The sequence below is a fragment of the Equus asinus genome, chromosome X (genome assembly GCF_041296235.1).
Source record: "Equus asinus isolate D_3611 breed Donkey chromosome X, EquAss-T2T_v2, whole genome shotgun sequence".
In the NCBI taxonomy this organism is placed as follows: Eukaryota; Metazoa; Chordata; class Mammalia; order Perissodactyla; family Equidae; genus Equus; species Equus asinus.
In genome coordinates, this window is record NC_091820.1 from 92,327,940 (window position 1) to 92,400,028 (window position 72,089).

Genomic DNA, 72,089 nt, shown 5'->3' on the forward strand with positions numbered 1-72,089 from the left:
TAGCCAAAGGTTGAGGGACAGAGGGAATGAGGAGTGACTGCTAATGAGTGTGAAGTTGCTTTTTGCAGTGATGAAGATGTTCTGGAATTAGATAAGTGTTTAAAATTAAACAGACGTAATACCAAGAGTTGGCAAACATGGAACAACTGGAACTTTCATTTATTGGTGGTGGAAGTGTAATTTTATGCAGCCACTCAAATAAATTTGGTTGATACTGTTTGGCATCTTCTTAAGATATGCTAAATATTTTATAATAGGCTTATAACGGGATAAACTAAATGCTTATCCTATGATGAAGAAATTCTATTTCTATGTATATAACCAAGAGAAATGAGTACATACATCCTCAAAAAGACTCATAAAATAATGATCATAGTAACCTTACTTATAATAACTAAAAATAGAAATGGCCCAAATGTCAGTCAACAGGAAAATAGACAAACAAGTTGTGCTAATATCATATATTGACATACGGTAGAGAAATAAAAAATAAAAAACCCACTGAAACTTACACAATAGAGATGAATCAGAGATACATTATATTGATAGTAACAAGCCAGATACAAAAACGTATGCACTGTATGATTCCATTTACATTAAGTACAAGAATAGACAAAACTAGTCTATGATTCTATAAATTAACAATGGTCGCCAATGGTGGAAGAGTGGAAATTGAATAGAATGGTGTGTGAGGAAACTTTCTGGAGTGCTAGACAAATTCTATGTTATAATGTAGGTGGTAGATATGGAGGTATATACAAACGTAGAAATTCACTGAGTTGTACACTTAATATTTGTACATGCTACACACCTCATAGTATGCATTTAATATCTCAATTGTGAAAGTAAAAGCAAAAGAAAGAAAGAGTAGGGAAATTGTAACCCCTTCCAATTGTGAAAAACAAAGCAGATATTTTTCCAAGTAAAGATATCAAAGATTGATATTGATATAGTAACATGTATAGTCAACATTTTATAAAATAAACATCTTACCAAAAAATAAGGTTGATACAATATCACAATAGAAAATAATGCTTTTTGTAGAATAAATCTGGTTTTATAGGAAAATTACTACCATGCCCTTATTTTGATACTATTTTGTACAAATTTACTTGATAAAAGTGAAAAGCTTGTTTTGGATTAGCAGTAGTTGAGGAGTGATATCTTGGTGTTATTGTTCTAATTGTATCTCTGCCTTTGATGTTTTACTCCTTCAATTTAAACAAAATAATTTTGCTTCCTCGACTTCTCATTTATGGTCCTGCTTAAAACCCTTCGATGGTCCCCCATTGTGTAAAGTAATGCCTGCAGATTAGAGTAACCTGGCAGCTTTTACAAGTAACCTTCTTTACTCATCATTGGCCAATAAATTAGAATCTTGGGAAGGTGGTGTTCAGGCACAAGCATTTGTAACCCTTCTTATCTTACTCTACTGTGCACCAAGGGGAATCACTGACCTACAGTATAATGTTCTAACATCTTTGTAGGACTATGCTCAGCTACCTATTATCTGAACTGGCCATGTTCCTCCCTGCTATGCAGCTCTTTTATCTTTTTGTGAGAGATGTAGGGGAGGAAAAATAATTTTCTCTCTACCCTTCTGAGTTTTTAGCTGAGATGCCTGTAATAAAAGACAGATTAACAAGAGAAAAACAAATAGAAATTTATTAACATGCATATCTCACGTATACATGGAAGATACCAAGGGAAGACTGACTAACTCCTGGAGGTGGCCTAAGGCACCAGTTTAAACACCATCTCCAGCTAAAGATGAAAGGTGGGGGGCTGGGCAAAGGGGGCCAGTTATGGGAAGTTACCAGAAAAAGCAAGGTAAACAGGAGTAAGCTTTCTTATGTGGATTTAAATTGGAGCCTTCTCCATCGATAAAATTCTCTTGTGATTTAGAGTCGTCTTCTTCCTATTTCAGAGAGGGACATGCCCTTACAAATGGAGATTTCCTTTATAACCATGAATTTCCCTTTCAAAAGGGTAACTGCTACTCTGTTTTCAGAACTTGTCCTGTGTCTGCGGTTTCTCAAACTAATCAGCTCAAAATAATCCTTATGCCAGAGAGGCATATTTTTGGGGGGCATATTCTGCTATCCTTCAGGTATTCCTCTTCTTACAAGACTCAGTTTAAGTGTATCCTCTTTTGGAAGCTTCATCCTATTTCTCCTGCTCCAAGCAGAGTCAGGCCATTCATAGCCACTTATAGCACCAGTCACTTACTACCATATTTATAGCATGTAGGAGAGGAAGAACTATTCTTCTACCCTTCTAGGTTCTCCTGCAGGGTCTAAGAATTAAATTAATATGGGACAGAATAACAGGAGAAAATCAAACAAAGTTTAATAACATGTACACATGGGAGAAACACAGGAAAACTGAGTAACTTGCCAAAATGGCCGAAGCCACCACCTTAAATACCATCTTCAGCTAAAGACAAAAAAGGATGTTGGAGGTAGTGATGTAGGACTTCAAAGGGGAGGAAGGCAATTCATACGGAGATGGAAAAGCAAATGTTTGGTAAACAAATGTTTGCTATGCCTCACAGAGACAATGGGACATGGGGAGGACTTTGATCAAATGGGCATTGTTAGGTTCCTCCCTGTCTCCCACACCTAATTCATACTATACTAGAGTTGTCTGTGGGAATAGCTCCTTCCTGGGACAGGCGTTCTATCTTAAATTCTTTTAGGCAGTTAGGGGGAAGGTCAAAGTTTCTTTCAGAGTCTTTTTTTCTTAAAAATGATTAAACCAAAGAGATACATTTTGAGGTGGCAAATTCTGCTCCCCTACAACCAGAGCAAGAGCTTTATAAGGCAGGTCCTGTAGCTTATTTATAGTTTTATCTCTAGTAGAGTGTAGAATCCAATAAAACTTGAACGAATGATTAAATTAATCTCTTATTTTGAGAGTTTGCAGAAACAGATCTTCTGATTGCCCTCACCTAATTTAACAGAATATGCCATCTTCCCAAAGTAAATAATTCATATATTAAGAAAAAGTGTGAAAAAATGCAAATGTAGAAATCAACATTGGTTAATAAGTTTATTCAAGCAAAGTAAAGTGCAAAGGAACATGTATAGAATAATCTTTCAAAAATATTACACATAATTGTGTGAAAACTACAAGCAACAAACATGGTATTCTTAGTCAAAAGTGAGGAAAGCAGCAACAGCTAACTGAATACATCAAAAGTGTTATGTTGACACCAAAGAGAGCTTCTTAGACAAAGCCGACTCCTATGTCAAGGAAACTTGCAGGAAGATAATTCTGACAATTTGACATCCCTTGAGCACAAATTCTGGGCATCACTTTTGAACAAAAAATTGACTGTGTAAAAATTGAAGGGCAAAAATCAGACATCATTTCTTTGTACAATTTGACCATTTTCCGCACTACAAGATGGATTGCAGCAAAACAAGATGAGGTAAGTAGGCAGTCTATTTAGGATGAAAAATGGGTGTACTGCTTGCTCTGACTCCAACAACTCAGGATTCTTTACTGATCTGTAGAATGATTATGAGCACCAACATAATCAAATCCAGCAGAAAGTAATCCTAATAGAGTTTGTGGAAGAGACGATCTTAACAAGTATTTACCATACCATTTTATCATTTGGTAGAAAACAATCAGAATCATTTCATTCATTTGAGTCAGGCACTGACTTTTCAAGGTAAAGAGGCAAGCTAAATTTAACACCCTCTTTTTGCAGTATATGCATTCATTAAACGAATTCTCCAAACCTACAGAACTCTAGCACTATGGATTGTTTGAAAATTCTTAATAGATATGAGGTTGCTAAATTTCCTTACTCAAATTGTGTAAGGAAATGCTTTCTGCTTTGTTGTCCCTGAATAGGAGCAGATTTTGTCACCCCAAAATATGCCCCTTTGGTTTATTGATGATTTTAAGCTGGTTATTTAAAACATACAAACAAAATCAGCAGACATGAGAGAAGCTCTGAAAACTGAGAAGAAGTTGCTCTTTTTTAAGAAATATTTACATTTACTAAGGGAAATCTCCATTGGTAAGGCTGTCTCCCTCTTTGTACCAGGAGGAGAAGGATGACTCTAAATCTCTAGAAACTCTTATCAAGAGAGAAGGTGACAACTTAAGCTGCACAACAAATTTACCCTTCTTTACTGTGCTTTTCCTGGTCACCTCTCATAACTGACTCCCCATCCCCAACATCTCTCTGTCTTCAGCTGAAGATGGTACTTAAGGTGAGTGCTTCAGCATTTTGGAGAGTTACTCAGTTTTCCTGGGTCTCTCCATGTATACCAGAAGTATACATGCCATTGAACTTTTGTTTGTTTTTCTCCTGTAAGCTGTCTTATATCACTTTAATTGTTAGACCAGCCAAAGAACCTAGAAGGGAAAAAAGGCAAAATTTTTCTGACCCTGCATCACTGCCAGAGCTTTAAGAAAACTTGTGAAAGGATTTAGTATCCTGCTTTGAAGCTTGAACACAAACTTGGGGCACTGTGGGGATTACTGCTGTTGCTGATGGCAAGCCTAGAAATGCACCATATTTTTCTACTTGTCCTCACACTGACTTTCTGGTAAAATCTCTCTGGCTTACTTTTTGATTCTGCCCCTTCTGTTTCATTTTTTTTGCCCTCATTGTTCCTGGATATCGGCACTTCCTAGGCTCTCTGAGACCTACTCTACTTAGGAAAAACAAAGAATAAAATGAATTGTTTATCAATCTGCAGTGCTTTCACAATCACAACTCCAGCTTCTCAGGTTTATTGGGCACCATATAGCCACTGTGCTATTTTGATAGGAGGCATTTTGAGTGTGTTGGCTTGACTCAGAATATTATTGCCACAACTCTCTGACAGGGATTCATACTGCGCAATCCCTCCTTGTCATTTCCAAAGCAACTTTGGCCATAGAGGGGTGAGGACTGCAAGATTAGGATGATTTTTTTCTGGAAACTTGACCATCTGCTTTGCAGTCTAGGGCCACTCTGAGACAGTGTGCATCAGTACCTGATGCAACTCATTCTTTTCCTTAGCATTTGCTTCAAACTCTTGCTGTGGCAATTCTTAGTCATTCTTTATTTGTTATTTAGTTTTCCACAGTTTTAAATTCAGTTATTGAAGAAAGGCATTACTCAAATACTATTTTATGTATTAAAAATTTCATTCATTTTTAAAATGTTTAAATAACCTTTTCTTAAATGCCAAAAAAGAAATGATTATAGAGAATCATGTAGCATTCTGATCACCATATCAGTGGATGAAATCAGTCCTTTGATTTCTTATTTTGAGGAATTGTTTTATGTGAGATATTATGTCTTTGAGCCAAAACATTATTTTTATTCTTGAATCTTGATAGTACAATGCTCTAAACTCTCCCTGTGGTTTTGAGAAGTGCTGAGTATAAGGTTATAAAGTTGCAGAATGTGAAAAAATAAGTGTATATGTGTTATCTGTATGCAGTTTGCAAACTGGCACCTACTAATTGTATTTTTTGCCCATAAATGGGTTATTTTCTTATTATATTAGTCTTGCATTTCTTAAATCTTAGTATTATAGAAGGTAGTACCTATCAACATATTCATTGCAGGGGAAAAAACAATCCATATACAATGATTCTTTCCGATTTTGCTGACAGACTGTTTTTAACTTTTCCTCAGTTTTGGATTCTGATGATGCCAGTCTCTCACTCTCTACAGCTCCAGGGAGAATGGTACTACCTTAAATGGGGTCAAGATAGAATTACGAGTTCTCTAGAATTTCAGATTGCATAAGTGCAAAGGTTTTAAGGCAGTTAAATATCACTCTGCACCAGTTTTAATACTGGCATGCAGCAAATGAAAAAGATTACCTAGAGAAATTCTTTCGCTTGACCTCATTAATACCTAGTGTTCCACCACATGCCCAGCTGGGTGAGCAGTGTGGGACAGGTTGCTGAGAGACCAAAGTCCTGGAGACAGCAAATGAGACATATGGGTTTATTGGGAGTTACTTACAGGGAAGGTCCAGTGGCGGCCAGCTGGACAGCAATGTGCACCCGCTACTGCCCCCTGAGAGAAGCTTGCTTAAGTAGGCAGGGGAACAAAGTCTGCGTGCTTGCCAAGCGGCATCCCTGTATGACCTGCATTCCAAGGACCAGAGCCCCCTCGCACCCCAGAGGACCTCCGTGTTCCCTCAGACCGTGAGGATCTTGGTGCTAACTGTCCCACGAGAAAGCAGCTGTGTTGGCCAAGCCCAGGACTGTTATCATCGTCAGTGTTGGCACACAGCCCAGACAGGAGCCTCAAGGACACATGGTTTTTGAAGGGGCACACCAGCTAATGCCCCTACACCCTATTCTCCATTTAAACTCTTCTGAGGTATTGGTCACGTGAAGTATGACTCGAATAACCATGATCTTTGCTTATAACTCACAAAATGTTTGAACAATATAACCTACATTTCAGATCAGCTTGAGCAGTGTTGCTAAAGCGCTGGAAGGTATATACTGAGTCAAATACCAGCATAGGAATAGATTCCCATGTCATAAGGAAAAAAGGAAAAAAAAGATTCAGAATTCCATGTCAGAATTCAGACCCATGTGATTATGTGCATATGACCCTGGTAAGTGTAAGCGACAAAGTTCAGACTCATTTATTTTGCATTTGTAAAATACAACTAGTGGCTTTTGAAGGATTTTATGATCCTCTAACTTGTGAACAACCATATCAAATATTTTTCTTATTTATGAAGTACAGCTATGTGGTGGAAGAGTCTTCATGTAACACGTCCCAGAACTAAAGAAAGCTCATCTTTACGAATAATAATCTGCTCACAGAAAATGCAATGTCTTATTTTCTTGATGTATAGCATACAGTGTAAGTAAGCTAAGAGGAAATTCTATGCTGGAGTAAGTCCATATTTTCACAAATGAAATGATCTTTCTAATGGTATTTTCGATACAGCAGCCTTGTATTTTTTTCCCTATTTATTTATTTATTTATTAAGATTATGATAGTTAACAACCTTGTGAAATTACAGTTGTACATTATTATTAGTCATGTTGTAGGCACACCACTTCACCCTTAGTGCCCTCCCCCCCCTTCTGGTAACCACCAATCAGTTCTCTTGTCTATATGTTAACTACCACCTATGAGTGGAGTCATGCAGAGTTCATCTTTCTCTGTCTGGCTTATTTCACTCAACATAATACCCTCAAGGTCCATCCATGTTGTTGTGAATGGGACGACTTTGTCCTTTTTTATGGCTGAGTAGTATTCCATTGTATATATATGCCATATCTTCTTTACCCAATCATCAGTTGCTGGGCACTTAGGTTGGTTCCATGACTTGGCTGTTGGGAATAATGCTGCGATGAACATAGGGGTGCATGGAACTTTTGGAATTGCTGATTTGAAGTTCTTAGGATAGATACCCAGTAGTGGGATGGCTGGGTCATAAGGTATTTCTATTTTTAACTTTTTGAGAAATCTCCATACTGTTTTCCATAGTGGCTGCACCAGTTTGCATTCCCACCAACAGTGTATGAGGGTTCCTTTTTCTCCACAGCCTCTCCAACATTTTTCACTCTTGGTTTTGGATATTTTTGCCATTCTAACAGGTGTAAAGTGATATCTTAGTGTAGTTTTGATTTGCATTTCCCTGATGATTAGTGATGATGAGCATCTTTTCATGTGTCTATTGGCCATCTGTATATCTTCTTTGGAGAAATGTCTGTTCATGTCCCCTGCCCATTTTTTGATTGGGTTGTTTGATTTTTTGTTGTTGAGCTGTGTGAGTTCTTTATATATTATGGAGATTAACCCTTTGTTGTATAAATAACTTGTGAATATTTTTTCCCAATTAGTGGGCCATGTTTTTGTTTCAATCCTGTTTTCCCTTGCCTTGAAGAAGCTCTTTAGTCTGATGAAGTCCCATTTGTTTATTCTTTCTATTGTTTCCCTCATCTGAGGGGTTATGGTGTCCAAAAAGATTCTTTTAAAACTGATGTCAAAGAGTGTACTGCCTATATTCTCTTCTAGAAGACTTACGGTTTCAGGCCTAATCTTTAGGTCTTTGATCCACTTTGAGTTTATTTTTGTGAATGGTGAAAAAGAATGGTCAATTTTCATTCTTTTACATGTGGCTGTCCAGTTTTCCCAGCACCATTTGTTGAAGAGACTTTCTTTTCTCCATTGTAGGCCCTCAGCTCCTTTGTCAACGGTTAGCTGTCCATAGATGTGTGGTTTTATTTCTGGGCTTTCAGTTCTGTTCCATTGATCTGTGCACCTGTTTTTGTACCAGTACCATGCTGTTTTTATTACTGTAGCTTTGTAGTATGCTTTGGAGTCAGGGATTGTGATGCCTCTGGCTTTGTTCTTCTTTCTCAGGATTGCTTTAGCAATTCGGGGTCTTTTGTTGCCCCATATGAATTTTAGGATTATTTGTTCAATTTCTGTAAAGAATGTCATTGGGATTCTGATTGGGATAGCATTGAATCTGTAGATTGCTTTAGGTAGTATGAACATTTTGACTATGTTTATTCTTCCAGTCCATGTGCATGGAATGTCTTTCCATCTCTTTATGTCATCATCGATTTCTTTCAAGAAAGTCTTGTAGTTTTTGTTGTATAGATCTTTCACTTCCTTGGTTAAATTTATCCCAAGGTATTTTATTCTTTTTGTTGCAATCGTGAATGGGATTGAGTTCTTGAGTTCTTTTTCTATTAGCTCATTGTTAGCATATAGAAATGCTACTGATTTATGTATGTTGATTTTATACCCTGCAACTTTGCTGTAGCTGTTGATTGTTTCTAATAGATTTCCTATGGATTCTTTGGGGTTTTCTATATATAAGATCATGTCATCTGCAAACAGCGAGAGTTTTATTTCTTTGTTGCCTATTTGGATTCCCTTTATTTCTTTTTCCTGCCGAATTGCTCTGGCCAACACCTCCAGTACTATGTTGAATAAGAGTGGTGAAAGTGGGCACCCTTGTCTTGTTCCTGTTCTGAGAGGGATGGGTTTCAGTTTTTGTCTGTTGAGTATGATATTGGCTGTGGGTTTGTCATATATGGCCTTTATTATGTTGAGGTACTTTCCTTCTATACCTATTTTATTGAGGGTTTGTATCAGAAATGGATGTTGGATCTTGTTGAATGCTTTCTCTGCATCTATTGAGATGATCATGTGGTTTTTGTTTTTCATTTTGTTAATGTAGTGAATCACGTTGACTGACTTGTGGACGTTGAACCATCCCTGTGTCCCTGGTATAAATCCCACTTGATCATGGTGTATAATCTTTTTGATGTATTGCTGTATTCGGTTTGCCAAAATTTTGTTGAGGATTTTTGCATCTATGTTCATCAGTGATATTGGCCTGTAGTTTTCCTTCTTTGTGTTGTCCTTGTCAGGTTTGGGGATCAGGGTGATGTTGGCTTCATAGATTGTGTTAGGGAGTGCTCTATCTTCCTGAATTTTCTGGAATAGTTTGAGAAGGATAAGTATTAAATCTTTGAATGTTTGGTAGAATTCTCCAGAGAAGTTGTCTGGTCCTGGACTTTTATTTTTGGGGAGATTTTGATTACTGTTCCTATTTCTTTACTTGTGATTGGTCTATTCAGATTCTCTATTTCTTCCTGATTCAGTTTGGGGAGGTTGTAAGAGTCTAGGAATTTATCCATTTCTTCTAGGTTGTTCAATTTGTTGGCATATAGTTTTTCATAGTATTCTCTTATGATCCTTTGTATTTCTTTGGTATCTGTTGTGATTTCTCCTCTCTCATTTCTAACTTTATTTGTTTGAGACTTCTCTCTTTTTTTCTTAGTGAGTCTGGCTAAGGGTTTATCGAGTTTGTTAATTTTTTCGAAGAACCAACTCTTTGTTTCATTGATCCTTTCTACTGTCATTTTTATTTCAATATCATTTATTTCTGCTCTAATTTTTATTATTTCCCTCCTTCTACTGACTTTGGGCTTTGTTTGTTCTTCTTTTTCTAATTCTGTTAGGTATTGTTTGAGGTTGTTTATGTAAGATTTTTCTTGCTTATTGAGGTGAGCCTGTATTTCAATGAATTTCCCTCTTAGGACTGCCTTTGCTGCGTCCCAAATAAGTTGGTATGGCGTATTTTCATTTTCATTTGTCTCCAGATAATATTTGATTTCTTCTTTAATTTCTTCAATAATCCATTTTTTGTTCAGTAGCATGTTGTTTAGTATCCACATTTTTGACCCTTTCCAAGCTTTATTCTTGTAGTTGATTTCTAGTTTTGTAGCATTATGATCCGAAAAGATGCTCGATATTATTTCAACCCTCTTGAATTTATTGATGCTTGCTTTGTTTCCAAAGATATATTCTCCCTTGAGAATGTTTCATGCATGCTTGAGAAGAATGTGTGACCTGCTGTTTTTGGATGAAATGTTCTCTATATATCTATTAAGTCCATCTGGTCTAATTTTCCTTTAATTGTATAATTTCCTTGTTGATTTTCTGTCTGGGTGATCTATCCACTGGTGTTAATGGGGTGTTGAGGTCCCCTACTATTATTGTATTGCTGTTGATGTCTCCTTTTCGTTGTGTTAATAGTTTCTTTACAAATTTTGGTGCTCCTGTGTTGGGTGCATATATATTTATAAGTGTTATGTCATCTTGGTGGAGTGTCCCTTTCATCATTACATGCTGCCCCTCTTTGTCTTTCTTTATCTGTTTTCCTTTGAAGTCTACTTTGTCTGATATAAGTATGGCAACACATGTTTTCTTTTGTTCATTATTAGCTTGGAGTATTGTCTTCCATCCCTTCACTCTGAGTCTTTGTTTGTCTTTGGGGCTGAGGTGTGTTTCCTGGAGGCAGCATATTTTTGGATCTTGTTCTTTGATCCATCCTGCCACTCTATGTCTTTGATTGGAGAGTTCAATCCATTTACATTTAGAGTGATTGTTGAAATGTGGCGGCCTACTGCTGCCTTTTTATCACTTGTTTTCTGGTTCTTTTGCATTTCCTTTGTTTCTCATCCCATGACTTTTGGATTCCTAATTCAGGTAGGTAAATTTCTGTATTGGCTTTCTTCTTATTTGTAATTTGTATCTTTATACTTGTTATTTGTTTAGTGGTTACCAGGTGGTTTGTATAACACATCTCGTAGATGAGATAGTCCTTTTTCTGATAGCCTCTTATTTCCTTAAATTAAAACTTTCCATCCCTTTTCTCTTCCCCTTCTAGGTTGTTATTGTCAGATTTTTTTCCTCTTCCTTTTTGTGTTGTGAGTTTGTGGTTAAAATGACAAGGTTATATTTATTCTTGGTCTTTCTGTTCCCTTTATCTTTAATGTTTTATTTAACTCTTGCTAACCTGTTCTGATGGAGAGCTACTGCTTTCTGTTATTGTCCTTCTGCTTATCTCCTTTGTTCTGGGTTTTGTAACCCCTTTCCTTTTTTTGATTTTACAGGTATGAGGTTCTTCTTGAGCATTTCTTGAGGAGGAGGTCTTGTGCCAATGAACTCCCTTAACTTTTGTTTATCTGGGAAAGTTTTTATTTCGCCATCGTATTTGAAGGATATTTTCACTGGGTAGAGTATTCTTGGCTGCAGGTTTTTGTCCTTCAGAGTTTTGAATATTTCATTCCAATCTCTTCTAGCCTGTAAGCTATCTCCTGAGACATCTGCTGATAGCCTTATGGGGGTTCCTTTGTAGGTTATTTTCTTCTGCCTGGCTGCCCGTAGTATTTTCTCTTTGTCGTTGACTTTTGCTAGCTTCACTACTATATGCCTTGGGGTTGGTCTTCTTACATTGATAAAGTTTAGAGATCTATTGGCTTCTGTCACATGATGGTCCATCTCTCTCCCCAAGTTTGGAAAGTTGTCAGCCATTATTTCTTTGAACAGGCTTTCTGGCCCCTTCTCCTTCTCTTCTCCCTCTGGTATACCTATAATCTTTATGTTGCATCTCCTAATTGAGTCAGATAATTCTCGGAGAGTTTCTTCATTTCTTTTTAGTCTTAGTTCTCTCTCCTCCTCTGTCTGCAGCATTTTCATATTCCTATCCTCCAAATTGCTAATTCTCTCCTCCATATTATCGACCCTACTGTTCAGAGAGTCCAGATTTTTCTTAATCTCTTCCATTGTGTTCTTCATCTACAGTATTTCTAATTGGTTCTTCTTCATAGTATCAAGCTCTTTTGTGACATAGCTCCTGAACTCGTTGAGTTGTCTATCTGAATTCTCTTTTAACTCGTTGAGTTTTTTAATAATGGCTGTTTTGAAATCATCATCATTTAGGTTATAGATTTCATTGTCTTTGGGATTGTTTTCTGGGTACTTATCATTTTCCTTCTGTTCTGGGGATTTAATATATTTTTTGATACTGCTGGATGGCGTGGATTTGTGCCTCCGCATAGAGATAGAGTTTAGTTACTGCTTCCACTTGTTGCAACTGGTGTGTGTGGGGGAGCAGCTGTTTAGACTGCACCAACCAGGAACGCTGTCAGCTGTTACTGAATGGACCTGGGCCCCTCCTTGTAGTCACAGTGGTCCTGTTGGGTCCTTCATCAGTTGTGGGGGCAATTGCAAGGGGGCCTCAGGCTGCTGGTGCCTACTGTTGCAGACCACCTAGAGGCGCTCCCTCCTTGGGGTCTGCAGCAGTGTTATGGGCTTTCCCAGCAGCCGGGAGCAGGGTCACTTATAATCGCAGCTCTGTCACTGTCATTGCCCACAAGATCACACTTGTCCACTATAGGTCCCAGAAGAGCTATGTGTATCTTCTGCAGGCTGTGGTTAGCTCACCTAGCTGTGCTACTTTTACCCCAGGGCCTTCCAGTCTTGTGATTGCAGGTCGGGGCCTCTCCACTAGTGCTGTGCAGAGACTTTTGCTGAGACTGCTGTGGGAACCTGGAGTTCCCCCTGGGCCATGTAGCTGTTCCACTGGAGCTCCACCCAGCCCCAGACCACTCCTACAGAATCTCTGGGAGCCCTTGCCCCATCTGTGACATGGCCAGAGTCCGTGGGCCTGGCAATGGCTGGCGGGCTGCTGCCTTGTGGGGAATTCTTCTCTTAGGGAGCTTCCTGGCATTCTGAATGCTGGGTGTGGCCTCTCTACTAATGGTGAGCAGAGGCTTTCCCTGCTGGCGGTGCGGGACCCTGGAGTTTCCCTCTGGGCCATGAAGCCAGGCACTGGAGCTCCACCCAACCCCTAAGCCCACCCACAGGATCTCTGGGTGTGTCTTTCACCGTTCCCTGCACAGCCGGAGTCCGTGGGCCCGGCAGCGGCTGGCTGGCTACTGCCCTGCTGGGGATTCTGCTCTTTGGGAGCTTCCCAGCATTTTGAATGCTGGGCGGGGCCTCTCTGCTAATGGCAAGCAGAGGCTTTCCCTGCTGGTGGGTGCGGGACTCTGGAGTTTCCCCGTGGACTTAGATGTAATCACGGGGGGCTTAGGTAGGGCTGTAGTCACCTGTTTCCACCATTGCTCCACTGGTGAGTGCACACTCCTGCCCTTGGTGCGTGGCAATGCTATGGGGGAGTCCACTGGAAGAGAGCCTGTTGAAGGTACTAGGCTGTCCGGTCGGGGGTCAGAGAGTTTTCACCTATCTCCACCTCCTCCTGGGGGGAAGTCCAATGTATAGCAGCACAGGTCTCTCAGGCATCTTAAGATGCTATATGGATATCCTTTGTTAACCGGTGAATGTCCAATTAGTTGTAGATTCGAAGGGGGAGAGACAAAGAAGACTACTCACTCCTCCATCTTGGTCCCACCCATCAGCAGCCTTGTATTTTTGAGTGAACCCTAGAATCAAAACACTAAACATATATGCATATTTCTAAATAGCAGAGAGAGAGACAGATTGTTTTGGCCAAATTAAATTCAGGTGCCATGCTCTAATAGCAGTAAACTTAAGCCAGTTCTGTACTCATTTCTTTCAGCTGTAACTTGATACTTAGAGCATTTCCATTTAAATTATTTCCAAATAGACATGCAGAAACTTTCTTGTTAAGTATGAAACTGCCAAGCTAGGCTCTGTGAGTTCACACATTGTAGAGGATGTTAATTGAAAGTGAAAACTCAAAACAATGCGGTTCAATTAAGCTCTTGCAGAAAACATGGAAATCACAAATGAGGTAGGCCCTGTGAAGAAAGCAGAGATTTTACCACTTCAGGCTTTCTCTTTTCCTTCTTCGTCAAATATCTGAAGCAGATGCTATAAAAAGTGTTTCTCATTAAGACACTTCATCTTTTTAAAGTAGTCAAAGGATGAAAGTTCCATGTTTTTAACTGAGCATCACAAATTATCAAATAGAATTGTGGATACTGGTGATTGACAGCTGTTCCATATCCTATAAAATGCTGTGTAAGAGATAATTATTGTTACGAAGCTACCCCACAATATATTTTTGTCTCTGATGGCAGAATGTGTCATCTTTCAGTTTGAACTTCCTCAAAATGGCAAGCCATATGCTTGCTATGTTTGCATAAAATCAAACAGGACTTTGGAACAAAGAGCAGGTGAGAAGGGTCTGACTCAACCCATTGGAATTATCAATTGTTTTGGAGACATTTAATGCAATGGCTGTGATAGAAATTATCTGGAATATTATCTTGGTTCAAAGTGCCTTGAAACTTTCAAGTATTCTTGGAAACACTTTGTGAGTTTCAACTTCAGATTTCAGTCCTTCTCAGTGGAAGAGTATACATTCTTACATTTTGAGTTCCTGTCTTTTTCAGTTGTCATTAACTAACAAAAATTGTATCTTGCATGATAAGACTATCATGTTTTATTTTCACTGGAGAATTATTAAAATTAAGAAGATTTGCCAGCCAAACTGATTTTCTTGAGGCATGTTTTAAGCTTTGCTGAGGCAGGTGTAGAGTAGTGCTTGTTCTAGAGTTTAAGCAGCCTCATGCTTACATGTGCAACTAAGTCTTATCTAAATGTCTCATCAGAATGAGACAAGGGTCATCTGAATGTCAATGGTATTCGGTAATATCTCTTCTATCTGGTTGATCAGAATTTGAATGTCGGCTAGTACTTTGCAAACTCTGGAATCTCCATTCAGTTCATGGATCCTCATAGCTGTTTTCTGCTTCGCACTTATGTAGCTTAGTATTCACTACAAGACTCCTTGGGACACTTTTGTGGATTTCTGGAGCTTCTTCTCTGCATAGCTCCCCATTGTCTGTTATTTTGCCTCACAAATTCCAGCCACCTACACAACACCTAGCTCTGAGCTCTATCTCTTCTGCTCAGCAAGGTTGCCATACTTTGTGGTGTGGGCTTGGTGAGCTGAGGTGTCCAAAGAAAGATTTCTCGGACTCTCAAGTTCTGGTAGTAGTGCTCCTTTATTCAGAGACTAGGTTGGGGACAGGACCCATGGGCGGTAAAGAGCTGCAATGGGTTGAGGGTAGGGCTAAATTTATAAGGCATAGGTATGTGAGTTATTTCTTTACAAGACAAAGGAAAGATTATGTAAAAAAGTTGTTAAAATGGTATCAGTGCAGGTGGGGTCTGGTTATCAGGTAGTCCTATAACTTTGGATAAGAATCAGGTTGGATCACATCAGGACGTCCTATGCTTCCCGGAGGATGACATAGATTGCTATGCAGGGCAGAACTCCTTGGCCTTCTCTCCCTGGGGCAGCCTTGATCCTCATCACTCTGTGCTCCACCTTTTTGTGATCCAGTTTGGAAAGTGCCTCTTAACATAAAATCAGGGCAATAATCGAGCTCACCTCCTGTGTTTCTCCTCTGTCAACATTCATAACTAATACCTCCTATTACATAATATCTGAAAACGATTGTTCCATATATTTTGTCAAATTTTATAGTTACTTACAGGGAGAGGGCTAGTCTGGTACTAGGTACTCCATCATGGCTAAAATTGAAATTACAGTCCCACCAATTTTTATTTTGAACAATTTCAAACTTACCTAAAAGTCAAAAGAAGAGCGTGCATACCCTTAACTTAGATTCACCAATTATTATCATCTGGCACAGTTGCTCTATCTATGTATCTTTCTATCTGTCTACCATTTATCTATTATCTATTATTTGCTGAACCATCTGAATAAAATTTCAGATATCATGAAACTTCACCTTTAAATATTTCAACATGTATCTCCTGAGAGCAAGGAAATTATCTTAACCACAATACCAGTGTTACATCCAAGAAATTTAACATTGTTAAAGAAATATCATCTAATAGAGTCTATATTCAAATTTCCTCAACTCTTCCTCCAAAGTCCTTTAGAGTTTTATTTTTAAATCTAGGGTCCATTCAAGAGTCACTTATTGTATTTGATTGTTATATCTCTTTAGCTTCATTTTATCTAAAATAGCCCTCCTTGCCTTTTTTTCTTTTATAAAGTTGACAATTTTAAAGAGTTCAGGCCGTGTATGTCAGATTGTCTCATCACGGTTAGATTCAGGTTAAACACTGTTGATCAGAAAAATCCACAGACAATGTTGTGCACTTTTCACTGCATCATATCAAGGGCACATAGTAACAGTTCATTTCATTCTGAGTGATGCCAAGTTTGATCACTTATTTAATGTTGTTTATGACACGTTTCTCCAATGTAAGGTATCTTTTTCCATTTACAATCAATATGTAATCTGTGAGCTGATATTTTGAGACCTGTAAGTGTCCTGTTATCCAATATCCTCTCACCCAATGGTTTTAGGAACCATTGATAATCATCGCCGGAATCAATTATTACATTGGGGGTTGAAAAATGGTGATTTTTCCAATGCTACCATTCTTTCTACATTTATTATCTGAAATTGTTTTGTAACAAAGAGTCTCATATTAATTTTGTCTTAGAAAGGAAAATTTTTGAAAACTAAGTAAAATAAGCTCTGAAATAAAATCCTTAGTAAGTATTCCATGGTTTTTAGTGTCACTGATGCAGTGTGACTCCCAGCACTTTAGTGATTTGAATGAAGGTCCCTGATCAGGCACATTACTTTATAGCAGTGATTTAGAACACTACTTCATGGCAGAAAGCTCCCTCATGTCTCTTCCCAATCAATCCCATTCCCATCCCCCAGGGACAACCACTGGTTTGTCTGGTTTTTCTCACCATAAATCAGTTTTTCCTGTTACAGAGTTTTGAATAAATGAAATCATACAGTATGTAATCTTTCGAGTAAGACTTATTTCACTAATCAACATTTTTTTTTAAAGCTTGGCACCTGAGCTAACATCTGTTGCCAATCTTCTTCTCCCCAAAGCCCCCCGGTACACAGTTGTATATTCTAGTTGTAAGTCCTTCTGGCTGTGCTATGTTGGATGCCACCTCAGCATGGCTTGATGAGCAGTGCTAGGTCCACACCCAGGATGCAAACCAGTGAAGACCTGGGCCGCCAAAGCAGATTGCGTGAACTTCATCACTCGGCCACAGGGCTGGCCTGCTAATCAACATGTTTTTAAGATTTATTTACATTATTGCATGTATCAATAGTTTCCCCCTTATCATTGCTGAGTAGTATTCCTTTATAAGTATACTCATCAGTTTTCCTATTGATCAACACCTTGCCTCTTCATTTTTTTGCTATTATGAATAAAGCTTCCATAAACATTGTGGTGGATGGACTCTATTGTGTGCTCTCTTTGTCTTCACTACCTGGTGTTCATGTGCTTGTATAATCCCCTCCCCTTGAGTGTAGAAAACACTTGTGACTTGATTCTAACCAACAGAATATGGAAAAGGTGATGATACGACACTCCCATGAGTTTATGATGTTATACAAGTCCCTGTATTGCTAGTAATCTCTTTCTAGAGACTCTCTGTCCCTACTCAGCTTGGAAGGAATAAGCAGTCATATGGAGAAGACCACCTGGCAAGGAGATAAAGGCAACCTCCAGCAAACAGTAAGCCAGAAGCTGGGGCCCTCAGCTCCACAATCACAAGAAAATTAGTTCTTCCAACAACTTGAGTGAGATTTGAAGTGGATTCTTCCCCACTTGAGCCTCAAGGTTGAACTGCATCCCTGCTGACACTTTGATTGCTGTCATGTGAAACACTAAGTGGAAAACCCAGTTAAGATACTCTTCGGTTCCTGACTCACAGAACATGTTAGATAATAATTATGTGTTGTTTTAAGCCACCAAGGTTGTAGTAATTAGTTATCTAGCAATACATACTAATACAACCATTCCTGTACTGCCAATTTATGAACATATGTTTTAATTTCTCTTAGGTAAATGCTTAGGATTGGAATTGCTGATTCTTCATGGTGTATGTTTAATTTTATAAAAAATTCTAGTCCTTTCTCCAAAGGTGTTTTTAACATTTTTACATTCTCACTAACAATATATGAGACTTCCATTGACTATCCTTGGCAACATTTAGCATTGTCAATCTTTTTGATTTTAGCAACACTGTTAAGTGTATAGTGATATTTTGTTGTGGTTTTAGTTTGCATTTCCTTGATGAATGGTGTTGAGCACTTATTCATGTACTTATCGCCTGCCCTAATTGTGTATCTTCTTTTGTCAAGTGTCTGTTCAAATTATTAACAAATTTTTAATTTGATTGTTGGTCTTTTTATTATTGACTTGCACGTACTTTTTAAATGTATCCTGAACACCAGTCTTTTATAATTACTTTGTTTTGCAATTATGTTCTACCAGTCTGTGGCTTGCCTATTCATTTTCTTAAATTTATATTTTGATGAGAAATTTTGAATTTTGTTGGTGTATCTTTTTTTTATTTTAGGATTTTTGCTTTCTTTGATAAGAACCCCTCCACTCCTTCTAAGTCATAAAGATATTTTCCTATGTCTTTATTGTTTTAGCTTTTATGTTTAGGTTTAGGATCTACCTAAATTAATTTTTGCATATAGTGTAAATTTTGCAACTTGTTAGGGTCAAGGTTGCCCCCCTGCCTCCATATAGATACTCACTTATTCTAACATAGGTTTTAAAAAGATTTTCCTTCAACAATTGGATTGCCTTATCACTTTTGTCAAAAATCAAATAACCGTGGAAGTCCGTGTCTATTTACAGATTCTCCATTCTGTTCCCTTGGTCTATTTACCAATCTACACACCAGTGCTATTGTTGCTTGATTATTTTAGCTGTACAGTATATATTGAAGTCACATTGTGTTAAGATGTCCAGTTTCATTCTTTTTTCAATTCCTTGGATAGTCTAGGTCTCGTACACTTGCACATAAGTTTTAGAATAATCTTGTCAATTTCTACAAAAAACCTAGTAGGCTTATGACTGGTATTGCTTTGACTCTCTAGGTTTATAGGGAGAATTGCCATCTTTACAACTTGCCTCTTCCAATTCCCATTTATTTGGATCCTTTTTAATTTCTTCACAGTGTTTGTAGTTTTCAGGTTAGAGGTCTTACCTGTCTCTTGTCAAATCCATTCCTATCCATGCAATATTTTTGTAGCCCTTGTAAAAGCATTTGCTTTTTTTTTTCATTTTCCAATTATTTGCTGCTTATATAATGACAGTATTTTTGAATTATTACTTTATATCCATGACTCTTCCCTTGCTACCTAGAAAAATAGGCTAAATCCATCCCTGGTGCAAATAAGAAGTTTCAAACATATATGAAAGTCCACTTGGTCTGCACATTTTTTTCTTAAATCACCACATCTCTCTTCCCCACAGCCTGGTGGCAGCTGATATCATCAGTGCTGGTACAATTCTCTATCACTTAGTGGTGAATAAAAGTGTTCTAGTTGTCTTTAGGATCCATCAACCCTCTCAAATTGAATGGGGCAAGCTAGATTATCACTTGCAAGATTATGTGACCATGGTTTTCAAACCCACAGATGCTAAATCAAAACCACGTGTGTGTGTGTGTGTCTGTGTGCATGTGTGTGTGTGTTTAGATATTTACACTTGTACTTGTTAGTGAAAATAGGATGATTTTATTTTATAGATGTCTAAATGGGCAAAGTGACAATAATATGCTACAGCAACAATGAAGTCGTGAATGGGGAACAGATGGATCTTTAACTAATTAGCACTTGAATAATCAGAGAAAGAAAGGAAGTCGGAGGTGAAGATAATCTGTTCTGGTGGTTTTTAAACATTTTTATGCTTTTTGTATCCAAACACTATTTTTTTCACAAGAAATTTTATTCAGAGCTCAAATAAAAAACAAATTAGAAAAAAGCAGGATTGCTCTGGTTTAAGTGGAGATCAAGGTTTTAAAGTCCACACATTCCTGTGGGACCTTTTTTTTATACTGGGGCCAGAGGAAAACGTTGAGAAAACACAGACTGTTTCAAGTCATTCTATTTTAAAGAAGTAAGGCCAATAATCTGGGTCCCTAGGTCTGGCCTAGCTATTTACAAATTTTTTGTGTCTGAGCAAGTCACTTAACCTTCCCTTGGTATTAGTTTCTCATCTATTAATTGGGGAGCATGATAGCTGTTGTACTTACACGGAGTTATTATAGGATCAGACAAGATAATATATATTGAAAAGGCTCTGGAAACTTTAAAGAATTTTTCAAATATAAAATCATATTATTGCTATTATAAAAATTGCTTCTCCATTGCAGGAGCATTTTAGTGATAAAAAATATGGCTTGTAAAAAAAACAAACTGGTTATGTTTTAAAGAGCCTGCCGTCTTATCAGTAGTCTTATTTTTTTGGCTTTTATCATATGTCTTATTATCTGTGGTAGGTAGCTGATATCTGTGTGGTGAGCTGAAGCAGACCAACCACAAACCCGGGGATCAGAATTGTTATAAATATACAATGTACCTGGATCTCAAAACAATGTGAGAGAGTAATGGCAGTCAACAGCAGAGATGAGGTGGATCATTTTGAAATATGGCCAGTGGGTCTCAACTGACAGTTTCCAACAGCCACAAACCCTATAAAACACCAACCATGGCTTGTGACTGAAGGATAGTGTTCTCTTACAGTCACTGTGAAGAATCTTCTACTTACACGACTATTTTATATGTGTGAGTTCTGAATATTACATCTCTAGAAACGGATGGCAATGGTGTCAGTATTACAAACCAACCATGGGTGTTTGTGTTGAAATTTATCAGAGTCAAACATAAACATTCCTTCCAATGACCTTTTATTAAGAGGGTTGAATAGGTGCAACGGTCTGACTTACAGTTTGTTTTAGAATTCATAAGTGTCTAAAACTTGACTTTATCTTGGAATCAACAGAAGAATTAGTTTATTAAAATGATTTGGTAGATGTTAATCAGCAAGCAAGCACAAAGTCACATACTTAGCCTTTAAAATGTTCTCCTGCTCCTAGGCCAAGTAGGCACTTGAAAAGAGAAATGTTAGCTTCTCTGGGAAGAAGGCAATTATTTAATCTTCTGAATTTATATTCAGAACACATCCATAGCAAATATAATTTCAGTCCACATCATAAGCATTCCCCAAGAAATGTTCACCAGTTCCCAGAACTTGAAGTCACCTCTTTGGACAAGAGACCATTCTGAGATAGGCCATCATCTTCATCTGGGAGACAACTATCACAGAATATTTATTTTAGTAGAAAATATCCTTAAAGAATACTGTGGTACCCTTTGAATTACATAGAAGTAAAGATGTCCAGCTTCATTGGGATTGTTTTTATTGTTCTGCCATCTAAACATTTCCCTAGTCTAGTGCCTGGAGCTCAGGGGGTGTGAGGAGCTTGCTTATTGGAGGCAGCCCTTTTGCACTGGCTTTGGAGAGAGAATTAGGCACCAAGTCCAACATCCTCAATAAAGCTCCTGGAGAAATCAAAAGCATTTGTTGGTTGTTGTTGTTCTGGACTACCATGTAGTTCTTTTTCTGTCCTTGCAAACAAATATTAATGAAGCATATTTTATAAACCATGGAAGGCACTTCTTTTACATACATGTAGCCTCTACCCTGCATAACAGTGTCTAGATTTTCTGTGAAACTTATGCTTCTAAGAAATTCAGGGCCTAGCAATGGGGCAATATGGGTAATGATAGCTAAATGGAACCAGAGCAGTAAACAGAACTCAATTAAACAATGGTACTTGGGATCTAAGAAATCTATTTTAATTACTCTCTAGGTCATGATCATCAGTGCAAGTTTCTAATATATGAGAGACTAGAGGGTTAAACAGAGGTGTTGCACCTAAAGAAGTAAATATAAATGAGATAATGGAAGACCCAGCCCCTAGTGTAACATCTCAAACATCGTAAGTGCTAAGAAGAATTTGTTGAATCACTGAAATTTCCCTGTTTCATTCAATTTCAACTCCCTCTCCTTGGTTCACTTGTAAAATAATGTAAAACAAACTTTTAGGGAAAAATATCAGAGAATATTTTTATGAGCTCAGTCTAGGAATTTTTTTCTAATCAGATGCAAAATATACCAAGCAGAAAAGATCAGATAGATATATTAGACCATGTTAAAAATGAAAACTTCTGTTCATTACTAAGAGCGAAATGACAAGCCTGAAACTGAGCTAATGTATTTACAATACACATAACTACAAAGTGATTAGTATATAGAATGTAATTTTTAGAAACTACTACAAATCAATAAGCAAAAACCACAACCCAAAAGCTAAAATGGGCAAAAGTCGTTACAGAAATTTTGCAAAAGAAACAAGCATGGAGAATGAAAACATGAAAAGATGTTTGTCTCATTACTAATCAGAGAAATACAAATTAAGAACACCATGACAGGGCCTGGGTAGGTGGCATAGCGGTTAAGTTCGCATGTTCTGCTTTGGTGGCTCGGGGTTCAACGGTTCGGATCCCAGGTGTGGACCTATGCACCACTTGTCAAGCCATGCTGTGGCAGGCATCCCACATATAAAGCAGAGGAAGATGGGCACGTATGTTAGCTCAGGGCCAGGCTTCCTCAGCAAAAAGGGGAGGATTGGTGGCGGATGTTAGCTCAGGGCTAATCTTCCTTAAAAATAAAAAACAACAAAAAAACCACCATGACGTAGTATTTTACACATCTGAAAAAATTAGAATTACCAATACCAAATGTTGGCAAGGACAAGAATCAATGGAAACACTTAGAATCTGCTGAGGGAAGAGTAAATTTGACACACACTTTGGAAAACAATTTGTACACCTTATGGCCCAGTAATTCCAAATTAAGAGTAGGTTTTAGAAGAACTCTTGCATATATTCACTAGGAGAATCATATAGGAAGTGTTCATAGCAGCATTGTTAATAACATTGTTAAGAGAATAAATAAATGGATAAATACATTTTAGTATATCAAAAAAATAGAATATCATACAACATTGGAAAACAAATTACAGCTCGCATACAAAATTTGGATAAACCTTAGAAAAATAGTAAAAATGTAAGTCACTGTAGACTACATATAGTATGATTCCATTTTTTAGGAAGCTAAAAAGCAAGCAAAACAAATAAAGTCTTGTTTAAGAATACATAAATATGTGATAAAACTACTTTCAAAAGCAAGTGAATAATAGACATGCAATTGCAAATGGAGTCGTTGTCTTGGAGAAAGGCAGGGAGTTGAAACAGGGAAGAAGTATGCGGGTAGAGTCAATGGCTTTTGTAACTTGTAGCAATAAGGTTGGGCGGTGGGCTCTCAGCTGTTTGTTTCACTATTACATGTAATGGTTGCCTAAATATATAAAATGTAGTATTTAATGTGCATTAAATATTACACAGTATTCAGCTAAAGTATTCAAACAGCATCGGCTGCTGCTAATCAGAACTTCCTCATTACTTTACTGAGTCCTTTATTGCTCTCCCCATCTCCTTTATACCAATCAGACCCAGAAGTGGAGGTGCCCAGGGATGATGTGTGTTGGCTTGAGTTTCAGCTTGCCCTATCTCTCAGCATTAGACCAGTCCTAGGGACCTTTGTTCTCTACTCCTGGATTTCAATCTGTTAACCTGTCCACTACCCCAGTTGCTTACAGACAGATTTCTTGGATGATACTTCCTTTCCTTCCTAGAATCCTGAGGACTAATTTCAATAAAGTCTTTGATTTGAGGCCAGCCCGGTGGCACAGCAGTTAAGGTCACACTTTCTGCTTCGGTGCCCCGGGGTTTGCCAGTTCAGCTCCTGGGTGTGGACCTATGCACCACTTGTCAAGCCATGCTGTGGCAGGCGTCCCACATATAAAGTAGAGGAAGATGGGCACGAATGTTAGCTCAGGGCCAGTCTTCCTCAGCAAAAAGAGGAGGGTTGGCAGCAGATGTTAGTTCAGGGCTAATCTTCCTTAAAAAAAAAAGATTAAATAAATAAAGTCTCTGATTTAATCCCCTGCCTAGCTGTTGGGATCCTGATTTTTCAGTTTGGTTCTCAAACATTTCCTCAATTGGGATTGAGACTTCTGTGCTTCCTGGATATTCCACTATTCAGCTCGATGCACCTTCAAATTCAGCCTCTTTGGCTGGGAGTTTTCCTCTAGTACTTGCCCCTGCCATTGTGGGGTCGTACATTTATTTTTGTCCTGCCTGCCTATAATACTGAATGGATTCATGAGGCCTCTTGCCCCAGTCCTGAGTTAATATGAGAAGAATGAAAATGATAGAATTCTTGAGATTGTTAAATATAGCAAAGATAACAATTACCATTCTAGAGTTCCTAGATGCGTTCACATAAATATAGCTTAATTATTGTTTACAATTAGTGTAATTCTTAGGAAGATATTACACAGATATTCTCACATAGTAGGTTTCCCTTTCAGGAAATACTTTCAGGGAACAGGATGTACTTATTTCTGCACAGAATTTGGCACACATAATTGAGTATACATCATGATGTGCTAAAGTATGAACAGTGATGACCCTTGAAATTTTTTATCAGATCAGCAAAAATTAATTCCACTTTCATAATTTATCTTTCTCCTTCTCAAACAGAATATTAAAATGCCAATTTCTGCCTTTTGAGCTACTTTCAGTCAAATTCTTGGAAGGTAAAGTTGTGTGGGTTCAAAGTCTTTTCTATTATATTAAGACACATTGTTCTCATCCAAAAGACAGTTATTTTCATCAGTCTGCTAAAAACATTTTTAAGCAATTGAGTATTTACTAGGATATTCCAAGATCCCATCTTTTTCCTTTGGTTGCTTAATCAATATCTTCTTTTATTCAGTACCCATTTTCACCTTTAAAAATCTCTTAATGGCAATGAACTCTGCTCTCCTTAGAAGTATGTGCACCCTTAATAGTCCCAAGCAACATTTACTCTCTAGAGAAACTGCTTGAAGCCAAAGTAAAGCTTTTAAAGATGTGTATCATTTGGTCTTCTTAAGCTATTCCTTCTGAGTGATAGAATTTCTCTTTAATCTCTGGGGACTAACTTGAGTTCTAAGAAGAGAGGTGAGATTCATCTCTATGTTTCATATTTCTCCAATCTTAGCAAGCAAAACCTGGATGTTATCAAAATCATGAATATATCTAGTATTGGAGTTGGAAGGGACCTGAAAGGTCCTCTGTTCCAACAGAGCACTTAACTTTTTATTATTCACACAATTAGGAATTCAATGGCAAGTGTATTGAAAAGAAGCGTAACTCTATCCCTTCTCAGCAAGTAACGAATTTTGTAAGATGTGTGCTTGGGTCCCTAGAAACCATGTCTATAGCAGCCAGGAGAATAAGAATATAATTTCCCCAGAAAATTAGAGGGAAAAATTTATATGCTTATTTGCAATCAAAGAATCCTTTATTTTTCTTTTCTGACCAGGATAATGTGCAGCAATTTGAGCAAATACTACAAAGAGTAGATACGTCTAAATTTCCATTCAAGATTTGGTGTTTTTATAGTCCACTAAGCAAGTATCTGCTATAATCTCTCATTGTGTAACTTTTCCTCCGAGATAAATTCTGACTCTCATCTTTCTGTAGCCCACACTATTTTTGGCATCTTAGCATTTTTAATTATCATCATGCTTCCTTAAAACACATCCTTTAAAGAGTAGAATTATTCCAGGACTGCTTAATTTGAGGCTTTTTTTTACCCCTGCCATCAGGCTACCAGATACGGCAAATGTAATTAATCTGTCAAAACACAAAACTTGTGAATGTACTGTGGATTAGAATTCATTTGGAAAAAACGAAAGGAAAAGAATGAACATTTAACATGTGCCATAAGCACATTAATAGTGTTTTTTAAAGTCTGAAAGAGAAAAGTTGGATATGTATTATCCATGTGTGTGCATTAAGGTGGGTTTTTAACAGATAAATGTTAAAACAGAAAACACCTTGATATATATTCTTGTTTCATTAAAATGTGGCTTAAAGCAGAGCATGTGGAAAGTGCATGCTGAGTGATCATTTCAAATCTGCCTGGGCTAGTTTAGTCTATGGTTATGTCTATATGATATGAGCTAGAGTCAGAGCCACTGAATATCTGCCAAATTGATTAACCATTGAGTGGGCAGAGGAGAAAGAAGAGGAGACACCCTAACTAGTTAGGTTGTTTAATTTTAGCCTCTGGACGGTATGGCGCTAGATGACCCAATCCAGTGCTTTACATTACCATTTGATTCTGCTTCACTAAGACAAGCATTGATTTCATGGTTTCAATTGCGCTTCTTTGAATGGGTTGGTGATATCTGACAAGTAGATCTGTAGAACACCACCATATCTAAACGCCCCAGCACCTGTGTAGCCTATGGACTGTGAGTACTAGTATGAATATTTCCTTTTTGTTCTTTGCGATTTGTATTAGGATGTATTTGTGCCCTCGGAGAGCCCAGGAGAGGCAAAAGATTGATCCACCAAGAGAGGAAATCTGATCTGGTAGTACTCTAACCATTCTTATTTTCTTAAATAACCATTCTTATTTTCTCAGTAAATGTTAAAAAAAAATTCCCATCAAATTCTCAATTGGGCATATAGAATTCTCTTAGGGCTGATTAGCAATTTCTTGACTTGTTCATCATTCATTCTAATCATTTGTTCAGCAACTCCTATGTGGCACACACTCTAACAGGCACAGGGGGATGCTAAGAGGAATAATGGTCATGTTGCTTCCTCAGAGGTGCTCTGCCTCAGCTGTAGCTTTAATAAATATCTAGATACAGTGTGTGGGGCATCAGGGTCTTCCCTCACTAAACTAAGGCCCTCTGTGACTTTGATGTCGTACTTCAGCTTGGCCCTACTGCCTCTTCAATCTATTTTGTGGCTATAAAGAAACAGTGCGCAGGTGGAAGGGGAAAGCCTCAAAGGATAGATAGCTGTGCATCTGATTAGCAAATGCTGAGGATTTTGAACCAAAGGACACTCTTCAAATGAGTAGTTTAAATATAACACGTCACAAGGTTAAAGGACCCATATTTTTTATTTAAATTTTACTGCATTATCCTGATATGTCTTATCTGCATCTGTTATTAAAAGTAGACATATGCTGGGGATACTGGCTCTAAAAATGCTGCCAACAGAGATGACGTTGAATTACATTGAATCTAACCTGCCTCCTTTCTCCTATTTGAACCTATCAGTATTATTTTAAAACATATTTCACATCATCTGCAGGTAGAAATTGCTGGTAGGCATAGGAAACACAAACCTCTCCACTACTGTATTCTGTCTCTTAAGGAAAGAGTTAGGAAAAGGGCAAAAGAGAAGAGAACTATAAAGTGAGAAAGGACCAAAATGACAAATGCAAATTTCTGTCTAAATTTGACAAGGAAGATGTTGGTAAAAAGGGTAATTTGGTATTTGTTAAATTGCCGAGTCAAAAGTGCAAAACCTTTTATGGACAGAAATCATCTGGACTAATCTATCTTATCAGCAGGGAGGAAAAACAGCAATTCAAATGTATTTTACAGAAAGACTGTAAATGTTTATCCTTATCCAAAAAGGAGAACACATACATCTGTTTGTTTAAAACTTGAGTTACGTATATTTTCTGTGTTTGCCGTGATATTTATCTTTTGGTTTTGTGCCTAAAGATTTCAAGGTTCCTTTAATTATTTGCCCAAGGAAATATGTTGACATCATGTTGTATAAAATAGACAGAGTTTACTTAGAAAATTAGAGAAGAAACTATGAATACATTTGCTTGGGTATGGACTAAAGCATATCTACATCTAAAATAATATAAAACTCATATATTGGCATTCATTAATAAGAACATATTGTTCAACTCCCAAGGATAGTTATATTTTATGCATACAGATACGTTCAATGCAGACGTCAAGCTGCCTGCTCCGTAATTAGTGTTACCTTCAACTTGAGTAGAACTAGAAATTGATATGATAACTACATTCAGTGATTACAATACATGGGAAGTAAATACAACACATTGCAAGGAATACATATACACTGAAATTAAGGAATTTATACTTCATGCTCACTAATTTATGGGTTACAATATGGGCATTTAAAATTTGTTCATGGTAATTTGGTGCATGTTTTGGACAATGTCATATGCTATTCAAGTGCTTCTTAATAATTTAGAGTTATTTTTAAATCGGACCATGTCTTGCCCTGCAAAATGATAATGTTCTTGTTTATTATTCTGCTAAAGTCAGATGATGGTAGAGTGAATCAGTTCTTTAGTTATGAATATTGCGGAACAGTCAATCCTGTTTTTCTGTGTATTTAAGGAAACAGTCCATTGAACAGATGGATAAAGCTGTGATTCTCATTATTTAGAATGTATCATTTCTGCGGTCAACGTTCTGCAATTAAGTGCTTACCCATACAGCAAACACTAGAAGGAAGCTCAGGATAGAAATCGACTATGCAATTTGTAATTTGACATTTGTTTCTGCTTGCAGTCAAAAGCACAATATCGCTCAGAGCTGGTCTGTTGTAAGCTTAACCAGCATATTTTCAAGAGCTTTTATTTTTAGGACTAACAGTGCAAAGGTGATAGTTCCACAAGAACTTAAAACTAAGGATGTGTCTAATCAGAGACAAGCATTCTGATGAAAGGAGAAAAACATTCCAAATGTATCCAAATAGCCAACATTTGATTTCACTACATAAAATAAAAATAATAATGTCATCTGTTTCATCATACCTTATTCATTCAAATCATACAAAAAGAAAACACAACTTGAGACAAAAATTTCTTTTCTTCCATTTTACAGATGAGAAAACTGATGCTCAGCACGAGCTGGGATCCAAGTCCACCTATATCTGACAGTTACGTGCTGCTATGCTGCCCCTGAATGTGTAAGCTAAATATTTCCAATTACCTGTATCACCTGGTAAACAATAGCAATAATAACAACTACTATTTATTTTGCATCTACTGTGTATCCAGCTCTACGCTAGATGCCTTACATATATCATTTGATGCTCACAACAACTCTTTGAGGTGAGTACAATGATTATCTCAGTTTTATGAAACTTTGAAACAGATAAATGAAGCAAACTGCCTGAAGTTACAGAGCTAGCAAACTGGTGGAATCAGGATTCGAACCCACGTAGTGTGATTTTGGTGCCCATGTTCTTAATGCTAGATAAAGATGCACAGGTACAATTCAAGTCCCATGGAGAGCTACATTTCTGCTCCTGATTTTCGTAGAATCTCAGAGTTGTTAAAGGGATTTATATGATGTAGGTCAATCACCAGCCCAGTGCTTAAATCTTCTCTACAGCATCCTTGCCAGGTAGTCATCCAACATCTCTAATGGCAACATGCATATGTTATCTCATACGAGTTTCTTTTTAAATATCACAGGTGCTTTTGGTATCTACAAAATTAGGAATAAATCTTGGCCACTTCCTAACATCATGGAGTTAATAAATGAGATAATAAATCTTGAAAAGCATTCATAATATAACTGGAAAAGATTGCTTATTATTGAATCCAAAATGTTAGATATTATGTCAATATAGTGACAATACAGTTCCCAATAGATGATAGTCCCTTCAAAAATGTTTATTTGGTCTTATTATTATAAATAAATTTTAATAATTCTATTTCTTTAGCAATAAAATGCATTGTTGCCTTTAGGTATTTAAAACACTATCTTGCCATTGTTTGAAGCTAAAGAAACATAATTCTTCTCACCGGATTTGAGATTTCCTAGTTAAAAAGTCATATTGAATGACTATTTCTTTCTAGTTGCCAGCAATAATACTAACGAGTCATGTGGATTAAATAGCTGATCCAAAGTATGGGTTGTTCAGGCATGTTGGCCACTTTTGCTTCCCTTTGTGTGCTATCTAAAACACACCTACCTGGTACTTAATGTTATTCTGTGTAATACGTGAGTTTACTGAGTTAGAAGTCTTAGTTTCTGTTCTTACAGAACATATAATTTGACAATTGTGCCATTTGAAATCATTCTGAAAAATTAGTTTCTGTTGTTCTAGTAAATCTTCATCAGCAATCGTTTTCCATACATCATGGTGGTTTCACAATCAGTCCATGTTGAACCCCTCATCTCTCACATTCAATCTGTTCCGTTGATTCTGTGTCTAAATACTTTGCAAATTGTTCCGTTTATTTCCATCACCACCTTCACTATCATAGTTCAGGGTATAGTGTAGCTAATAACCTTTAAGGTAATATCTGAGAACAAGCATCAAGACGTATAGACTCCTGGTGCTTTTTCTTGAATTGGATCAAAAGTTCTGCGGATAAGAAAACATACGTATAAGTGTAACAGAAGTTGGTGAAGATCAATTCTAGCAAAGGAAATTAGAATAAAACATCGTCTGATCCCTCCTCAGTACATCTATTATCTTCTCTCTTTTTTCTGTTTTTTTTTTTAAATTCATGATACATATCCCAATTTGTGAATATGTATCTCCTATCACTGAATCTTAGATGCCATCAACTGTAAGATGTACCATGATTTTAAGAACCTAAAAGCAAACTAAAAATGCTACCAATTAAGTCATGACACACCATCCATTATAAGATACATCTAGATTCAGAGACGTAAAAGCAAAATATGTCCAAGAATCAAAGCATTATGGGATTTATTTCCACGTAATAATTATACATATTTATTTTCTGTCTTCTCCACTGGTCTCTGTGATTCAGGAGGGCAGGAACCATATCTACTTCTTCATCAATGCACATTCAGAGAAACTAGTATAAAACTTGTATAAAATCAGTGCTAAGTAAAATTTATTAAAGCAATGAATGACATAGGTAGGCTCTAAAAACATGTCCTATGGATTAACGTCACTAAATGTAGTGTGGGTTTATTTTGTGTGTGGCAGAGTGGGGATGGTGGGCATTTATTCAAAATACACATATGACCTGCAGAAAGAGATCTAAGACTCATAGCACTGGAAGGCTTATTGCATTACAGTCTAAATCTTAACCCTTAGAAGGATCTGAATGGGGATGTACACAGGGATATCATACTTAACATTGTGTCTGAACATGCTTCCCTAGAAAGGGGCCACCTCAGCCTTTGACGTGTGGTTGCTCTGGAGGAGAGGTAAGGAACCGTTAAAGACTTAATGCCCATTAAAGCAATTTTGTTCTGGATTTCTAAAGGACTAACAATATCAAAGTAAGGATGTTTTTGTTTGGGTTAAAATATGTGGAACAACTACTTATGCATAAGACTTGATAAATTCTGATTTCACCATGTGGAGTAGTTCTTTTGCCACAAAAATTATCAATAAGTCTCAAACTTTGCTGGGCAACTGTAAAATGCAGATTCCTGGGCCCCCAGCCCTAGATATTTCTTTTTCATTCATTTTATGTGATTTAATTTTCTTATTCAAATATAACTTACGGAAATTCCTCAAAAAAAGCTGGTATAGCGGACCAGCCCCGTGACCGAGTGGTGAAGTTTGCGCGCTCTGCTTCTACGGTTCAGGGTTTTGCTGTTTCGGATCCTGGGCGTGGACATGGCACCACTCTTCAGGCCATGCTGAGGCAGCATCCCACATGCCACAACTAGAAGGACCCAAAACTAAAATATACAACTATGTACTGGGGGGATTTGTGGAGAAAAAGCAGGAAAAAAAAAAAGATTGGCAATAGTTGTTAGCTCAGGTGCCAATCTTTAAAAAAAAAAAGCTGATATAGAACTGATTTATTCTTTTTTAACGTCTGCAGATTTTATTTTGAAGCTGTAGCACAATTTATTCAATAGTGCCCCTACTGAAAGACATTCACTTTTTTAAATTTTTTGCCATTTTGAATAATGCTGTAATGTATATATCTTTGTATACAACTTGCCTATTGGTGTTATTACTTTTGTGTTTATATTTTCTAAAATTGAGATTTCTAGATTGAAGGATATATTGACAATCTTCCAGAAAAGCTTCATCAATTAATTCATAATTTCTCCAGCAACTTATGAGAATAACTTTCCCCCATATCTAAACTATAGATATGTGTTATCACTGTTTTTCCATAGTATTACATTTTTGTATGGTCTAATATGTCTACTTTTTTTTCTTATTTTAAAACTTCTCAGTTTTCAGTTTGACTTAAGAAGCTAATCACTTCCCCGGGCCCCAGATTTTATATATAAACTCTTGTAGATTGTTACATGACTTTTATTGTTTTATTGTTGACACTTAAATTTTTAGTCAATCTGAAGATTATTAATATTTTTGTTTGTGTCTTTTTTATTGAGATATAATTGACATACAACATTATATTAGTTTCAGGTGCACAACATAATAATTTTATATTTGTATATATTGCAAAATGATTACTAGGTAAGTCTAGTTAACATCTGTCACCATACATAGTTATAGAATTTTTTTTCTTGTGATGAGAACTTTTAAGATTTACTATCTTAGCAACTTTCAAATATGCAATGCAGTATTATTAACTACAGTCACAATACTTACATTACATCCCCATGACATATATTTTATAACTGGAAATTTGTACCTTCTGACTCTCTTCATCCATTTCATCCACCCCTCAGCTCCCACCTCTAGCAACCACCAATCTGTTCTCTGTATCTATGAGCTTGATTTATTGATTTGGGGCCTTTTTTTGTTTTTGGATTCCACATACAGTGTTTGTCTTTCTCTGTCTGCATCACTTCACTTAGCATAATGCCCTCAAGGTTCATCCGTGTTGTCACAAATGACAAGGTTTCATTATTTTTTATGGCTCAATAATATTCCATTGTATTTATATATGCCACGATTTCTTTATCCGTTCATCCGTTGATGGACAATTAGGTTGTTTCCACTTCTTGGCTATTGTAAATAATGCTGCAATGAACATGGGGATGCATATATCTTTTTGAGTTAGTGTTTTTGAATTCTTTGGATAGATACCTAGAAGTAGAATTGCTGGATCATATGGTAGCTCTATTTTTTCATTTCTTGAGGAATCTCCATAGTGGCTGCACCAACTTACATTCCAACCAACAGTCCACAAGGGTTCCCTTTTCTCCACATCCTCCACAACACTTGATATTTCTTGACTTTTTGATCATAACCATTCTAACATTTGTGAGATGATATCTCATTGTGGTTTTGATTTGCATTTTCCTGATGATTGGTGATGTTGAGCATCTTTTCATGTGTTTGTTGGCCATCTATGTCTTCTGTGGAAAAATGTCTATTCAAATTCTCTGCCCATTTTTTAATCAGATTGTATTTTTGCCACTTAGGTGTATAAGTTCTTTATATATTTTTAGATATTAACCTCTTATCAGACAAATGATTTGCAAATATTTTCTTCCATTCAGTAGATTGCATTTTTATTTTGCTGATGGTTTCCTTTACTGAGCAGAATTTTTTATTTTGACATAGTCCCACTTGTTTATTTTTCCTTTTATTGCCTTTACCTTTGGTGTCAAATCTAAAAAATCATCGCCAAGACTAATAAATGGAGCTTACTGCCTATGTTTTCTTCCCGGAGTTTTATGGTTTTAGGTCTTATGTTCAAGTCTTTAATCCATTTTGAGTTAATTTTTGTGTATGGTGTAAGATAGTGGTTGAGTTTCATTCTTTTGCATGTGGCTGTGCAGTTTTCCCACCTTTCATGCCAATACTGTACTATTTTGATTACTATAGCTTTGTCATACAGATTGAAATCAGTGAGCATGATGCTTTTACCTTTGTATTTCTTTCTTGAGATTGTTTTGGCTATTGGGATCTTTTGCAATTCCACACAACTTTTAGAATTGTTTGCTCTAGTTCTGTAGGAAATGCCATTGGAATTTTAATAAGAATTACACTGAATATGTAGATTCCTTGGGTAATATGGACATTTTTACAATTTTAATTCTTCCAATGCATATGCATAGAATATGTTTTATTTTACTTGTGTCTTCTTTAATTTCTTTCAATTATGTCTATGCTTTTCAATATACAGGGCTTTCACCTCCTTGGTTAAGCTTATTCCCAGGTATTTTATTCCTTTTGATGCAATTACAAATGAGATTATTTTCTTAATTTCTATTTCTGATAGTTTGTTATTAGTATATAGAAATGCAACAGATTTATGCATATTGATTTGTATCCTACAAATTTACTGAATTCATTTATTAGTTCTAACAGTGTTTTGGTGGAGTCTTTAGGGTTTTGTATATATCTTATCAGGTCATGAGCAAATAGTGACAGTTTTACTTCTTCCTTTCCAATTTGGATGCCTTTTGTTTCCTTTTCTTGCCTAATTGCTCTGGCTAGGACTTCTAATACCATGTTGAATAAAGGCAGCAGGAGTGGGCATTCTTGTCTTGTTCCTAATCTTAGGGGGATAGCTTTCAGTTTTTCACTGTTGAGTATAATGTTAGCTGTGAGCTTGTCTTATATGGGCTTTAGTATATTCAGGTACATTCCCTCTACACCCGCTTTGTTGAGAGTTTATCATAAATGAATGTTGAATTTTGTTAAATGCTTTTTCTGCATCTATTGAGATGATCATATGGTTTTTATCCTTCAATTTGTTAATGTGGCATATCACATTGCTTGATTGGCAGATGTTGAACCATCCTTGTATTCCTGGGATAAATCACACTTAATCATGGTGTATGATGCTTTTAATATATTGCTACATTTTGTTTGTTAATACTTTGTTGAGAATTTTTGTATCTATGTTCATCAGGAATATTGGCCTGTAATTTTCCTTTCTTGTAGTGTCTTGTCTGGTTTTGGTATGAGGGCAGTACTGGCTTCATAAAGTGAGTTTGGAAATGCTTCCTCCTCTTCAATATTTTGGAAGAGTTTCAGAAGGATTGGTATTAACTCTTCTTTGACTATTTGGTAGAATCCACCAGTGAAGCTGTATGGTTCTTAAATTTTGTTTGTAAGGAGTTTTTAAATTACTGATTCAATCTCCTTACTAGTAATTGGTCTGTTCAGATTTTCTACTTATTCATGATTCAGTCTTGGAAGGTTATATGTTTCTGGGAATTTACCCATTTCTTCTAGGTTGTCCAATTTGTTGATATAGAATTGTTTATACTGCTCTCTTAAGAATTTTGGATTTCTATTGTATCAGTTGTAACGTCCCCTCTTTCCTTTATGATTTTATTTATTTGAGCCCTCTTTTTTTTCCTGGTGAGTTTAGCTAAAAGTTTGTAAATTTTGTTTATCTTTTCAAAGAACCAGTTCTGGATTTCCTTCATCTTTTCTATTGTTTTTTAAATCTCTATTTCATTTATTTCCTCTCTGATCTTTGTTATTTGCTTCCTTCTACTAGCTTTGAGCTTTGTTCTTCTTTTTCTATTTCTTTGAGGTGTAAAATTAGGTTGTTTATTCAAGATTTTTCTTGTTTCTTGAGGTAGGCATTTATTGCTATGAATTTCTGTGTTAGAACTACTTTTGCTGCATCCGTAAGTTTGACATGTTGTATTTCCCTTTTCATTTGTCTCAAGATAGTTTTTTAATTTTGCTTTTGATTTCTTTGTTGACCCATTGATTGTTCAGTAGCATATTGTTTAGTCTCCATGTATTTGTAAATTTTTGAGTTTTCTTTGTGTAATTGATTTCTCATTTCATACCATTGGGGTCAGAAAGGATGCTTGATATGATTTAAATCTTAAATTTGTTAAGGCTTGTTTTGTGGCCTAACATATGATCTATCCTGGAGAATGTTCCATGTGCACTTGAGAAGAATGTGTATTCTGTTGCTTTTGGATGGAATGTTCTGTATATGTTGTCAAGTTCATCTGGTATAATGTGTCATTTAAAGCTAGTGTTTCCTTATTGATTTTCTGTATGGATGATCTATCCACTGATGTAAATAGGGATTTAAAGTTCTCTACTGTTATTGTAGTGCTATCTGTTTCTCCTTTTAGGTTTGTTAATATTTGCTTTATATATTTAGGTACTCCTAGGTTGTATATGTAAATATTTACAAAAGTTATATCCTCTGGTTGGATTGACCCCTTTATCATTATGTCATGCCCTTCTTTGTCTCTTATTACGGTCTTTGTTTTAATGTCTATTTTGTTTGATATAATTATATTTACCTCAGCTTTCTTTTGGTTTCCATTTATATGGAATAACTTTTTTCCATTCTCTCACTTTCAGTCTCGGTGTGTCCATCTGAAGTGAGTCTATTGTAGGCAGCATATACATGGGTCTTGTTTTTATATCCATTCAGTCAGTCTACATATTTTGATTGGAGAATTTTGTCCATTTACATTTAAAGTAACTATTGATAGATAGGTACTTATTGTCATTTTATTAATTGTTTTCTGGATGTTTTTAGAGTCATATCTATTCCTTTCTTCCTCTCTTGCTCTCTTCCTTTGTGCTTTGTTGACTTTCTTTAGTGGCATGCTTAGATTCCTTTCTCATTATCTTTTGTGTATCAACTATAGGTTTTTGCTTGGTGGTTACCATGAGGCTTACATATAAGAACTTATATTTATAAAAGTCTATTTTAAGTTGATAGCAACTTAAGTTTGAACACATTCTAAACTCTACATTTTTTCTCCCCTGATGAAAATTAGCCCTGAGCTAACATCTGTGCCAATCTTCCTTTACTTTATATGTGGGTTGCCACCACAGCATGGCCAATGAGTGGTGTAGGTCTGCACCTGGGATCCAAACCTGTGAACCTGGGCAGCCAAAGTGGAGTAGGCTGAGCTTAACCACTATGCCATGGGGCTGGCCCAGAAACTCTACATTTTTATTCTCCCTTCCTGACATTTTATGTTTTTGATGTCACATTTTGTGTCGTTTTATCTTGTGTATCCCTTAACTAACTATTGTAGTTACAATTATTTTTACTACTTCTATCTTTTAACCTTTATACTAGCTTTATAAGTGATTAATCCATTATCTTTACTATATATTTACCTTTACCAGTGAGATTTATACTTTCATACATTTTCTTGTTACTTAGCACCCATTCTTACTAGCTTAAAGAACTCCCTTTAAGATTTCTTGTAAGGCCAGTTTAATGGTGATGAACTCTTAACTTTTGCTTGTCTGGAGATTTTTTTCTTTCAGCAGTTTGAACATATTATTCCTCTGCCTTCTGGTCTGCAAAGTTTCTAAAGAAAATTTCACTGATACTCTCACAGTGATTCCCTTCTACGTGACAAGTTGCTTTCCTCTTGCTGCTTTTAAGATTGTCTCTCTCTCTCTTTAACTTTTGACTTTTTAATTATAATGTGTCTTGATGTGGGTCTCTTTGGGTACAACTTATTTGGAACTCCCTGGGCTTCCTGGATCTGGATGTCTGTTTCTTTCCCCAGGTTAGGGAAGTTCTTAATCATTATTTATTCAAATAAGTTTTCTGCCCATTTGTCTCTCTCTTCTCCTTCTGGGACTCCCTTAATGTGAATTTTAGTCCTCTTTATATTGTTCCATAAGTCCCTTAACCTATCTTAACTTTTTCTTTTTGCTATAATTGAATGAGTTTCTGTGCCCTGTCTTTTAGTTCACTGATCCTTTCTTCTACTTCATCTAGTCTGCTGTTAAACCCCTCTAGTGTACTTTTCAGTTCAGTTATTTCATTCTTCAATTTTGTGATTTCTGTTTGGAACTTTCTTATATTTTCTCTCTCCTTGTTGAAGTTCTCACTATGTTATCCATTCTTTTCCTGAGTTTGGTGAACATCCTTATGATCATTACTTTAAACTCTTTATCAGACAAATTACTTATCTCCTTTTTATTAAAGTTTTTTTCCTGAGGTTTTATCTTGTTCTTTTGTTTGGAAATATTCCTTTGCTTCTTCATTTTGCTTGACTATTTGTGTTGGTTTCTATGCATTAGATGAAACAGCCACATCTCCCAGTATTGAAGAATTGGCCTTGTACAGGAGATGAACCTTATTATCCAACTCTTTTCCATCTCTTGGTTGTCTCTCAAACCTTTGTGATTGTCCAAGCAGCGCATTTTACTTTTATTAGCTCCCAGTAGTTGAGGGTGTGCCAAGACCAGTCAGTGGCCCAAAGGGGAAGATCTCGGTCAGCATGTAGATTCAGGCTAATTGGAAGTCAGACTCTTAGGTAGCAGCTTTTGAAGAATACAAACATATATAGTCCTGTGGGACAGCAAGCATAAGCACCACTGGCCCCCAGAGCCAGGTAATCTGGAGGTGTCTCCTGGGCAGCAGTCACAAAATTGGGGCTCCAGATAAGTGTACAAGCTTCTTTCTGGGAGATCTCAGTGAGCTTTAGTGAGGCAGAAGGACAGTGCAAAGATGACATCTGCCGGCCTTTGTTCCCTAACAGCACCTTTGTAGCCTCTAGATGTGTACCAAACCTAGAGCCTTTTCCTAAGCTCAAAGCTTCAGGACTAGCAAGTAGGCCTCTTTCACAGGAAGGCTGGAGGTATGTTTTAGTCTATTGTCTAAAGTCCCCTGGGCATGGTAGCCTGCCAAGAACTGTCTTTCCAATTGCTACGGTCCTGTGGGACCCAGGAATGCAAACCCCCTGGCCACCAGAGCCAGACAATCAAGGGGTATTCCCTGGGCAGCAGCCATAAAAACCAGGGCACCAGACATAATAACTGGGGTACCAGACACATATAAGAGCTCCCCTCCTAGAGATGCTGGTGCTCTGAAGTGCAGCAGAGGGAGAGCATGAAGATAGTGCCTGCCCTCTGAGGTCTCAGGAAAGGTTTATAGTCAGGGCTTAGATATGTATTTAATTAGAAGCCTACCCCTCAAGTTGCAGCTATGATGATTAGTTAATAGGCCTCTTTCACAGAAAGACTGCGCTCCTGGGTCTGTTGCCTCTTGCTGTGCCTTGGGGGTGGTAGCTCTTTAAGAACTCTTTCTCCATTGGTTACACTCCTGAGGACCCTAGAGCTTAAGCCCTGCTGGTCACCAGGGCCAGGCAATGTAGAATTGTCCCCTGGCAGCAGCTGCAAAAATCAGGGCACCAGTCAGAGCTAGAATCTTCTTTCTGGAAGATACCAATGAGCTTGAGCAAGACAGAGGGAGAGTGCAAAGACTGCATCCATTGGCCACCATTCCCTAAGACCACCTCCATAGGCACTTATAAATGTACCAAATCAAAAGCCTGCCCCTCAAGCCAAAGGTTCTGGACAAGCAAATAGGCCTTTATCTGAAAGACTGGGAATGTGCTTCATTCTGCTATCTGTGCAGTGCCCAGGGAGTGGTAGTTTGCCAAGAACTGTCTCTCTGATTGTTACAGTCCTATGGGATCCAGGAATGTTAGCCCCTCTGGCCTCCAGAGCCAGGGGATCAAGGGGCTTCCTCTGGGTGGCAGCTGCAAAATCTCAGCCATCAGGCGTAAAAACCCGGGGCACTAGATGTATGTGGAAGCTCCCCTCTGTGAGATACTGGCACTCTGGGGTGCAGCAGAGGGAGAGCACAAAGATAATGTTTGTTGCCTGGAGGAAGGCATACAGGGAGTGCAAGGATGGTACTTGCTGAAACAAGGGAGGAATAAAAAAAGAATAAAAGGAAAAAAGAAAAACGAAGGTAGCATCTGCCAGCTTTAGCAAGGCAGAGGGAGAGCAGGAAGATGGCACCTACCAGCCACCATCCCTAGAGAGTAACCCAGCAGGCCCTTGGCCCTCAGACCAATGCTTTAAAATGAGGAAATGAGTTTTTTTCACATGAAGTCTTGGCATTTTTCAAAGGGCTGCTTCTGCATTGGGCCCTGGGGTGGGTGAGTTTACCCTTTAAGAGCTGTTCCTCAGTTCATCAGAGCCCCACAGGTCTCATGGGCTTGAGCCCTATTGGTCTCCAAAGCCAGAGGTTTGGGAGCCTCATCTCTCAGATGCTGACCTTAAAATTTGGGGCACTCTATGTGGAGTATGAACCCTTTGCTCCTCAAAGAGAATCTCTGGGTTTGAGTTCCCTCCAGATTGTGGGTCGCCATGCCACGGGTGGAGTTTATGGTGAGATTGTGTCTCAACTTTTCCTACCTGCTTCAATGTGGTTTCCTTCTCATTTGCCCAGTGTGAAGGGATCACTCTGTCAGTTTTTAGGTTTTTTCAGAGGAAATTGTTCCATATATAGGTGTATATTTGGTGTGTCCATGGGAGGAAGTAAATTCAGGATCTTCCTATGTCTCAATCTTGAACTAGAACCTATTGTTCATGTTTTAACTGAGAGATTTAAGTTTATTTTCTTTTAAATGGATAGCTAGTTACGCCACTGACATTTATGAAAAATGGCATCCTTCTCTCAAAGAATTAAAATATCACCTTTGTCATATTTTAAATTGTAGGGGAGGAAGCCATTTCCTCTACCCTCTCTGGGTTCTTCTGGCCAGAGAACAAATTAAATTCACATGAGACAGAATAGCAGGAAAAAATTAAACAAAGCTTTATAACATGCATACATGGGAGAGGCTCAGACAAGCTGAGCAACTTGCCAAAATGGCTGAAGCCACCACCTTAAATATCATATCCAGCTAAAGACAAAGGAGGATGTTGGGGTGGGAGGAGTCAGTTACAGGAGGTTACCAGACAAGCACAATAAACAGGAATAAGATTATTATGCAGATTTAAGTCCTTGCATCCTGTATTGATAGGAGTTTCTAGACATAAGGTCATCCCCCTTCCTCCTGGTACAGAGAGGGAGACATCTTTACAGATGGAGATTTCCTTTACAATGTAAATGTTTCTTACAAAGGGTAAGTAAATTCTACTTTTCAGTTGCTTTCCTGTCTGCAAAGTGACCAGCCCCAAATAATCATCATGCCAAAGAGACATATCTTGGGGTGGCCAATTCCAGGCCCCCACAAAATTCTCATATATACTGGAATCTATTTCAGGTTTCTCCATTGTGTTCTATTGATCTACTTGCATATGCCTATAACAAGACCATATGGATCTGATTTAAGTGGACTTATAGTATACTCTATTTATGAAGCAAGGATCAACCAACTTCTTTTCATCATTTTTTGTCTATACTTGGTCCATTTAATCTTCAATATAAATTTTAACAGCACTTTACCCAATTATGAAACAACAACACTGTTGGGATTCTAACTGGAATTGTACCGATTTTAGAGATTTTGGGGTTAACTATTTTATTATATTTGCTCAGACTTTGTTTTGAATTCTTCTGTGTTTATCATTTCCTCCATATGGGTTCTTTGACTTTGTTTTTATGTTCATTTTTATAGTTATTTTACTATTGTGGATAGAATATTTTTCCCATTGTCTTTTCTAGGTTCTTATTGCTAGAATAATGAATAGCACTTAATATTTGTATATTTACGTGTAATTCAAGCAATTCATCAAATTCTCTTAGTTTTTATTTTTCTATAGAGTATGCTTGGTCTTTTAGGTAAACTATTATATAATTATTTTATCCTCTTCTTTGTGATGTTTATACCACTTATTTTATTGTCTTACTTTGCTACAATTGCTAGAGTATCAAAGATAATGTTGAAAATAATGATAAAAACTTGATCCCTTAATTACTGATTTTAATTGTATTGGTTTTAAAGTCTGATTATTTGAGATAATATTTGTCTGAGGTTTTCAATAGCATTTATTATATTTAGTAGTTTTCTTAATTTGCTTTCTAAGTGTTATTTTATGTTGATAGTTTACTGGAGATAGCTGCTGAACTTCATCAAATAACTTTTTAGCATTTGTTAATATAATACTATGGCTTTTCTGTTTTAATTTATAAACTAAATAGATTCTACAGATAAGTTTCCTGATATAAAACTCCCCATTTGTGGAATATACATTAACTGGCTACAGAGCATTAAAATTTGATACATTGATTGTATTTCCTAATATGTGATTTAGAATGTTTGCATCTATAGGCATATTGAGGTTTGCTTATGAGGTTTATTTTAGTACTATTTTTATAGTCTTAGTAATAAAGTTATGCTGTCTTCATAAAATAAATTGGGAAATTTTTCATTTTTTCTCTGGAAATAGTTTAAATAGCATTAAAATTATCTATTCATTACAGATTGGACAAAACTCAACTTTGAATCAATCTGCTTCTGCCTTTTACAATGATGGTTCTTGAATCACATTTTCAATCTCTTTATCATAATTAGTCTCTGCACATTTTCCAATTCTTTTGGGGTCATTTTTAGAAATTATATCTTGTTAGAAGATCATCAATTTTTCTCTAGGTTTTAAAATTTGTTGTCTTGGCATTATGAGTTAAATTCTCTTTAGAAGAGAATTATAATATTTTGATCTCTTCTGCATCTTTGGTTATGTTTCATTTATCATTCTAATATTGTATATTTTCTCTCTCTCTTTTTCTTAATCATGTTTTGAGATAGTTAACTACTTTATAGATCTTTTCTAAAAAAGATTTTATATTTATTTATTATTTATAATATATATTCTGGCTTTCCAATTTAATGGTTTCAACTGTGTTAATTCTTACTTTAAATTACTAGGTTTATCTTGTAGGTCTTTCAAACATTTTCCTTTTTAATATCAAGGGCATTTAAGTTTGTATATTTTCTTTTTCTTCTAAGTACAGACGTCACTGTATCCCATAGGTTTTGGTATGAAATGTTCTCCATTTTTTGTTTATTCCAGATAGATTTACTCTCAATTTTGATGGCCTCTGTGATCCAAACATCATCTAGGGTTGTTTTTCCTAGCTCCCATGTACTTAAGATTTTTTGTTTTGGGCCATCTTTTTATAATTTGTTGGATTATGACAGAAACTGTGACTTGCATGTACAATCCTTTGAAGGTGTTACGTTTTGTATTTGGGGGCAAATACATGATTTTTAAAAATATTTAATGGTCATTTGGATAAAAAGCATTCTATTTGAGGGAGATGAAGTTGTATATATGTTACACACAGTGAAATGCATTATAATGTTATAATATAGCAGCAACTTATTTTTGGCCTATTAAGTGTGTCTAACTCTGAAAGACATATATTACCATCTCTTACTATAATCATATTTTGTATCAATTTCTTCTTGAATTTATAGCAAGCTTTTGCTTAATAAATTTATCTTTTTCAGTGTAAAGAATTATATGACTGATTTTTTTTGTGAATTCCACCTTTTCTATTAAATAATCTTGCTCTTTACTCTGCTGGATTCTTTTAAATTTAAATTTTGCTTCTTACTATTTTAATAATGTTACTCTTGTTTATCTTGGAATTTTCTTGATATCTTCCTGCCCATTCCTTTATTTTCACCCTTTCATTATTACTTCGTTTTAAGGATGTTTCCTATAAAAGGTATCTTAGGCAGATGTCTTTTTCTAAATTCTAATTCATCAGTCTTAGCCTTTAATGGAAGAGTTCATTCCATTCACACTTAATATAGTGATATGCTTGATTTCATTGCAATCATCTTTATTTTTAAAATTTATTTTATACTATTGTTTCTTCTTTTTCACTTTACTCAATTTTTCTGATTTGAGAAAGTCGATATAAATTTGAGGATCTTCAATGTCTAGACTCTGTTTAAAACCATGAGACAAGATGAGACCACCCAGGCGGTGTGGGTAGATTGAAAACATAAGAGATCTGAGGACCAAGCCCTCTGATCCTTCAATATTTAGAGGTTTTGAAGACTAGAGGAAATCAGCCAAGAAAACCAATAAGGAATAACTAGTTATGCAAGAGAATTTTCAAAAGGGAAATTGTTGCCCAGGAGACCAAGTAAAGGGTTTCAAGAAGGAGAAAGTGACTAGTTATGTCAAATGCTGCTTGTGAGTCAAGAAAGATTAGGACTGAAAATTGCATTTAGCAATGTGGTGACTGTGGATGACTTTAACAACTTTTGGTGGAGTAATGGGCAAAAAATTCTAGTTAAAGTTGTTGAAGAGAATGTTAGAAGGACTTCCAGATATGGAGATGTGAAGAGGTTGGTGATTTCTCACTGCAAAGGAAAAGTACAAAACTGGACAAAACAGTCAAAAAAAACCATTTCAGGTAACTAGAAATTGAGTAATGGCTAAAAGCAAATTGAGAAATGTTTATTCTTAAAAACTGCAAGAGCTTCTCATAGAAACAGGGAGACTATCTTAGTCTCCTTGCCTGGGGAATCTCTCCTTTCCACTTCCCAATCAATTTGCTTGGTCAGCAAAAATGATAGCATTTTAAAATTCAGGGGCTACTCATGAAAACCAGAAAATTTACTACCAAAAAGGGGGGACAATTATTGGGAGAGAGAGAGTAAATCCTCAATGGCTTTTCTGTCTAAAAATGGTGTACTAGGTTAGGAAAAATGAAAGAAACCCACAGCTTTGCTAACTGAGGCTGCAGTACAGTTAGGGTGAACAATGGGCCAACCAGAAATTTAACGGGAAGATTCTAGAAATAAGAGAGCAATATAAAGACAGATATAAGCTCTCCACACATCCCTGGTTGAAAGGAAAATTATACATGTATAGGGAAGTCCCCAGAGAGCCCAGGAAAAAGTGAAAGCCAAGGGAGACTTGATAATTGACAGAAAATTTGAATGCACTCCTGAACCCACAGACAGATTTATTGGCATCGAGTGGATGCCTTTCAGGCTCAAAATGTTTAAATAAAACCTTTGCCCAAATCATTGGCTGACCACTAAGTTATGCAGATAAAAGGGTGACCCCTTGAAAGCTAGATTAAATATTAAAAACAAGGATCAGAGACATCAGTGGCTATGGTGGGGCAGACAGAGTCCACAGTTTAAGTCCAAGCAGGTACTAAAACAAAACAAACAGCCCTGAGACAAATAAAAAAGAATATAAAGTTGCTATATTTTTTAAACATCCAATTTTTTCAAAATATTGCTAGATATCTGAAGAAACAGCAAAATATAACCCATACTCAGAAAAAAATAGTCAATAGAAACTGACTCTGAGTGGGCCCATATGTTGGATTTAGCATACAAGGACTATCAAAGCAGCTCTTTGAAATATGTTCAAAAATTTTTAAAAAATTGTAAGAAAATGGTTCAACAAATAAATCTCAATGGAGAGATAACAACTATGAAAAAAATCAAATGAATATTCTAGAACTCACTATGAAGCAACTAAAATTTAAAAACATCTAGGGTACGGAGTTAAAAATATGAGAAAAACATGAAAATTCAGAGACCTATAGGATGGCACATGTCAAATTATGAGTTATCAGAATCGCAGAAGGGGCAATGAGAGAAGAAAGAGTCAAAAAACATTTAATAAAATAATGGCCCAAAGTTTTCCATATGATTTTAAATAACAAAACAATGTGACTTATAGATCCAATAAACTCCAAGTAATATAAATGCAAAGAGAACCACACCTATATGTCACACTCAAAACTGCTGAAAGACAGGAAACCTTGAAAGCAGTAATAGAAAAACAACTTATCATGTATAGGGAACAACAAACTGAATAATGGCAGACTTCTCATCAGAAACAATGGATGCCAGAAGGCCAGAATGACATATTCAAAGAGATGGAAGAAAAATATAAACTGTCAAACAAAAATTCTATACCCAGAGAAATTATTTTACAAAATCCAAGGTGAAATAAAGACATTCAAGATTAAAATATAAATTGAGAAAATTAATTACTAAGATATCCCTGTAAGAAATACTGAAGGGAGTCCTGCAGACTAAAGGGAAATAACACCAAATGGTAGCCTGGATCCATAAATGAAAAAAGCCAGAGCTATATGGGAGGAAAGTGGCTATATTTTACCAAAATTATGTAAGTATTAACTTACATAGATTGTCATAAATTAAAGATGTATGTTATAATCCCTACAGAGAGCACTAAAAAATATTTTAAAATTTCTTTGTTGATTAGCTATATATATTTTTAAAATGTTAAAAAAATTTTAAAATATTGCATATATATATGTATAAAACACACTTACAGAGGATTTAAAATGGCATGCTAAAATGTATTTCACATAAGGGCTGGCAAACTATGGCCTGTGGGCAACATTTTATAAATGAAGTTTTGTAAGAACACGGCCATGCTCATTATGTATTATCTATGGCTGCTTTCATATTACAAAGGCAGAATTGAGTAGTTTCAATAGAGACCAGATGGCTCTCAAAGCCTAAAACATTTACTATCTGCCCCTTCATAAAAATATTTGCCAAAGAAGGCAGTAACAAAGGAACAGAGGGACAAAAAGACATGAAACAAATAAAAAGCAAATAGCAAAATGGCAGATGTAAATCCTGCCATCTTAATAGTTAAATTAAATGTAAATGGACTAAATGCTTCAATCAAAAGACAGAGATTGGCTGGCTGGATATAAAAAAACAATAGTCAATGATATGTTGTTTTCAAGAGACACACTTCAGAGCCAAAAAACAGAATAGAATTTAAAAAGATATATACCATGAAAACAATAACCAAAGTGAGCTGAAATAGCTATATTAATATCATACTTTTAGATGAATTATATTACTAGAGAAAAAGAGAGAGATTTCATAATGATAAAGGGATCTCTACATCAAGAAGATGTAACACAAAAAGAAAGACTAGGATGAGACAAATTTGAGACAAGTATAGATAGCTTTTTGAGGACTTTTGATGTAAGGATGACCTGAAATGGAATGTGAAGTTAAGAGAGTTTTTTTTTAAATGAATAAATACAGCAGTTTTGTTATTCTGATGGTGGTTATCCAAAGGAGCAGGAAATAATTGATGATGCAAGAGAGAGAGAAACCTTTAAGTCAATAGGAGAAGATTGAGGAGTGGGTTGCTGGCTTTATATAACAGCATGAATAGTTCATCTCTGCCTATGGAGTAAGGCGAGATTATATGGGCAGAGAGGTAGGATGTAGATGGAGGTGGTGTAATACGTGTGTTGATGCATTAGTTGAGAATATTCAGTTCTGCTAAGAGGATGAGAAGAACAAACAGGATCAATAAAACTCATGAAAATTTGTTTTTCGGGAGATAATTCTCCGTAAGTCTCTCTTGTTCTGGCATATCTTGAGAACAGAGGCATCTTTTCAAGGATAGTTCTATGGTATACAACCTTGAAAGAGAGATAATGCTGTCTCTCCAGAACAAAGGTCAGATTTATTTCCTTTCCAATATAATAAAGACCATGTCTTTCCCCGGGGCAAAGGACAGGTCTGTTTGCAGCCTAGTATAAAGGATTCTGATTCTCTAAACCTGAGTTTCCTCTCCTGAAGTACGACCCACTAAGTATACAAGATTCACCTGGTTCTTGTTGCTTTGCCCTGCTGGAATTGGAGCTAGGCAACTGGTGGAAGAAAATGATGATTCTCTGGCTACTGCCACTGCCATGGAAATAAACTCCCCCTTTTCTCTGATCAGAAGTCTCATGTCTTCTGCCACAAGAAACTATGGCAAGCTAACTGGTTAGTTTGAAAGTAATGTAAAATCTCATACTGCTGACAGTTTTTGGCAGTGCTAATCATAGATAACAAGGAAGCAGTTAACTTAAAAGGTGTGAAAAAAGTCCATAATGTATGGTAAGTACAAGTTACGAGTAAGCATGTAGCTTGTGAGATATAGGTAGAATTCTTAAGATATGTTAAATATAGGTAGTAGGTTAGTTATAAGAGATAAATAGACATGTTAAAGATAGGATAAATGGGATATATGATGGATCGAACAAGAGTGTTACTTTTTGCTGGAAAGGAATGGAAAGATCACATTATAAGATGCCATTAGGCCCCATCTGGATTAACAATCATGTCATCTCTAATTTGGCCCTGTCTTGATAGCACTCAGTACAGTTTCTCTCTGGCCCCACATGTGCTCTGCCCAAGAAGCAAAGATAAAACCATAGTTGTTCAGCAAGGTAATTGGTGAGCTGCAGCTATTGGCCAAGCACACCTGCTTCTGCATCTTTCCTATAAAACAAGCCACGGATGCCTTCTGCCTCCTCCTCTATCTCTCTAAAGCCTCATCTCTGGTCCCCATAACCACACCATCAGTGAGGAAATTCGATGTAACTGAGGATTTAGGTTGTGTGGTTTGTCCAACCACTTGCATGCTATCCTAAGTGTGTTGACATGCCAGGTTTCTTTCCCTGTTGCTTCTTGCTCTGTTTTAAATTGATTTAATAGATCCTATGCTAAAAAAAATCTTAATTTTTTCTGTGACCTTTTCTGTTCTGTGATCTCTTGGAGAGTTTTCCTGGTAGTGTGTCTGGTAGACACCATTGCATCAAGGTAATTTCTCACCTAACAATAGCAGAAGCCTGTGAAAATTATCTTCTGATTGCTTCAATTTTCCTAATCAATGAAGAAGTAGATGATCAGCTGAGAGTGAAGAAAGGAAGGGGGTTGGGTGTTTGAGAAAACTGGAAGTGGGAAATAGTCATCTGGAAGAGATGGAAACTAAATTGATTAGGAAGATGTAGAAGATTACTGGGAAGCAGTAGGGGCCCACTCAAGGTTAGTGGTCATGAATTCAAAGTGAAATCTGTCACCATGGTCTTATGTTTTTCTTCAGCCACACACAACTGTATGGGGACAAGCAGGAAGTTGATGGAGCTGTCCATATCTAGGATTGGAGTTTTTCCCTGACAGTGTGACAGAGAAAGAGAAAGAGGGGAACAATGGATTCAAGTATATCAGCTCCATGAAGGAAGAATTGTTCCCCAATGCATGGAATAGTGACTGACCCAGTAACTATTTAATAAATATTTCTTGAATAAATGGAAACTTGTTAGATTTTTCTCTTTATCCTCAAAGTTCAGTAATTTTACAAGTGTGTTTTTTCTTACCAGTTCTGGCTAGAAGTTGGTGAGCCTTTTTAGTCTGTGAGCTTAGATATTTCTTCAGCTCAGGGAAATTTTTCTCTATTATTTGCTTTATCGTTGGCACTCCTCCATCTATTCCTGACATCCTTCTGGAACTCTTATTATTTGCATATTAAACCACCTTCGATCTATCTTCCAAGGCTCTTCCCTTTTTTCCCCATGATTTTTTTCTCTTTATACTTCTGCTTTGACCTTTAGGTATTCTTCATTGGATTTTCTATTTTCCTAATTAGAGTCTCAATAGATATTCTTCTCCTCTTAAATTTATGTACTCAGTTGTTGAGTTGGCAGATCACCCAGTGTTTTTTTTTTTTTGAAGGGCATGTGTTCTACCTGTTCTGAGTGATATTCCTCTCCCTGGTGCTGAGTCCTTTGGATTTGTTGTTTTCCTTTATCATCCACTGTCGGCCCATTAGGGTTAAGGCATATTTGTTGGAGTTCTCTCCATGATGGGAATTCCATAAATGTTGAAAGGTGAAGTGTTGTCTATCCCTTGGGGATAGTTATTTTAAAGTAGGTAGGGTATAAGTCTTGCATATTCTTGGCTTCAGAGTTGGGAAGACTCACCTACTATTTCAGCTTCTTCCTGGTCTCTTGCAGACCAGGAGGTTCACTCACACTCAAACTAGGGGTGAATTTTTCCCTCTCTCCTCCTGATCTAACCGCAAGTTCCTACAGATCTTTGTAGGCCAAGTTCTGTCTAGGGTCCACTGTTGTCTGATCCTCTGATTTCTAATGCTACTCTCCAGCTGAAGTCTTTTAAAAGCCATTCTACCCTCACAACCTTGTTTATGACCCAAACAAAGAATATTATATTTTTAAAGCTTTCTTGGAGTAATCCTACTCTACTTTGACAGGTGTCTTTACGTCCACTCAGCACTTAGGTGTTCACTTTTTAATGTATACTTGTAGCAAGACCACTTGAATGTCACTTGAAGCAAGACCAATTTGTGAACACGTGATTTGATGCATAAGACAAATCAGAGGGTAACTCTGCTTTATCAAACTTTTAAAAATAGTATTGCTTCAATTAAATCTCTGATTTTTTTCTAAAAGTAATCTAATTCAAGAAAATTTAATTTATGTGTAAATTTTCAGGAACACATGGTCTGTCGAAAGTCAGGCATTTCAGTACAATTTTATACCTAGTAATGCATTTATTAATTATTCTCAACCCACAGAATAAAAATATATTGTGCATCTAGACCATAAACTATTAACAGTAGAAACTGTCTCTTCGATCATTTTTATCCTCTCCACAGTGCCTGATACCATGTTCTGTACACTGAAGATTTTCAATAAATATTTAATTAACTGGATTGTGGACTAAGTCCAAATTGTAGCAATTATTTGGATAATAGATATGTTACAACAGTATAACATATTCTGAAGCAAATCATAACATTGTACTACAACGGTCACAAAATTGCTCCCTTCCTCTAGAATCCTTCGCCTGATTAAGAGTTTGGCATTAGAGGTAAGGCAAAAGCAGTGACATCTGGAAACGTTCGCTGAAGCATACAGTTCTCACCATTCTAACCTATTTATTCTACTTTTCTTGTCTCTTTTTTCTTCAACGTTTTCTTTAATCTGCCTCATATATTTTTCTGGGATCTTTGTAATTATTTTCTTAAAATCCAAATAGTCACATGCATTTTCATTATCAAATGAAGAACAGACCAATTTTATAAAAACTCTCTTCTCTTAATTGCCAGATTATTGCATTCATTAAATCCCTACGAGAGAAGTAGACACCGTTGAGCTCTCTTATTTAAGAGCTTACAAAAGTGTCAATTTATCTTAACCTCTTTAGTGAGGGGTGACGACTGCTATTTTAACGTTGAATAGGAAATGATAAAATTTAATAACTTGGAGAAAAATATGCTTAGTTCTTACAGGTGTTGAATGGGAAATTCTCCGTCTAGAAGTAAATTTATATGCAGAATCTAAATACCTCAGAGGGATTGTGTTTCAGGAGAGTAAAAAAGAAAATTCATATTAAAAGAAGGAAATCCTATCATGTGCTACAACAGGGATGAAGCTTGAGGACATTACGTTAAGTGAAATAAGCCAGTCAGAGAAGGACAATTACTGTAGGATTCCACTGATACAAGGCATCTAAAGTAGTCAGACTCATAAAATCAGAAAGTAGAATGGTGGTTGCCAGGGGCTAGTGGGGGGAGTTCAATGAGTATAGAGCTTCAGTTATGCAAGATGAAAAAGTTCTAGAGATCTGTCGTACAACATTGTGCTTTTAGCTAACAATACTGTACTATACACTTAAACATTTGTTAAGAGGGTAGATCTCCTGTTACGATTTTTAACCCCAATAAAAAAAAATCCACATTGATTTCAGCCCTCTTCTTTTTTTGTGGCCTCTGATATAAAAACACCTTCACTTTTAAAATAGAGATTTGGCATCTACGACCTCCACAATCTGTGCTAAGGCTTTTTGATATTCTAAAAATTGTATTTCTTTTGTTTAGTTGTGGCAAGGGAAATACCGTTTAAAAAGTAGCTGCTGAGCTTCCACATAATATTTTGAGATGAAAAGTTCATCGATATCAGTGTTTCTGATTCCAGGGCCTTTTACCGTCTCCAAGTAAAAGACAGTAAAAGGTTGCAAGTCCCAGCAGGTGGGTTGCAAGCCCCAAGCAGCCAATTTGTTTCTAATGGTATTTGCTTCATTCTACTAGGGTTTGGGGAAGGTTTACTTTGCAAATTCTTCTCAAGTACGTTTCATTGAGATTGGAATGGCTTTAAATATGGGCAACAGCTGTTAGGTATCTCATTGTCCTTCCTGTTAAAAGATGATACTGCTGACGTGGTTTCTTCCTGCAATGTGTGTTGCTGGTAAGAACATCACAAAGTCTGTGTTCCCTCCCCAACGGATCTCTCTGTGCGTCCTTTGCTTAATACCCATAGTTGCTTTAAAGACTTGTCACTGATAGTAGCTAGAGTTATACTTTATAGGAGTCTGACGTTTTAGTTCAATTTGAAACCCCTCATCTCTAATTGTGTAACCCTGTGCATTCCATTTGTATTGACTGCTTGGTTAGAATTTGATAACTCCCGATATAGTATTCATCCAGTGTGTGACTTCTTGATCCTTAGAAGCTGTATCTGGGCATGGGGCAAGGATTAAATACTTGTAATCAGTGAATGGCTTGTCCTTTATCAGACTGAGCTTGCCCTCTCCTGAGCTTTTGTTGTTGTTGTTTGCTCTATTTTGTTTTTTCTTTAGTGAATACAGCGTTAGGTCACGTGACTGTTCCTCCCCTCCCCCCGAGTTTTGTTTTGGCCAGAATGCCTTCAGAGTATTCATTAGCTGAGTCTGAACTCACATTCCCCAGACGGACAATCTGTGGAGATACATGTGTGTCAGGTTGCCCAGATGAAAGAGAATGTCATTGGCCCAGAAAGCCTGATGATTTGTGTTTGTTTTTCTAAAGTCGGATAGCATAAGAAGAATGTTCTTCTCCACTGAACCCCTGCTAGTATCACTATTTAGAACTTAATTCAATAGCCAAAATACGTGGGTTCATGGAGGCCTTTGAAACCTGACTTTTCTGTGCCCTGAAAGCAAAATATACATCTTATTGAATTCCCTTGCATATCAGATATTATTCAAGATATGTGACCTTACCTCTAAGCATTCTAAAAAAACAAAACCAAATATTCTTTACCCTGGGAAAGCAGTATAATAACAGGCACACGTTACTATGCCTTCAGAGTAAAGCCATATCTTGGCAAAATGCCATTAAAGTGAAAGAAGCTGGGAGTGGAAAGGAAATAAAATCTCTAACTAGGGAAACACAACTCAACAAACTGTAAAACATAAAGAGATGCAAATGGTCTTGCTTCAATCAACCATTGAGACACTGGCAATAGTTAATACTTCCATGGTTGGTACCCTCAATTGCAATTTAAATATATTGTTGTGCTGAACAAGCCGGATGCAACCTCAGACCTTCTTGACAATCATTTGGAATTGTGATTTATTTTTCTTCTTAGCCAAAGCCAAAGGGATTAACTGTACCTCAGTCTAGCTTCTTAATATTAACAGCTTACATCTATTGAGCACTGAAATATACTTCTTGCATGTTTCACTGGACTATATCATTTAACGTTCACAACAGCTTTTTGAGGTAGGTGGTATTGTTATCATCATTTTGTACATGAGAAAGCTAAGACTAAGTAGCTTTGGGTATTTCTTTTAAGCCCTGGATTTGAGTACATGTTGACTTTTGTGCGTATATTAGTCCAGGGCAGAAAGAAATTAACAGAGCTCCTAGCACCTTCTGTCCCCTAACGTCATTTAACTCTATCTAGATATAAACCCTTACAGTACATTGCCCAGTATTCTGGAACCATGTAGAACTTCTTTTCTAGGCTGGTGTCCATCTCTTTACTCCTTCACACTGGCCTCATCATTTCCTGCCTAATATCATGAAACTAGTAAAGGGAGAAATTAGAACTTGAAAGCAGATTGACTCCAGTATCCACATGCTTAACTGCCACCTAGTACTACTTCTCTGCTCCTTCTCTCTACCATTATTAATCTCTTTTATAAGTAAGGCAAGAAATATTCAGATCTGTATCCACCTCTGCTCTATGGTGGGCCTATTATTATTTCATACAGAATAGAGGAGTCAAGCTTTTGTTGGATACCTGAGGCAAGATGGAGAAACCGCCTCGGGGATAAGCACTGCGTGGAGATGGCCTCATCAGGCTCCAGGTCTGTTTGGAACAAGGAGTCCGAAATAAGTCTGGGGAGGGGATTCATTTAAGAAGGCAGACCTGGGATGACAACTAGACAATCAGGTGGCCAGACAAGCCTGGAAAAACCACCCGGATATTAAGGAGCACAGTGCATGATGAGTTTAGAACTTAGGGAAAGAACTCAGGCAACAGAGAGTCAGAAACGCAGACCAACACCCTCTGCCACAAAAGATCAAGATTAAGGCCAAGAATCTGAGCAGCACATATGAGGAAAGAGCAGCAAGAAGGATCTTGATCTGGACCAATCTCTTGCCTCATGTTTGGAGCTTTCAGAGGCTTCCTGTTAAAGTAGCCAATCACTAAGTTTGGCTAGTCCGGGAATGCAAGTGAAGATATCCAACATTTTTTGGCCAAGACTGGGAAATAAGAAGCTTGAGAGCAAAGCAGTTCTTGAAACTTTCCATCCCCTTTCCAAGTCTGCTTTCAGAGAAAGATCTGATATCAGTCATTCTCATGTCAGTGTGAATAAGGTGAGTTTATATGTTGCCTCTCATGGGAGAGTTTACATTTTCAGCCTTACCTCTAAATGTGGAATGAAAACGTTTATCCTGGCTTAGAAGCATTTCTAACCCAGGCAACAATATGGAAGTAGATTTAGGGAGAGGAGCAGAAGGTCTGCCCAGCATTCTTGATATCAAGCCACTTTGTGCTTTAAACCTGCCTCGCCAATCTCCATCTTTCAGCCAGTGAGAATACCTGAAGGCTGTATATATTTAGGTGATTTATTTCATTTCCAGACATCCATTAGATGCCTTTTGTGCTTCTTTCTGTGATAATCTGTATAGATATTTAAAAAACTAGGAAATAGCAAAACAATGTTGACCTTTTTAGTTAATGTGGCTTTGTATAAGCACAGCGGTTTCACTGGTAAGTTGCCTGTCCTGGCTGGTGTTCATAATTAAGGTGATCCAGAACTGTCAGATAATCGCAATTTTCCTATCAGTTGTAATTCTGAGAATTTAGTGAAAGAGAAACAAGGAGAAATTGAAGTTTATGCCTTTGTGGTTAAATTGCAAGAGCACAGTTCTCAGTGATTCATTCCTTGGACCTCCAAGAGGCTGTCCTCAGGGATAAAACTGATGTGCTTTTTCATGACTGTCTACCCTTAGATATGGTGAGGCCAGCGTGAAGGAGGAAGGAGATGGACACATGACTAGAACAGAAGTTCTACATGGTTTTAGGATACTGGGCAATGTACCGTAAGGGTTTACATCTAGATAGAGTTAAATGATGTTAGGGGACAGATGGTTCTAGTAGCTATGTTAATTTCTTTCTACACTGGATTAATATAGCTACAAAAATCAACATGTACTCATATCCAGGGCTTAAAAGAAATACCTAAGTATTTTCATCTGAGGCATATACTTTGTGAGGCTCTTTCACTTTCTCATTGTGTAAGCTTGGGCTAGTTACTTAAATTCAATAAGTTTCAGATTGATATTTATAAAATGGTGATGATAATGACAGATTCTTCATTTGGTTATTGTGAGAAGTAAATGAGATAATAGATGTAAATCACTCAACACGGAGCCTGGCACATGGCAGACATCAAATAATAGAATCTATTATTCCTTTATTTTGTTAAAACAACTGTGTACAGTAGGCAGAAAAGATATCAAAACTCGTATAACAAATGGAAAAACTGAATCTCAGGGGTTAAATTATTATTCAAAGTTGGTAGGTAAAAGACTGGTGTTTATAATTCATGAATATGTATTATTGTTACTTTTAGAATTTAACTTTTTTTTTAAAGATTGACACCTGAGCTAACATCTGTTGCCAATCTTCCTCTTTTTTTTCTTCTTCTTCTCCCCAAAGCCCCCCAGTATATAGTTGTACATCCTAGTTTTGAGTGCCTCTGGTTGTGCTATATGGGACACTACCTCAGCGTTGCTTGTTGAGCGGTGCCATGTCCCTGCCCAGGATCTGAACTGGTGAAACCCTGGGCCAGCAAAGCAGAGTGCGCAAACTTAGCCACTCGGCCACAGGGCCGGCCCTAGAATTTAGCTCTTGATGTGTGTGTATATGTGGTGTTTTCTTTGCACACAGTTAGGGTAAATGGGAAGATAGACTAGGATGCCAAAGAGTGAGGACATAGAGTTGTACGAAGAAGTATTGGAATTTCCAGGGAATGGCAAAGTCTGGAGAAGAGAGAATTTGTATTTTTAGGATATGAGGACTCTGGGAATATAAGCAGAAGTGAAGGAGCTAGTGAAAAGGCCTGCAGATGTCAGACATGAATCAGAAGCTCAAATGTCTTCAGGGACTGGGCAGCTAGCTAAATAACTGAAGCCAGCGAATGTAATTCAGTAGGAACAAGTGGGAGGGGAGACAAAGGCAAGAGCGTGTGTCTTGTCTAAAAGCATTAAAGAAAAAACTTCTATGCAGACCAAACATAATAAGTCTGTCGGCTAATTTCAAATTTTGAGTTATTGACGCCTGGTTTAAATGATGAAGCCAGGTTTTAGGGGAAATGGGACGAGATGGGATCAAGAACAAAGGTGAGGTGATGAACAAAGGAAGAAGGGGGCATCTATCTTGAGGTTATACAATAGTTGGGAAAATATCGTGGTAGATATTTTGATGTGAAGAGGAGAACAGACACAGAAGTTTACGCCCCTTGATCTTCTCAGTAAAATAGAAAGAGAGATTTCTGATAGGGATGTTTTTGAAGACAGAACATGAACCATGGGCTTGGGAATGTGAAAAAGGCCTGTGATTTATAATAAGAAATATGTGTTTAGTTTTTGTCCGTGTTCCTGGCACAGAGCTCCTAAAGCCCTTAGAATGTGTCTTTAGTTATGTTAATGAATAGACTTTTGGAAAGCACCTAAGAATGGGAGCTGTTTGCCAGGAGAATAAACCAACTGATTAGAGGATTGGAACTTGCAGTCCCACCCCCTAGACCCCTGGGGAGGGGAGAAGAGCTGAAGGGTGGATCCATCGCCAATGGCCAATGATTTAATCAATTACGCCTGTGAAATGAATCCTCCATAAAAACCCAAAAGGATGGGGTTTGGAGAGCTTCTGGACTGGTGAACACGGGGATATTCAGGGAGATGGGTGGGCTGGGATAGAGCATGGAAGGCGCCACGCTCTTTCCTTGTGCTTTGCCCTATGCATCTCTTGCACCAAGTTGTTCCTGAGTTATATCCTTTTATAATCAATCAGTAATAATCTAGAAAGTAAAATGTTTCTCTGAGTTCTATTAGCTGTACTAGCAAACTAATCAAACCCAAGAAAGGGTTGTGGGAACCTCTGATTTATAGCCAGTCCCTCAGAAACACAGGTGGCAACCTGAGTTTGCAATTTGCATCTGAAATGGGGATGGACTGGGGACAGTCTTGTAGGACAGAGACTTTAAACTGTGGGATCTGATGATATCTCCAGGTAGATGTGTCAGAATTGAGTTAAATTCTAAGATACCCAGCTGGTGTTGGAGAGTTTCTCGGTGCGGGGGGAAAAAAACACATATTGGAATTGGTATCAGACCCTTAGCCTGCCTGGAAAAATCACAACAGGAAGTCAGTAAAAAGGAACAAAAAGACTGCTCACTAGCAGAGGAGGAACAGCTGACGTTAGGCAGCCTGGATTTGTACTGGACTCGCCCAGCATGACTTTGTGATTTTTTCTCTAAGCATATACGGGAACTGTTTCTAGTCTGCCTTTCGCCACTCTCATTTGTAGTGGGTTCAAAGAATACAAACCTTTGCATTATTGAACTATGCCAAATGTGATTAAAGGTAAATGTACAGCAAAAAAATATTGTATTGCCTTGATTTTTACAAGAAGGAATTTTGGGTTCTTTATGTCACTGGTCCTTGCTATCAATGTGGAAGAGCAAGAATTGACCTAATAGTATTTTCCTTTTTATAAGAATGGTGTGTATGTGTCTGAACTCTGCATCCATTTTTTCATTCGTGAATGTTCTCCTAGCCCAGGGATGTCAGCAGAAGGGACCTGATTCTCGCACAGAGGCTGCTGCACAAGTTAATGTGAATGACACCATCATCAATTTGGTATGCAGAACAATATTTCTACGGGGCAACATAGTAGTTTAACATCCCTGCAGTGTGGATCTCATAGATTATATTTTAGGTACCTTAAGATGTGAGTCTGTTTTAACATTTCTCACAGAGAAGAAAGTGTATTGCTGCTTTTTTTTTTTTTTTTGCTAATATGGCATGAGCAAAACAAGGAGCTGGGAGAGGTAGTTCCTAAATAAGGAACTAGTAAAATCTGCACATTTTTCAACTAGCAAATAGTTTTTAAACATCCAAAATGACCTTGAGGATATAAGTACTCTTGGAGGTTTCAAATGTAATGAGCAGATGTTTCATGACAATGCCTTGCAATAAAGTAGTCAAAGCACAGGGAGAGCCACACTTGCCAAGGGGAGGGAATGAAGCTATTGGATTGCGAGCTCTTCTAGGGTGGCCTTTGCATGGGAAGAGATCTCCTGGAGACAACTTCTGCTCAGAGGGCTAGGCAGTCGGCCACAGGGCAAGGAAGGAGGAAGTGGACAGAGAGAGCAGTATGCAGTGAAAGAGCTGAATAGATGAGAGAGAGCAGGGAAGATTTTTAGCAGTTGTTATTTCAAGGAACTTTGAAGGTAGTAGACTATGTATATATCAAATTTCTGTTAAGCTTTCTCTGCAGAGTGTGGTGTAAATCTTCCGGGCCAGCCTGGGCCTTCTAGAATTTATCATTCTTTTAAATGCAACTCCATTCATAGACTGTGCCACGTAGGGCCCTGTGATTTATTCGGGTTACATAGAGGCGTAAGTCATGTCCTTCATCCTGAGGAAACAACCATAACGGGAGAAGAATAAAATACAAAATTGGACAACTTGTGGAGAAGTAGAAATTGATGGGTACTGTTTTCTAGGTCTGCAGCCTCATCAAAACTTTCTGTCCTGTGGCCCTTCAGATAAAGAACAAAAGCAGAGTAACTCAGTGACTAATGCCCATGTTGAAAAGGCAGCTCACATAGAAGGAAATTGCTTGGCCATCCCCTCACAACTGATGTTCAGATAGGTCAATATAAGCTACTGGCTGGAGTATACATTGTTCTAGCTGCCCTTCATGGTTTTTTTTGTAGCCATTTAATTACACGCCAACCAGCCCTGCTGGTCTAGTGGTTAAAATCTGGCGCTCTTACTGCCATGGCACATTTTGTTTCCTGGTCAGGGAACCACATCACCCGTCTGTCGGTTGTCATACTGTGGCAGCTGCACGTTGCTGTGATACTGAAAGCTAAGTCACCCGTATTTCAAATACCATCAGGGTCACTCACGGTGGACAGATTATAGTGAAGTTTCTAGACTAAGCAGACTAGGAAGAAGGACCTGACCACCCACTTCCGAATATACTGACCACAAAAACCCTACAAATAGCAGCGGAACATTGATATACTGCCGGAAGGTGAGAGGATGGCGCAAAAAGACTGGGCAGGGTTCCACTCTGCTGGACACAGGGTGGCTAGGAGTCAGAATCGACTCCACGGCACTAACAAAAATGACATGCCACTTAAAGCAATGTTTTTGTCATGTCACGGATACGAAGTCTTCTTAAATATAACCAACACTTTTCAGTACAATCAGTGAAGAGAAGTAAAATTGTTTACTTTCTTTTAGCCATCCCTTTTTCTCCTTTGAAAATTACACTTTCAAATGAAAGTATCAGCTTTTGAACTCTGTCAAAATCTAAAGCCCATAGCATTTTTTAATAGCCTTGCAACTTTATCCAGAGCTCTGAAGCCTGTGCCTGTAGACTGTTTGAAGTTTCTGTGATTCAGGTGGAATTCAGACTGCAGAGAAGCTAACCTTTCAGTTAAAAGCTTGCTTGTGAGTGGTGTGTGTTTTCTTCCTTATTTGATAAATGCAAAAGACTTAAAATCTTGCTCTGAACAGAAGCAAATGTTTCCTTTCTCACTCCTGAAATGATGGCTTTCCTGTTTTTCTCTAAGCAAAACTCCTCCAGCTATCTGCTGGCAATAAAGCTTAAGGCAGAGAGTGAGGGGGCCTGCTAAGGATTTTACAGCTGTATTAAAATGAGCCATGGTAATGTGGCTAAGCAATTTCTGGTCATGTGGTCTTAAAGATTTATATATGTGGTTTTGCAATACCATTCACCAACCATATCATCCAGCCAATCTTCTTCATTTTATAAGCATACATATTTTTTTAGCTTCATTCACTTGTTGGCTGATGAAATAATGTGGATCATTTGAACCTAGCACAGAGAAAACAAAATGATTCTGCTATAATGTGATCTGATCTGGATTTGGATGACCACTGAGAGAATTATGTAAGGTTTCAAAACAGAAATTTGTGTACACCAAGCTTTAGCCCAGCGGTTTCCAACATTTTTGTAACAGCACCATCTTGCCAGTAATTTGATTGTTGTGAAACCTGCCCTCCATTCTAAATGCGGTACAAACAGCATACAGTTTAAAACAAAGTACATGGACAATATATTTGTTTTGAAAAAAATTGTAGTATGTTGGTAACAACTATTGGGGTAATTAGAAATGCAAAATTCAAATAAGTGTTCTTTATGACGGACAACGTAATGTGTCAACTGACCAAGAGAGTACTTTTCTTTTTCCATCCCCAAAATTTCAGCTTTCCAATTTTAACCGATTTTGTAGTAAATTTGTTTATTTCTAGGGAGCCAACATGTATGGATTAGACTATAGAGAGTCAGTAATTACCATTAGATCTACTTGTAACTTCAGTACTTTCACATTTTCATTAGCAGTCTGAACGTTAATTATGAAATTTCTATATTTCTCTAAAGCTAGCAATTGTAGAGTGTGCAGCAGAAAAATATTAATTATTATTGTAAAGACTAATTAAAAGTTGAAAGCAAAGCTTTAATATGTATAAATACCATTGTTTCTCAAATGTGAAAAACACATTAATTATTATTTTGTAAAACTCTATCCTTAGACTCACAGATACACAGACAATAGCATTATGGGATGGTGATGGGCATAGGAATCCCAGCTTTAGAGAAATCAGTACATCTAGAATCAGTCAGCATATTAGGATTTTGAAAAAAAAGCTACTTTTCTATGCCATGCTTAGTATTTTTGATAATGGCAAAAGAAAAATAATGAGTGCAAAAACACTTGCTTCCCATCTTCTTTGGTTACTTTAGCACAGTAAGAAAGGGAAGTAAAAAGCAGATAGCAAAAAGACAGCTTGTAAAATGCATAAAATTTGTCATCAAATTGCCAGTAGTCGTGAAGAATGGGGGAGTAATGGGAGGGAAGGCAGAAAGAAATGAAGATGGGAGAAAATGGGATGCTTTAAATTTAAATGATGTTTTAGCATAAATCACATTTCTAAACCCAACTAACAAAATAATTATTCTCACCAATATCTTTTTCCTTGTTTTATAATATGGGTTTAGCATAAACCGAGACAAGTAGTGTTATTTAGCAGAGACAGGTCATTGTGAAATCTCTCAAGGGGTAGGACAGGAAATGCTGTTTGGACTGCTCAAGGTGCATGCAGTACCTGGATTTCCAGTATTGTGTATAATGATACCAAATGGACTCAATACACACAAATTATAGGAACCAGAGGCCAGTTAACTCAAACAAAAAAGCAAATATGAATAAATAGGGGCTATCATGAAAAGCTGAGCTGAAATAATACATCGAATCATGGCTGTTGGCTGGAAGCTCATCAAATGGTTAAAGTCAATAGTTAGAGTTAAGAGGAGCCCCAGAAGGATAATGATGTTGTCTTTATGTGACGAGTGGTACAACAACAAAAGATATGAATTTGTGGGTCCACATTTGCATCTTTCTCATGACATGAGGGCTCCTGTATTGGACCTTGCTATCTCATCTAGGCACTCCCTTATTATTGCCAAGCTTCTTGAAAATAAAAAAAGCATTTCCAACAATTGCCTACACTTCAGCTCCTAAGTCATTCTCACTTCCTCCCACACTACTCCACTAAAATGGCCACCAATAATCTCCTGACTGCCAAATCTATTGGACGTTTTTCTTAATCGATCTTTGACATTTGACTTTGTTGACAACTGCCTCCTTCTTGACTCTGTCTTTCGGGGTTTCTGCTCCACTTTCCTTCCCACTTTGCTTCCCTGATGGTATATGCAAAGCACCTGGCAAAGTGCTTGTCGCATAGAAGATACTGGGTCGGTGTTCTCTCCCCTCACTCCACCTGCCATTTAAACTTTAGTGTCAGGCAGAATCTTTTTGTCTGTTCTCTTTTCACTTCACATGCTTTCCTTGAGCAATGTCATTCTCTCCTACAATTTTGACTACTGTCTAAAAATCCTTGACTTCAAATTCATATAACAAGTTTATATCTCTCTCTTGAGCTGTGAACCTATATATCCAACTGCCTGCTAGAAATCTTCACCTGTATTTTCGAGTGCCAAATTAAAGTTAACATGTCTGAATGTCAGCTCAGTATGTCCCTATACAAACTTGTCTTCTTTTTCTTTTATTAATCTCTATGTGTTATACAAGTACTCTAATGGCAATTCAAGTTAGAAACTGGAAGTCTTCATGGACTTCTCCCTCTCCTTCACTGCCCACATCTAAGCAGTCATCATAATCTAGTAATTCTACTTTCTAAAATTACTTTTCAGTATAGCCCCTAATCTACTCTCCTTTCCTACTGACACTGCCTTTGTTCAGCTCCTTGTAGCTTTTTACTATACTAGAGCACTTCTTCTCTAGTCTTGATTCTACACACCCTTACATCCTTCATAACACTACCAAAGTTGCCTTTCTGACATGAATCTAAACAGCTGCATCTCATCTTAAAACTGTCCAATCACCTTTCATTTAGATGCGATCAAAATTCCACACATAAAACTCTTATGGTCTGGTTCCTATTAATTTCTCCCACCTCATTTCTTACCAGTCATTTCCCTCTTTGCCTCTGCATCTATTCCTTCTTTGTGCTTCAGTATTATTGAAGTACTTTCAAATCTCCAGACATAAGAGTAAAGAATTCAGGGTCTCAGTCCCTATTCTGCCACGTTTTTAGGTGTGTAGCTTGGGCTTAATTATTTAACTTCTCTAGGACTTAACTTCTTCATTTTCAAAAAGGGAAAACATCACAGATTAAATGTGAGTATTAAAATAACATATGTGAAAGACCTAGCGTAGTACCTAGTGTTTTTTGACCTTTTATTGCAACTTTGTTCTTTTGACATTCACATTTCCTTAGTGTCAATTTTGTAGTATTAGATTTTCCTGAGTAAGCGCTTTGAGCCTTATAAAAGAATATGACATAATGTTTAATAGGAATAAATTACAAGCTCAATTTCTGTAAACTCAGTTTCTTTTTCCTAAGTCCAGTCCTTCTGTTACTCTTCTCTGCAGCGCCCCCGATTCCTCAACATGTGAAACTCAAAACTAAATGCAATACTTATATAAGAACCTCACAGAATAAGAATATAACATAAGCTTATCTTTTGTCTCTCTTTTTCCTATCTATTATTATAGAACTGTAAGTTCCTGTCTACCAAATCATTAACTTATTCACTTACATTCAATTCATGAACCACTAGGACAACCAGATTTAGCTCTGCTGCTTGGAGCCTAGTCAATCACCCTTCATTTATTACCAAGCACTTTTCATTTAGATTCTCAGGGGAAATATAAATTATAACAAAACCACCTGTTGGATTTTTCAATGGAAATCTAGCAAACTGATTATGTCAATGGGTCAAGTTCCTTAAAATGATCAAGCCAGCAGCCATCTGTAAAAATATAGTCTCTGCACTTTTTTAATAAAGAATTCTATTGAACTTTCTTTTATTTCCTATATTAAATGACTATTTCTCATTTTGAGTTTTGTTCTTGTTTGGAAAGATATTGGCAACCCTATCCAACTTATTACTTTCCACAACATACTGAGTATGATTTCAATTCGATCAGTCAAGTGAATGTTTTCGATGTAGCGTATTGTACGGAACTTGGAGTTGGCTAAAACTGAGTTGAAACTTCAGTTTCCTCATTTGTGAAATGGTAATAACAATGCTACAAAGATTGTTTTAAGGATTGAATTGGATAGTAGCTATCTGTTAGCATTGTGTCTGCTGCATGGAAGGCATACTCTAAAGATTAATGTTCTTATATTCTTTGCCCTTATTCCTCTCACATAGGGACAAGATCCTGTAGGCTTCTTTTATGTAACATAGAGCGCCAGCTCGTGTCAGGAGTGAAATTCCACTACCTAGAATAGGAATGGAAGGAGGTCATGCAAGTTTATAGGGGTTTATATGTGGAAAGTACTTCTGTTCTGGAAAGGAGAAGAGAAAAGGCAGTCAGATAATGCCTGGGTTGGATTTTGATGGGATTGAGAATGACTCATTTGCTAGTTTAAAGAACATTGAGACGTAGCTTGAGTCACAGCTGAGAGTTCAGATGAACAGTTCAATGGCTGGCTGTTGCAAATAGAGGAAGGGACTAGATAGTACATTGTTTCATTACCCAACTTCTCACTGGTCAGGGTATAGTAAAATGAACAAAGCAGTATCATATAGAATAATCATTAGCAGAAAAGGCATCCTCTATTTTGTTCATCCTTTAAAATTTTGTTTCCAATAATTTAGAAATCATTTCTTTATCAATTGACCAATCTTACATATGTGTACTTTTGATGAAATCCTCTAAGCTTCCCACATTCGAGCAGGTTTGAGAATTAGTGTATTACTCAAGTCAATAAATTAGACACAGGTATTTTTGACCCCCTGGTTCATTAGAGTTGGTTTAAATTAAGGTGACTTGCTATTTGTATCTCCTTTTCCTTCTCTGCTATTTTATTTAGATACCCTAAATTAAGACAGAAGTGACATACTAAAGCCCAAGTGGCCTAGCAATGCTGTGTATGGCTCCTATAAGCATCTTTGAATCGTATCTTAATTTTCTGATGGACTCAGATGTTGGATCCTTTTAAGAATTCAAGACCAAGACCGCTCAAGAAGAGCCAAAGTGCTTTCTGTTGTGGCTCATGCATCATCAACCAAATTGTCAGCTAAGTTCTGCTGCAGAATCTTTATTACTGGCAGTGATGAAAGAGGCAGAAAGGGCACAGCTTGAATCTCAGACCTCTGGCTGAAATTTCAGATCGGGCACTGACAATATTCTTTCACCTTATAAATAAAGCACATGCAGATAACTCTCTGATTAATTAAAAATCGGAAACCCTGCAAGGTCATAGTTTATTTCATGTTTCAGCTTGAAATCCAATTGTTACTGCTGATCCTAGTTACCTGTTTTCTTATCACAGTGCCAACTTTCTTAAGAAAAGGAACAACAGAGTCAAACTAGACAATATGGTTTGAAACAGAAAAAGTCAGTATCTTCCCCAGTATCAGTAAAGTCATTAAAAGATGCTCATCAAAGATAGATAATAAATGATTTGGTAAAGGGTGTAGGAATCAAAGGACCATCACCCATTGAAGGCATTTATCTGTAACTAAGATGAGGGAGCATGGGTTGATTGGAATTTATCATGAACTTGCAGGGCAACAGGTTTGGTGCGTACTAACATAATCAATATTAGAGCAATTGTCACCTCTTTATCATAAAGTAGTGAGAGCAAACTCGTAAATCTGATGTGAAACTCTGCTGAGATTTTTGCATATGGCTTGACTATGTTTTACAGTAATCAAAGTGATTTTCAGCTCTGTTAAAAATGCATCACAGGAAATCTCTTCTTACTGAAAGATCCATTTTTAGTCAGTTTGAGCATAAAAATTCTTCAGAAGATGGAACAAATCTATAGACTGACTTGGAGGTTCTTACCTTTGTTTCCTTCTCATCACTAACCTACACAGAGAGATTGAAAGAAGGCAGGTAGACCTCTGTGAACACTATGGTTCTCTTACTATTTCATTATTGTTAAGTGTTTTATATGATCTGGAAGAAATTGTGAGAAATGAAAGAAAATGGAGGTGTCTCTTCTACCACTGAGATTTTAATGCCAAAAGTTAAGAATATGGCATAGATGAGAGTTGAATCCTTAGCTGGAACAAGTCTGATAAATGTGATTGGGTTGTAATGCACCTATTGTAAGGTAAGGATGTGGATGCTACGATGTGACGTATATTCCGAAACCCTCCTGCCCTATTTGGACTAGAGAAAAGGAGGAAGAAAAAAGAGGTTATATACATGGAAAGGACCTTGGCATAAATATTTGGACAATTAATCCTTCTTTGATTTTTCTTTTTGTATCCCTCGAAACCTTTCTCTTTTAGTGTGGAAATTTCTATCTGTTTCTGTGTTTCAATGGGGTCAGGAGGTAGAACATATGAGAAACACATGGAAGGAGGTCATTGGGGTGAACTAAAAGAACCAATCTGAGCATGGAACACCCACTGGAGTCAAAGCGAATAATGGGATGTAATTGAACAGCTTCTTGGGGAGATGAAGCTGGAAGAGCAATCCACCCCAAGATATTTCCTCATGTTTGATAAAATAGCACCTCTGTGCATATAAAAGCAGATGTGATTGGTGCATAGAAAGATCTATATATGTAAACATTCTCATCTACCTCCAGGATGGTCATTGATTTCATCCACAGTTGTTTCATTAGCATTCCACTTTAAACATGCAACTTTTTAGCTAAGTGATCACACATGTTTACCGGTGGCCAAATCCCACCGTCAAACCCAAAACCTATAAATAAGTAAATAAACAAATAGACAATGTCACAGTGAAGAAGAATATTTTCAAAAGCCTGCAGACTGATTTCCTTGCCTTTTATTTATTTGCACAATGACAAAAACTATTAGTTGGTTATTTAAATATAAGAATAAACGTCAGAAATATCGTGAGAGTACACTGCACACAGAAGGAATTCAGTCAGTGATACACCGGAGCTAGCTCATAATGGATTGCAAAAGTGGATTGCAAAATTTTCAGGAATTTTGCAAGCTCGTTGACATCATGTTGGTAGCTTGAAATCAACCGTGATGGGGTGGAAATCAGCAAATGCTAAAAATCAAGACCTTTTTTTTCTGAGAGGGCGAGGTTTTAAACATTTACCTGTGCACCACCAGGTTCAATCAAATCAGTGCCATTTTTCTTGCCGATTTCTTCAGCTAGTTTCTTGCGAGGTTAATAGCATGCCATCGAATGGTGTTTTTCAAATCTCTCTTTTTTTTTTTAACACAAGGACACTTTTGCAAACAAAATCTTATGTAGAAACATACATAAAACCAAGAAAAGCAGATATACTTTTATTGAAGTAGAGTGGGAGGGGTTTGCCATCCCCTGGCCTCCCTCTCTTCTTGGGCCTTGTGAGCTGCCACCCTGACCATCCTTGCCAACTCCACCACGGCATGGACCGTGGAACACATATTTGGAAAACAACTGATCAATAAGAAAGAACAGTGGCTGAAAAAAGAAAGACACAATGAACTATAACCCCAGTTTTTATCTCTGACCAATCACTCTAGACCTTGATTTCTCAATTATGAAATGAAGAATTTGGACAAGTGGTCTTAAGATTTTCCCAGCTATAAAACTTTATGCTTCTGTGATTAAAGATGCATGAATGTTTCATGAAAACAATTTTTAAAATCTGACTTTAAATTCAAGATGAATTCTACTACCAGTTAGCACTGTCATTTGCTTTCATCTAACTTTTAGAGAACTTATTTTTGCATTCAAATTAAGTTGCTATTGCTTTATCCTTGCAGCTAGACTCACAAAAGCAACCGTCTTGCCAATGCCTATTCAAAGCTACTAACATTTTTACCAACATGTGTTCTCATTAAGTTGGTAGCATACATAGCTAAACAGGACAAATTATCCTTCCTTACACCCGCATTTGGTCTGTGCACTGAGGAAAGTACCAATCTGGATTGTTTACTGTCTTCTCTTTATGTCTTACATCACCCTAAACTCTCCTACTTCTTTACACCCTGTCCTTGATGGTGTACTTCACCTTCAGAGCCAAGATGAGTCATAGGAGTAAAAGAATAGCTAAACAGTTCCGGAGTGGGTCTCCATGACTAGAGTGATTGGAGGTGGTAAGAACAGAATCCACAAAGTGAGATGGACGATGAGTTGGCCTCAGCAGAAGCAGTTATGAAAGCAGAAACAGGTGTGTTATATGTGGGTGTGTAAACGTGTGTCAGTATATGTATGTCCTCATAGGCCCATAATTGCCCAAAGGACCTGGTTTCAGAAGAGGAGTGGGAAATAGGTGCAGCCATCTTTCAATTATCCAGGGATAGATTAACAAGTATGTAGATTAACTAAAATAAAAATATAGAATAGCGTGTTTATGAAAATCATTAAAAGTACCGTAAATTAGCTAGAACAGCAACATAGAAGAAGAACCTATTGTTTAGAACTATAAAGTAACTGGGAGGGTTTTGGCAGGGAATGATGGTACGCTTTAAAAAAGTGAAGACATTTTCAATGAAAAGACTATTTAAAAGGTGTGGACAGCGTTAAGGGAAACCAGCACAAAAGAGTGAAGCACCCTAGGGCCTCCGACAGTGAGGAGCTTTTACCATCCCTTGGCCTCACTGACAAGAGAAGGAAAATATTGCCAGCTCCCAGAGACATTAGCCCTACTGTAAGAGAAGGCAACCTTCTGGAAGCTGTGGTCTTTGAAAGAGTGATGTAGCTAACTGCCAGTGAACTCTCTGAGAGGAAGCTATTAGAATAAATACCTTGACCTCTTTCTCTTTTGACCCTCCAAACTCCTATTGGTGCCTCTCACTGGCCAAAACTAACCAAAAGTTAGAGGACCAGGAAGCCTGTTGATCCAGGCATACAGGCTAGCTTCTTGGGGGCTCAGAATACGGTAAAAAGAGTAGAAAGGGGATTTAGGTAAGGAAAACTGAGACTATCCATTACAATAACCAATAGCCACTACCTTGGGTCTAGTGGAATCTAAGAACACACTTTCACCTTTATTTGTTCACTCAACCTGTGTTTATCTAGCACTTACTATGTACCAGGCACTATTCACTGTTTTAATTTTACAGCAGTGAACAAAATAGACAAGGTTTCTGTCCTCAGGAAAGAAAATCAACAATAAAAAATAAGTGACTAGTCAAAATAACTTCAGATAGTGTTAAGAAATGTTAAGGCAATAGATTGAAGAAGTATGATAGAATGATCACTGTGTTGGTGTGAAGCTACTTCAGATAATGTGGCTCAGGGAGGCCTGTTTGAGAAGGTGACAACTGAACTGAGACCTGAATTATGAGAAGTTAGTGATGCTTAAAACTAAAGGATGAGACTTCTAGACAAAGGGAACAGTGACTTCAAGGGCCGTGAGGAAGAAACAAGGGTTCCACATCAGAAGAAGAAAAAGAGAGTAAGTGTGGTTAGAATACATAAAACTTAGTATCAGATGAGTCTGGAGGAGTGCAGGGGAAAAGCATGATGAGGGATGTTTCTGTTATCTATTTCTGCACATCAAGCCACTCTAAATGTAATGCTTAAGACAACAATTTATTTTTCCTCAGGATATTGTGGGTCAGGAATTTGGGCATACCTTGGCTTAGTGATTCTTCTGCTCGATGTGGTGTCAGCTGAAGACGTTTGTCAGTGTTCACTTGGTGGCTGGGCCGGGCTGGACTGCCCAAGAAAGCTGTCATATCCCTGGTGCATAGGTGCTTTTCCACATGTCCTCTGTCTAACTAGTTTGGGCTTCTTCCGAGCATGGTTGTCTTAGGGTAGGCAGCCTTAACACATGACAGCTGGTTTCCACCAGGAAAGAAGCAGAAGCTGCTAGATCTCTTATGATCTGAGCTTGAAAGTCCCAGAATGTCACTTCCACTCATCTTTTCAGTCAGAATAGGTCACGAGGCCAGCTCAATTTCAGGGAAAGAATAGACTCCACCTATTGAATGATGATTGCAGTCGTTGCAGACCAGCTACCATAAGAGCTTTCGTAGGTCGTGGTAATGTGTTTGGATGATAATCCAAGTACAGTGGAAAGCCATTGAAAGTTTTAAAGAGAGTGATGTGATTTGATTTAGGTTTTGAAAATAATACTCTGGCTGCTGTGGAGAATGGACTTTGGTGTTACAGAATTACAGTTTGAGAGACCAGTTAGGAAACTACTGTAGCAGATCAAGAGAAGAATGGTGATGGCTTGTACTAGGATGGTGTTTGTAGACATGGTGAAGTATGAACAGATTTGGGATATCTTTAAAAGGTAGAACTGAGAAAACTTGCTAAGGGGTTTAATGTGTGGAATGAGGGTAAAAGAAGAATTAAAGACCAAGGACTCAGAATTATTTTACCTGGAAAGCTAAGGAGATCATGGCGTCATCTAGAGAAATGAGGAAGTTTGAGGGAGAGGCACGTTGAGAGAGAGAGCAAATTCAAGGTTTTCTTTTGCCAACTGCAAAACTGAGTAGTAGGCATACCAAGCTAATGAAAAGGGCGCCTACTCTCCCCACTAGAAAACACATAGAAATAGTATTAATAACTTATGCTTAGCACTTACTATATGGCAGGCACTCTTATCAGAGCTACATATATTAACTTATTTAAAGCTCACACCCACCCTACGAGAAAGCAGTTATTGTTATCATTCTCATTTTACAGATGGGAACACCTGAGGTACAAAAAGATTAAGTAACTTGCTTGTGATCACACAATTATTGATACGTGGAGCCAGGATTTGAACCCAAGAAATTTGAATCTGAAGTCCGTTGTTGGGACCACTACATTATGCTACCTTTCTGAATAGTATGTAACACCAAAGTGTTTCATACAAGGCGAGCTAAAAAGTATGGGAAACCCCCATGTGCAAGAAAGAAGGAACTCAAAGTCAAATTGATGAACAAAACCTGTAGCTCACTTTCATTGGTGCATGTTTGAGGGCCCCGGGGTTGCTTCAGGTGGCAAACGATACAGGCTTTTGCAGGCCAACCTTGTAGTTACTTGTAGCTTTCAGTCAATTTCTCTGGCTATATTCACAAAGACATTGTCTTTATATAGATTTTAAAAAACATCTTTATTAAGATATAATTCACATATGATAAATTCACTTAGATAAAGTGGACCTCAGCAAAATTAAAATTTTTGTGATACAAACCATACAATCAAGAAAATGAAAAGGAAACCCACAGAATGAGTGAAACTACTTAGAAATTGTAGATATGATAAGGGTCTTGTAACTAGAATATAAAGAACTCTTCAAGCTCAATCAAAAATAAAAAGAGAAATGACCTAATTAAAAATGGGTGGGCAAAGGATTTTAACAGACATTTCTCCAAAGAAGATATTTATCTGTTTTTCTTTTATCACTTATTCTTTTTGGTGACCTAAGAAGGCAGGACTATGATCCACTTGGAGTTAATTTTTGTGTATGCAGTAAGGAAGGGGTCTAACTTCATTTTTCATGTGGATATAGAGTTGTTCCAACACCATTTTGTTGAAAAGACTATTCTTTTTTCATTGAATTGTCTCAGTACCTTTGCAAAACGTCAATTAACCATAAGTATATGGATTGATTTCTGGAATCACAATTCTGTTCCATTGATCTATATGTCTATCCTTATGCCAGCACCATATTGTCTTGGTACTGTAGCTTGTAGTAAGTTTGGAAATTGAGAAGTATGAGTCCTCCATCTTTGTTCCTTGTCAAGGTTGTTTTGGCTATTCCACATCTCTTGTATTTCCATATGAATTTTAGAATAAACATCGTATTTGATAAAAAGGCACCTGGAATTTTGATAAAGATTGTGTTAAATCTGTAGATCAATTTGAAGAGGATTGCCATCTAAACAATATTAAGTCTTGCAATTCATGAACACTGAATGTCTTTCCATTTTATTAAATCTTATTTCCTTTACTTCAACAATATCTCATACTTGTCAGAGTACAAGTCCTATACCTCTTTTGTTAAATTTATTTCTAAGTGTTTTATTCTTCTGATGCTATTGTAAATGGAATTGTTTCTTAATTTTATTTTCAGATTGTTCCCTGCTAGGGTATAGAAATACAATTGATGTTTGTATATTTGTCTTGTATTCTGCAACTTTGCTGAACTTATCGTTAGCTCTAATAGTATTTTTTGTGGATGCTTAGGATTTTCTGTATACAAGATTATGTCACCTGCAAAGAGAGAAAGTTTTAATTTTTCCTTTCCAGTCTGGACATACTTTATTTTTCTTTCCCAGTTTCCTTGGCTAGAACCTCCAGTATAATGTTGAATAGATGTGACGAGAGCAGATATTCTTGCATTGTTCCTAATCTCAGAGGGAAAGTGTTCAGTCTTTTACTATTATGTGTGATATTATCTGTGGGTTTTTCCTAGATATCCTTTATCAGGTTGAGGAAAATCTCTTTTGCTCCTAGTTTGTTGTGTGTTTTTGTCATAAAAGGGCACTGGATTCTTTCAAAAGCTTTTTCTATGTCTTTTGATGTGGTCATATAATTTTC